The sequence below is a fragment of the Macaca nemestrina genome, chromosome 11, assembly GCF_043159975.1.
Source record: "Macaca nemestrina isolate mMacNem1 chromosome 11, mMacNem.hap1, whole genome shotgun sequence".
Lineage (NCBI taxonomy): Eukaryota > Metazoa > Chordata > Mammalia > Primates > Cercopithecidae > Macaca > Macaca nemestrina.
Window position 1 is genome coordinate 136,666,916 of NC_092135.1, and position 72,089 is coordinate 136,739,004.

Genomic DNA, 72,089 nt, shown 5'->3' on the forward strand with positions numbered 1-72,089 from the left:
CTAACTCTCTCTCCCAATCTCAGCCTGTGCATTTAGGTCCTGCCCTAGAATATGGTAAGATGGAAGACTCACCACTTCCGATGCACCGCACTGAAGCTGGGATTTGTAGTCTATACTAGCATCCTTTCTTTAATTTAAATGATTAGCATTTCAAATGTAACCAGGAACTGGACACTACAAGATAACCCCTGACTATGACTACTCAGCCCCTTGGAGTTTCCCTTAAGGGGGGAATGGGGTGTAGCAGCAGAGCCCTGGGATTGGAGGCCTCTCCTGGTCAAGCGTAGTGAGGGTCAGAGGTCATGTGCCAGGTGTGCATTCTGGAGGGGCAGAGGCATCAAGAGGCACTGACGTCCCCATCCTTTGGTCGGGGCTGGGGGCGGGTGTCCTGCCCCAGGTCCTTTTGTGTAGAGACAAGGCATGTAGCTGTCCCCTAACGGTGACAGAAGAGTGGTTGACTGGCCAGGTTACCCCAAGGCAGCCACTGTCTGAAGTTTTCTATCCCAGAGCTTTGAAAACTCAAATTCCTCATGCCAAGCCCTGCTTCACTGGGCATTTGGGAGGCAGAAGGCAGACTGCACCCCAGTCTGCATATGTGCTATTTAGGGTTCGCTTAGGATACCCAGGAAGTGTTTCTTCAGTGAGAGGATTCCAAATAGCTCCTATGTTGGGAAAACTTTTATAGTAAATTCTGCCGTTAGCATCCTAAGAATAGTCCACTGTCTGGAGTAAAAGTCCCAAAGCAATAGCCCACATGCCAATACTGACTTTTGGTCGGGGGCCATGTGGGTGTTAGGTCTGCAGACCCTTCTCAGGGCTGCCACAGGGAGGGCAGGCTGGCTTCCCACACCTGGCAGCTTTGCCTGGAGGATAGGGTGCCAAGCCTCCACCCGCAGGCGTATGCTGTCCAGCAGGGATGCCTCTTCCTAACCTGTTCACAGGCCGTTTTGCCTAGCAGTGGGCGCTGCCAAGCTCTACCTCTATACTGGAAGCACAGAGCAATCAGGGAAGCCCTCTAAGATCCAGCAGGTGACACTGGGCCCTGCTTTGGGGTCTGGGCTGGGCTGGACCACAGGGTCACCAAGGAGACAAGGAACAGCCCTTACCTCAGCTCAGCTTTGTCCTGAGGAAGGGCCTGCCCTAGCACCTGGGGGAGGTGGGAGCTGCATCATCCCAGAGGGGGAGGTAGGAGTGGGTGACCCTGGGCTCCCTGGGGGGCTGGGAGAGGACTGGAATAAGCAGTTCTGGGTGGAGACCCACCAGGCCCGCTCACTGCGTCTGCCGAATTCGCAGGTAGACGGACGTCTCTGTGTGGCTGGAGCCCCTGACCACTGAGCCTGGCCCAGGTCCTCACAGATGCTCCATTTGAGCACGTGGGCATAGAGTGGGGAGGCTTGTTTTGCAGACTGGACCAGCAAGGAGGCAAAGGTTGGCTTCTAGAGGGCTCAGTGGCTGGCTCAGCCCCCAGGGAATCTGCTGGTTTGTCACTGGGCCCTGCACTACACTACCCAACCCCTGGGGTGTCAGAGGCAGGCTGCGGGCCCTGCTCTTCTTCCTGTGTGCTGATCCCCTTCTAGTGGTCTACATCAGTGTTCCAACTGCTGCTGCTTCTTCCACTTGTGAGATGGACAGGTGATATCATGAAGCCAAGAAGCAGGACCGCTAGCCCCAGCAGCGGCATTGGTGATGGCAGGGGCAGGGATTTTTAACTTCTGTGCACCTGGGTTTTCTCATCTGTAAAAAATAGAGATGACAATTTCTGCTTTACCCACTGTATTTACGTCAAACATGCAATAAAACTGTGTGTTAATGTGTTACAGAAATGAGGAGGCGCTATGAAAGCGTGCTCTAGAGACCAAGCCTGGATGGAACTCAGGCTTTTCAGCGGTGAAATGGGAAAAGTCTTTTTGTTATTTAATTCTTTGATGATGGAATAGGATAATCTGTGTGATGGCAGCTAATATATTGAAGGTGCTTCAGCAATATCAATATAATAATTGAAAAGGAGTATTGCATCTCCAAGGTAATGTTTTGGCTTGTAAAATTTTAACTATTATATATGTATAAGAAAAAAAGCAGCAAATAGAGATTTAAGCAAAAATAAAATATTATCCACAGATAATCTGTAATTAACATTTTGTTGTAGCTCTTTTCAGATTTTTTCATATATATGACTATATATAATTTTTTTTTTACAAAAATTGGATCAACAAATATTTTCATATCATTTTTAATACTTGCCCAGAATTCTCTTTCTTATTGAATATTTAGGTTGCTAAAAAAATTTTTAAATGATAATATGGATAAGAACCTGCTTGTAGCTAGAACTCTGTAATTGAAAATCAACCAGGTGAAATAATAAACTAGAAGTAGAGTAGCCCAGACAAGATGGCGAAACCCCATTTCTCCAAAAAATACGAAAAAATTAGCTGAGCATGGTGGTGCATGCCTGTGGTCTTAGCTGCTTGGGAGGCTGAGGTGGGAGGATTGCTTGAGTCCAGGAGGTTAAGGTTGCAGTGAGCTGAGATCGTGCCACTACACTTCGGCCTGGGTGACAAAGCCAGACCTTGTCTCAAAAAAAAAAAAAAAAAAAGAAGTAGTAGTAGAAATGTTAGGTCAAATGATGTGCATTTTTTCAAGTTGTGATAAAATGCACATAACAAAAAAATTACCATCTTAACCATTTTTAAGTGCACAGGTCAGTGGCATTAACTATGAATACATTCACATTGTTGCACTATCCTTAGTTGCATGTTGCACCACTCCACCATTTCTTCACAGAGGAGAGCTTGCTTGCTTCTAGAATGCGTGTCAAATGCCTGGCACTTTGCCAAGGTTTCACATCTTTTTGCATCTTGGAAAGCGGAGATTCTGTCCCCATTAAACACTAACTTCCCATTCCCTCTCCCCCACAGCCTCTGGCAACCACCATCCTAATTTTTGTCTCTATAAATTTGACTCTTCTAGATACCTCATATAAGTGGAATCATATAGTATTTGTTTTTCTGTGACTTACTTCACTTAGCATAATTTCTTCAAGTTTAATCCATGTTGTAGCATGGGTCAGAATTCTCCTTTTTAAGGCTGCGTACTATTCCATCTACCTTTTGGCTGTTGTGAATAGTGTTACTATGACCATGGATATATAGATATCTCCTTGAGACCCTGCTTTCTATTGTTTTCATACATATCCAGAAGCGAAATTGCTGCATCATCTGGTAATTGTGTGTTTAATTTTTTGAGGGACTGCCATACTGTTTTCCACAGCAGCGGGACCATTTCACATTCCCACCAACAGTGCATGAGGGCTCCAGTTTCTCCCCATCATCGCCAGCACTTGTTACTCTCTCTTTTTTTTTTTTTTTTTTGGATAGCAGCCATCCTAATGACTATGAAGTGTGATGTGCATATTTTTAAGGCTTTGAAATCAATTGCTGAACTGTATAGTAGAAAGGTAATACTTGGCACTTTTACCAACAATGGATAGAGCACTGTTTCCACCATCCTTGTGAATGCAGAGGACCCCTGCCAGTTTTTTGATGAGTATTTGAAAGAGGAAGCATGCACGTGGTGTGGTAAACCCAGAGGACTGTGCCTACCTGCCTAAGAGGAAGACCTGGGCTTTCTCTGGCTGACACCACCAGCTGACTGACCCGCTCAAGTTTAAAAATCCTGAGTTTAGACCAACTCTGAAGCTCAGCTTCACGCATTACCTGATGTCACCGATATAAAAAGAGAAGATATAAAGAAATCGCATGTCTACATACAATTGGAAGCAAATATTTAATGCAACCAAATGTTTTACAAGAGGTGAGAGAAACTCCTGTAAGGACCAGAGAAATAAGCTGAGCACTCCCAGGAAACAAACCTGTGTCTCAAAATTTGGTGTTAGCCTTTGATGGGAAAGAAAAGGAATCAGTTACTGCTTTTCCTTTGTTTCATTTCTGTTTTTTTTGAGATGGCGTCTCACTCTGTCACCCAGGCTGGAGTGCAGTGGTGTGATCTTGGCTCACTGCAATGTCTGCTTCCCAGGTTCAAGTTATTCTCCAACCTCAGCCTCCTGAGTAGCTGGGATTACAGGCACACACCACCATGCCTAGCTAATTTTTGTATTTTTAGTAGAGATGAGGTTTCACCATGTTGGCCAGGCTGGTCTTGAACTCCTGACCTCAGGTGATCCACCCACCTCGACCTCCCAAAGTGCTGGGATTACAGGCATGAGCCACGGTGCCTGGCCCTTTGTTTCATTTTCAAATTCGAGTTGTGATTGTAGGGCTCTGATTCCCCAAACCTCTTAAACCTTCACAACTTAAAACCAAGTGTCCATCTCATGTGCTCCTCCTCCCCCAGCAGCCAGAGCCTCCCTCCCTCCTGGCCACACTCTGTGGTGTAACCCTCTGAGCATGGTTTTCCCTGTCAGTGGGGCAAGCCCTGGAGGCAGGGTCTGTGTCTTGCTCTCCTGGAATGGCCTGAATCTCCTCAAGTCCTAGCCCAAAACGTGATTCGCAATCTTGGCTAATTAGCATTAGGTAATCCTAATGCTTCTAGAATGTTCTTCACATGCCTGGCACTTTGCTAACTCCCACCTAAGTTATCCCATTCCATCCTTTCAGCCAGTTTATCAGGTGAGCACTACTATTCCCCCTATTTTATAGATGAGGACACTGAAGCACAGAGAGGGTAAGAAACCTGCTCGGTGACACACAGTTGGTAAGGGGGAACTGGGTTTGAATTCACACCTTCGGGCCCTAGTGTCAGTGTTCTGAACCTACACCCAGCAGTGCCTCTGACATGATGAACGGATGAGATGTTCAGTGAGGAGGGAGAGCAGGCACCGAAAGGCTATATCGACTATAACCCAGTAATAGCAGCCTTGCTAAGTAGCAGTCGGCCTAGAAATCAGTTGCATTCGAAGACTCCTAATTGTTTGGGCTTTTCTGGGTGATGTTAACCTTCTTGGTAAAACTGAACCCTGAGTTTTTTGGCCTGGTTGCCATTCCCTGGCAGGTGCCATGTGTTTACACCTTTGTGCCTTTTCACATGCCTCGGCTTCTCCTTGGAAATCCTGTTCTTATGACCCTTTCCTTCTGCAACTGAAACTTGCTACTTGTCATTCTAGGCTTAGCTCCAATTTCGCCAATTCTGTGGCTCCATTCTTAGCCTTCGCATCCCTTCTCCTCTCCTTGGTCTCTCAGGCATGTCTCCTACCTCAGTTAAAATTCTTCCCACTAGTCTCAAGTGTAAATTAGTTCGACCATTATGGAAGACAGTGTGGCGATTCCTCAAGGATCTAGAACCAGAAATACCATTTGACCCAGCCATCCCATTACTGGGTATATACCCAAAGGATTATAAATCATGCTGCTATAAAGACACATGCACACGTATGTTTATTGCAGCACTATTCACAATAGCAAAGAGCTGGAACCAACCCAAATGCCCATCCGTGACAGACTGGATAAAGTCTACCCTCTTCCAGAAAGTGTGTGAATAACCCACCCCTTATTTAGCATATAATTAAGAGTGGGTACAAATAGAGCCAGCCAGCAACCCACAAGTGCTACTCTGGGCCCCTCTGCCTGTGGGATAGCCCTGCTCTGCCAGTGAAGCAGCCATCTTGCTGTTCACGATGCTCTATAAACTTGCTTTCTTTCACTGTTGGCTTGCTCCTGAATTCTTTCCTGAATGAAGCCAAGAACCAACCCAGGCTGAGCCCCCGTTTTGGGGTTTGCCTGCATCACCTGCAGTGGAGATGGTTGTTTACCAAAATCATTTCTCCCTTCTCTCTGGACACACAGCTAGACTACATTTCCCATCCAACATGGCAGGTGGGCGTGGCCTGATGACTGGATTGTCCAACAGAACACAGAAAGTGTAGACAAGAGAACAGCAGAAAGTGACGCCTGCAGCCACTGAGCTGTGCTCCCAATCTCCTTCTTTTCTGAGTGCTGGGGGTGCATGTCACAGCGAGGCCCAAGGGCTGTGATGGAGGCATAGGATGGAAGGCGGCTGGTCCCTGAATTACTTCTAGGAAAGGCACCATCGGCTGAGCAGGAACCCCTGCCTGGGATAGTTGCAAGAACAAGAAGTCAGCTCCTTTTGTGCCAGCACCAGTAGGCATGTTGAGGTCCAGCCCTGCAGTTGGTGATGTGGTAACAGAAATGAGCTTTGTGCTTCCATTCCAGGGGCAACTGCAGGCAGTCGAGGCCCCCATCTGCGGGTGGTCTCTGCAGGCAGGAGTTTCTGGTGAGGGCCCCACAGAAACCGGAATCTCTTCCCTGCTGCTTATTCAAATTCTGCTCGGTTGTCCCTTCTTGGCCAGGCAGGTAATCCTGCTTGTGGCCACACTCCTCTTCCTGGGGCCTCAGCTTGACCTTCTGCTCCTGAGTAGTTCATTGTGATGCTCTTTGCTCTGGCTGTGGAGTGCTACGTGCCAGCCAGCCTGAGGGCGACCTGTACCACCTCGGCCAAACCCTTTACCCCACCGAGACATTCCTCCCTCATCTGCAGCAAGAGTCCCTACCTCGTAGGGCAGTGTCGAGGATTTCCCGAGATGGTCAGGACTTAGAACCCTGTAAGCACAAGAGCTGTTCTTGGTGGCATTCTGATCACACCCACAGATAGGGCCTCAGGTAGGCCTCAGTGTCCTCCTGGTTGGCCACGTGTTACAGATGTCCCCATGCACCTGATGTGTCCGCAGCAGAAGGACCTTCAGGAGGAGGTAATGATGGGATGAGACGAGGCTCAAAGGAGGACGTGGCCGCACGGAGATGTTTTGGGAATATGGGGCAGATCACCACCTGTGATTCTTGTGGTAGTGGAGGAATGGTGGCGGCTGTCACTGTGATGCCCACTTTAGAGGCAGGAAACTGAGATTCAGAGAGGGGGAGTCCAGGCCCCACAGCACAGAGCCAGGAAACGGCAGGCAGAAGGGCCTTTGGGTTTTAACCCAGCTCGCCCCGACTGCCTGCTTCTTCACTCAGTCATCACGGAACATCTCTGTGCATCTTCCCTGCTGTTGTGGGGGCCTGTTTCAGGCAGCTGCCCAGAGGCAGGACATGCACTGTGACCCTGGAAGACTGTTCCAGACAGGCCAGCCCAGGCAGAGACAAAACAGGGACCTGCTCCTCATTGGTGTCACGACCAAATGCAGGGGATTTGCTAAGGGAGGAGCAGCCATGAATTTGGAGGCGGCTTCGTGCTCTGCTGCTCCTTCTTGCTAATCCCTTGCAAATCCAATCAGAGTTGTTTCCCTCCATGAAATCAACTGGACACAGCACATCCTGGCCGGGCCTCTGCCAGCGTGAAGTGGATCTTTCTTCTGTTTAAAGAACCGGGTTTCAAAAGTTCTTAATAAAACGTTTATATATATCATGCAGGGTGCAAATAAATATTTTAATATAATTGGAAGAATGCAGAGAATTGTAAAAAGTTATGGAAGTTTTACTTCTGATTGGCCAAGACTCAATAAACTCCGGTTTGACGTACTGTAATTTATAGGCGTGCAAAGCCAACGCTCTGGCATCGGAGAGGCTGTTAACATTGTAATGATGTTTAAACGCTGACAAATGAACTGCTTGGGCGGCACCTTCAGCACTGAGAAAGGAACTGTTGGGGTTGGAGGACTTGCCTGTCCCCAGCTTTCTCCCTTCCCCCCGTGCTGGTGGAGCAGGTTAAAGGGTGGGAAGACCGTGCATCGGGGCGACTGCTCCCCATCGGGTGAGGGGAGGGCACAAAGGGGACCCATGGCTTCTTTTTCACTGTTGTCCCTAATTATGGTCTTTCTCATTAAAATAACAAGGACCATGTCTGCTAGAAACACTGGCACATGTTTTTACTTTTCTGGGCCGATGGAAACCACATGTAGAATCCATTCCTTCCTTTTTTCCCTCCAAAATGCAAATGGAAGAGCTGGTCCAGGGGGTCCCCTGTTGCCCAGCCCTGAACAGAGGCTTGGGGAAGCCCCCTACTCCCACGCCAAGACGTGACTCGCGCTTCTCCAGGCACTTTGCGCCAGCCCTACCAGGGAGCACGGCCCCCGCACACATGGCCCCGCTCCCCACGTCTCCCTCTGCTTGCTGGCACTGTGCACTCCCATGGCGGGCATAACCCAGGCAGAGCTGAGTGGTTATTTATAAACTTTCCTGAATGCCAAAGCGCTAGGAACAATCCATTCCCCCGTTCGCAGGAACATACTTTCAGCATAACTCATCACTTTGAAGATGGGTCCAAACTTTTGTTCACATTTATTGACAGGAAGTTGTTTTTCAAAGCTCAAGTCAGCAGCAGGCCCCGGGCCAAGAGGCTCCGCCACCTTCTCAAGCTGGCGCAGCTCTGAGGGCCCATAAATTGTGTTAGCCTCCCACCCACCTCTCTCTCTCCCTTTTTCCGCTAGAATTTGCCCAGAGGTTGAACATTACTTTTTCCCTTTGTAAAGTTTCTTGCTTCTTAAACTTTTTCTTTCTTTCCTTTTTCTTTTCTTTTTCTTTCTTTCTTTTTTTTTTTTTTATAAGAGAAAATCACCTATTGGAAGTGCTAAGAGGTTCTCTTCCTCTCTGAAATTCTACCCTTTCATGGTGCTCTTGAACTTCCTCTTTCCCGCATAAGCCACTCTGGGCGCTCCTCACTGCATGAACTTTCTCCGCCAAGGGTCCTCCTTCTCATCCCCCTACTTGAGCCTTGAAGCAAGAATGTCCTCCCGGCTCTAAGAGCTCTGCCTCTCCCCGGACCTCTCTCCCCTCAACTGGGAATCAGGAATTCTAGGGCAGGTTGTCCCAAGGCCACCAGGCAGGAGGACTCAGTGACGTGGGGTCTCCTGTGGTTTCTTAGCTCTCTCCTCACCCCACACATTTGCCCTTTGGGACCGACCTGGGTGTCCATGACTTATACATCTAATCTTCCCCCAACATCCCACTAATGTTCCCAAATTGTCCTGCCCCCAGTGGGCCCCCTCCATTCCCCTTTAAATAGACTCTCCTCCCTGCAGCCCTGAGCGCCTCCAGTTACCCCAGCCAGGGACCTGGGGGTCACCCCAGACCTCTCCCAGATTCCTGCTCCTGGTTGGGCACCGAACCCTATGTTTCTGGACCAAATTCCTCTTCCTACCCCCTCACCACGCCTAGTTTCGGGCCCTGCTCTATTTTCGGGGTCACTCCCAGACCTCGGCAGGCCGACTCCTCTGTGTCTCAGATGGCTTTTCTGTAAATCGGGGCAATGTCAGTGCTCACCCCACTGTGTGGTGACAAGCATTTCATGGGCTCATGTTTGCGAAGCAGGCAGGACGGCTCTGGGCATCTTAAGTGCCACAGGTTGTTCTCCTGTTGCCGCTTTTCTTGAGTCTCTGGGTCACCCTCTCACTCTGAGTCTGTCCATTCCTTACACAGCCACTGAGAGGACCTTGAAACAATGCATAGCACATTCTACCATGGCTGTGCTTGAACCCCGTGCCCGCCTCACTTCCCCGTGGGATTCCCCCATCCCTGGCTCTGCCTGTCTGCCTCCTGTGCCCCGCTGTGTCCAGGGGCTCTGCCCTTTGGAGTTGGCCTTGTTCCTTGCCGTTTCTTCCCTGGTCATTCCCGTCATTCCCTCCCTATCGTTCCCTGTGAGCCCCTCTGGAAGGTGTTCCTGACCCTCCACTGTCCCCTCTACCCTGTCCTGGCTCAGAGGCCCCTGCCTACCCCCACACAGGCATGCCATGTCCTCTGCCATGAAAGCTGCAATTCTTTCTCCTGGTCTCTGTGTTTGCCTGTGTTTGGAGACAGGGTCTGTGCCTCAGGTATCTCTGGGCCCATGGTGCCCAACACAGATTATGGCCATAGTAAATAAATGCTCATCTAAAACGTGTGAATGACAAAGACCAGGAGACAGACCATGGCGCATGTGTGAGTTAGGAACTCCCCATGACGTCACCTGTTTGTCTAATTTTATCTAGTGATGGGTCAATCCATTTTTTGGTTTTTAACCTTGATAAGAGCCCAAACACCAAAATGAACTGTCTGTCCTGATAGGATTTGAAACTTTTCAAACCCAGGAAGCATTGGAAGCTCACACTTTTAGTGGAACCAGGGAGGAGAAGGGAGAGAGGGACATGACGGAAAAAGGTGAATGGGTCCACTTTGTCTTGGAGGAAATAGGAAATGCAGCAGCCCGTGGGGGAGCCTCAGGGACCCAGGTGTGGAAGAGAGGGCATGAGGCTTGGATCTGCAGGGGGTGCTGCCCCGTCTGGGTCTGCCCCATGTGGATCTGCCTGGGAGTCCTGAAGTCCTTGCTGCTGGAGAAAAGGGGTTATTCAGGAGCTGGTGGCCTTGGAGAAGTGAGGCCAGATTGCAGGCACTAGGCACGGCCAGAGCTGGGAGGGCTTAGCCCTTCCTGAGGCTTTGTGCCTTTGTTTTCAAATACAAGCAATAAGACTCTGGGCTGTTCAGAGCCCTCACAGGAGCCCCTCAGATTGGGAAAGGAGGAGCTGCCGGAGGCCACGGATACTAACCCAAGCTAGTTGATGCCTAACTGCCCACCTGCATTTCAGTTTGTTTGTGTGGGAAGTGATGGCTGGACCGGATGGTCTCTGGCGCCTTGTGGGGGTGCCTGGCCAGCTGCAAGGCAGGGCTCCAGGCCCGCAGAGCCTGCGGATGTCCCCACCAATGCTGTAGCGATGGGCTGCCATGGATGCTGAGGCAGCACCCGCGATGAGAGCCTGGGGTTCGGCCTTCTTGGGGTAGCCTGGCATCTGCCAGCCCTGAGTGGCGAGAACGTGCAGTGGGCTGGCCCTGTACCCCACTACTCTTCTGTCCCCGCTGTCCCCCACCTGCCTCCTGCTGGGGGTCTTGAGTCTCAGCAGGGGGGCTGACGGCCTCCGCAGGACCCCCTCCTGCGCCCTCACACCGGGGGCTTCTCTGCTCCTCTTTTCCTGGTGCGCAGCGTCCTGCTCTCTGGTCCCTTTCATCGCGTTGGGGGGTGTTCCCTCCACATTCTCAGGTGGAAGTGTTTAAGGCCAGTCCCACAGCCACCCCTCTGGATCTCCCCCACCCCAGTGCGGTGCCCCCTGCAAATGGGGTCCACATGTACAGCAAAGCAGGATGAGACAGGCCCCGCCTGCCAAGAATGTGGCGCAGCCTCCCCGGCGAGGGACGTTGAAGGGAGCAATGCGCGCAGGACAACGTCCTCCTCTGCCTGGAGTCCGTGGAGGAGACCTCCTTGGAGTGGGAGGCTCCGCAGGCCACCAGATGCCGGGGAGGGCGCTGGGAAGCCGGGAGGAGGTGGTAGGATGTGGGTGGGGTGGGGGCTCCCTGCTGGGGCGTCCGGTCCTGTCCCGGGGGCTGCGGGAGTGGTCCCACCATGGCCCAAATAGAGGTGTCACCCAGGCCTTGCTGGGGAACATGGAACTCGGGGTCCCTGGGATACCACAGAAGGTACACGTTTCCCTGGGTCCATCGGCAGGCGTGGGCACCACCTTTTTCTTTTTTTCTTTTTCTTTTTTTTTTAGACTCCAACTGGACTTTATTTGACACAATACAATATGGCTACAGAACAGCAAACTGAAAAAACAAAGCAGAAGAAACATGGATCCATCTAATCTGTCATTAGGTAACAGCAGGGAAAGTCATTAAATGAATAACAAAACAATTAAGCTTGATGGAAGAAGTCTTTTCCTAGTGCCCATACTGTTGGAATTCCCACTCTCTGTTGTCCAATGGACACACCTGTCCTGTTTTGAGCCAGCGAGAGATGCAGTGGAATGAAAAGCTTGATTACAGACTCCCCATGTGACCGTACATTCTTCTGAAGTAGCGGATGCCTGGTTAGCTTGACATTCTATGCAAAGATCCATAATGTGGTTCCTGCAGATGGCACAGTTATCAACCACAATATCCCAGGCCCAGAGGGCTATTGCATTCCACTTTTTCACTTCAAAGCGCTTCTTGTCCGCGCCGCTGTTGGTGCCGCTCGGGGTATCCACATCCCTCGCTGCCGGCACCGCCTTTTTCTTCCTCTCGCCTTCTGCCTGGCTTTCTCTTGAGATGACTTTAGAAATGTACACCCTTGAGAGCGCTGTATGGTCACTTCCCTTTGAGCCTCATGATGACCTCAGAGAATGAACGCTCCCCCCACGCTGGAGGCTCGAGTGGTTAAAGCGGTCCCTGGGTGGCGATGCCAGGTGGGCCTGGCACCTGCCTGGTCCCCTGCGTGGTTCCTCATTTACTTCCCCCTCCTCAGTGCCATGTCCATCTCACAGACCGTTTTCTTTCTTTCTTTTTTTTTTTTTTTTTAATTGGTAGTTCCAGATTTGGGGGCAGGAGGCGGTGATTTGGGTGTGAAAATCCGCTGAGCTGGGATTGAACATGATGGGGCTGGAGACTCTCAAATGGGACAGTGGCTCATCCTAGCTTAGGCCCCAGGACAGAGCCCAGCTCACACCTGCCCCCAGCACCCAGCACCGTGCCCCACTCCGGGTAGCATAGCACCCCCAGCACTTACCCCATGGAGGGTGGGAAGACAGGTGAATTAGTGTACAAAGGAATAAGGAGGAGTCCCGTTCAGTGGAGAGCAGGCTGTGTACTGCCCCGCCCTGGAGAAGGGCTGCACAGGCGTGTTCTGGCCACTCCATGCTACAATCTCGGGGCTGCCTGCCCATTCCTAACGTGTTATACTCAGACTCACTGCTCTTGCATCGTGCCCTAACCTCCAAGGAAAACCAGGCAGCAACCACAGTGCCGGTTCTATGGACCCTCCTGGATCAGGCCCACGCGGTTCCTGCCCCTCAGGCTGCAGATCTGTGGTTCTATCCCCAGCTCACCTGTCCCTGCCCGTCCGTGGTCTGACTTCTGCTTCTGGGCTTCTGCTCCTCCCTCAGGCCTTGCCCTGCGAGCCGCTTTGCTCTGGTTGGTCTCTGAGAGGAACCCCTGCCCCTGGTCCAGTGTGGAACGAGGAGGCTGGCAGCCAGCGCTTTCCTGCGGCTCGCTTCCTGTCTGTGGGCTGACAGGAAGTTCTTCATGGGGAAAGCCAGGAAGCCAAGACTCACATAGCAAAGCCTCCGTTTGCAAGGCGGTGTTAGCCCTTCCTCCTTGAGGGGCAATTTCAGTCAGTGCATCACTCCAAGTGGGTTTGGTAACACTGAGTTTATGGTACAATGAAAATCACTCTTGCCAAGAGAACAAATGCAGATGAAAGGCAGGGTGAGTCACACGGGCTCTCCATGTCCCTGGCAGCAGCAAGACACGTCTTGCTGCACCCCTAGCAGCCTTTGACACAGGAGCCAGCCACAGACAGTGCTGGACTCCAGCACGTTGCTCCAGTTTCTCCAGGCCGCACCTTCTAGGACCCACTTTCCGATGCCTGGACATCTCATTGCTCTTTTCTGGTTTACTTCCAAGCTCTGGGGAATCTACCCTTGGCTAGCATCACTCAGAAATTGCACAACTACCATTTTAAGAGCTGTTTAATTTAACTTTTAATGTTGCTTAAGCTCCTATAGGTAGTGTCTGGGACAGTGTAGCAGCAGGAGAGCAAATTCTGGCACCTACCCTTGTAAGAATTTATGAACAGTGTTTTCTGCTAAAAATAGTAAAGTTCTAGTTCTGCTGACTGCATAACATTGAGCAGGGCAAGCAGCTTGCTTAATCTCCTCAGTCTCATTTTTCTTTTTTTCATTTGTAAGAGTTGGACACTCAGCTTTCATAAGATAAGTGGCATGAAAATGTTCTTTGAGCTGTAAAAATATTGGCTGATTTACAAATGATTGTTTTGACCAAGGTATTGGAAAGAACTTTTGCTAGAAGACAGTGAGTGCTTCCACAGGCACTAACCTCTCTGGTGTTTTGAAAATGCTCCAAAGGGCAAATTCTAGCAGTGTGAAAGATTTGAGAGACTGCTACCTCACTAGTTGTTCTATTTCCTCATTATTATTTTTGGCATCTCAGATGACCGCTGACAGGCATAAAGAGATTATTTCTCCCATATACCCATCCCTTTTTCAGGAATTAAAACTATAGAGAAGCTCAGTGGCAAGACTGGGGCACAGGAGCCAGGGAATGGGATGAGAAATGTTCCTTGCAATACCAGAGGCCCTTTCCCAAAGTCACACATTTTCATGAATAAACTAGGGATGAGTTAAGCTGGATATTAGCGTTGGATTTATAATGTATGAAATAGTTTATTGTAAATGTTTATTTTAAACCTCAGTTTTCAGCAGTCTGATGAACCAGATACCCTGAGAAACATCTTGATATAAAAATGTCTAGGGATGTTGGCTAAAATACAGCAAGTATAATAAACATTGCTCATGAAAAGATAAGGGAAATCCCTTGTAGAGGCCCAAACCAAAGAGGGAACAGAAGCCAGAAATATAAGATAACTGATACTAGGGCTATGCTGGGGGAAGGCATGGGATGGCAAAGGTGGGAGTTGAGGTTACCTTGTATGTCTTTTTAACTAATAAATTTTTGGATTTTAATGGCCATGCAGAAATAGGAAATGAATCTTTGAGCCCATAAGAGGCTGGAAATTAGAACTGAGATTCCTATACAAGAGTTTTCCCCTGCCCATGAAGAATTACACTTCCAGTGAAAAGGTGGACCAGAAGAACAATCCAGCCATTGGCACAGGGAAATAACAGAAAGCCTGTCAACCTTGGCCTGATTCTGAGTAGGAGAAAATGGTTGCCTTTGAGAATTTGTATGTAGTGGCTGTCCTCAGGTGTATTTGGGGTGTGAATTTATACTATCTGAGTGGCATGGAGCCCCCAATCTGAGCAATTTAGATAAAATTAACCCTGGAGCACCTGGCAGGAGAAAGCACAAAATCTCTGTGGATGTACACAAATAATTCCTACAGAAAAACTGCAATGAAGATGAGCTCACAATCCAAAAGTGCCAATCCAAGGGAGAAAAATAAACTCTGAGCAAGTTCAAAGATATAACAAACAGTGGGATTAAATTCCTAAGAGCTTCAGGCAACAATATTATCAAAATAAAGATTGTGAAATAGAATTAAAGACACAATGGAAAATTTAAAAAAAGAGAAAACAGCAAGCTGCCACCAAGGGAAGACAAAAGACAGGGAAGATTTGAAAAGAACAAAAGGAAATGTATAGGAATAAAAAATATAGTGATTGAAATGTAACTAAATCTTTAATGATTAGGTTAAAAAGCAAATTAGACATAACTAAAAGGAGAATTTGTTAAGTGGAAAATCACTGTGAGCACATGGAAATGAAGAGAGAGAAAATTTGGAAGCAAGATTAATAGATATGGAGAATAGGACAAGAAGGTCTAATAGAAGCACAATAGGAGTTAAAGATGGAGAGAAAGGAGAGAATGAGAGTGAGCCAATATTGAAAGAGATGGTGACCGAGAATTTTCAAAATTGAGAACAGTTCTGAGTTCTCAGATTCAAGGAAAGTGTAGTCCTAAATATTAGGATAGATAAAAGGAAATGCATCCCTGGATAGATTAGAGTAGGCTATGTAAGAATGCAAAGTACAAAGATAATACCTTAACAGTAGCCAGAAATATAAGATGACCTATGAAGGAATGACAATTAATTTGGCTGCCACTTGTCAATGATGACCAAAGGACAGTGGAATTATATCTTCAAAGTGTTGAGAGAAAATATAATTTTCTACCTAACTAAACTGTCATACAAGAATTAGGGAGAAAGGACGAAAAACAAAGCACTAAGGAATTTATAACTAACAGAGTCCCACCTAAATAACTTCCAGGAATGCACTTTATCAAGGAGAAAACTGAATCTAGAATGAAGAAATGAACTGAAAGCAGAATGGTGAGCGAATAAATTAGTACACATATGGATAAATCGGAACAGGATTGACAATGGATGACAACAATAATAGTAATGACATTTCACATGTATAAAAACATGTAGGACATGAAATACTGGATTAAGTATCATGTAAGTTGGGAGGAGAATGACCCAAGTCCCCTAATTATATGTAAGGTGGGAGGATAATAATCTAGAATTCCAAAATCATTAAATGATCCCGTGAACAATTGAGTTAACTTGAGATCTTGGAATGCTGAGTACACATGTTGAAATTTTAGTCATGACTGCTGGGAGTTGTGGGGCGTGGTAAAAGTAGAATTTGCAGTTTTCAAAACAGTAAAGGAAAAATGAAAAAAGAAACTCTCTAATCCTATTGAACAAGGCAGCAAATGTTTTCTGTAAATGACCAGATAGTACATATTTTTGACTTTGTGTGCCATATCATCTCTATTGTATCTATTCAACTCTGCTATTGTAGTGCAAAACCAACCATAGAGAAAATTTAAACAAATGAGCATGGTGGTGCACTCCAACTTAATTTATAAAAACAGCAAATGAACTGGATTTGGCCTGAAGGGTATAATTTGCCAATCCCTGCTATAGAAGATAGGAAAAGAAGTAAAAGCTAGAAAGATGGAAAGCACAAATTAATATGGTAGAAACAATTCCAAATGGGTTAGTAACTACAAGAAATGTAAACAAATTGAGTTTGCTGAATAAAACCAGAGACTGATAGATTAAATAAAGAAAAAAATGACTTTATGGTTTTAACAAGACCAATTCTTCAGCAATATGGAAAACAGAAAGGTGTAAAGTAAAAGTGGGGAAATAGATGTGCCAGACAAAGATCGATGAAAAGAAAGGTTATTAACTGCATTAAAACACAAAAAAGGTCTTAAAGTAAAAAAACATTAGTCATGTCTAAAAGGATTATTATAAAATGGCAAAAAAACCGGAATTCACTAGGAGAAATTTATAAACTTATATACCCCTAAAAATATGGCCTCAAAATACATAAAGCAAAATTTGATGGAATTACAAGGAGAGATTTATAAGTCTACCCTTACAGTGTAACAAAGTAAGTGTATGGATTTTTAAAATACAAATTAAGAATTTATATCTAATGACACATAGAATGTTATGCCTAAAAATTAATAATGCATATTATTTTCAAGTACACATGCAACAGTTATAATAATCACATATTAGGTCATAAAATACAATTCAACAAATATTAACAAAATGGGATCATGCAGGCCATGTTCTCTCTCCACTATATATTGTTGAAGTCAAAAAATTGAATGAAGTTACACATTTGGATGTTTTAAAGCATATTTATAAATAAGTCATGATCCAAAGAAGAAATCATAATAAAAATAAGACTATATTATGAGCTGAATGATAATAAAAATGCCATACATCCACACTTGTGGAATGCTGTTACAGTAGTACTTAGAACAAAATTTATAGCCCTAAATGCATTCATTAGAAAAGAAAAAAGACTGGATACTATTAATCTAATAGAAATTAAAAGAACATGGGATAGGAGGTAGAACTAGCTTGCAGTTCCAGCTCAGATGGACAGAGCAGGGTGTGGAGACTCGGATCATCAACTTTTGCTCCAAAACGACTATGGCAGGAATATACCAGGAAAGCCAAGAGAGTCCACATACCCTCTGATGGAATTGGATTGCTCCTGTGGGATCTGGGAGACAGCCCACATACTGTGAGTGTCCAAGCTGTGACAGTGGAAAAGTGGGATTACCTGCCCCTGAACACACACCCTCACTGGGGAACCGAAGGTCTAGATCAGGGGAGAAGGATTTGACCTTACCTGGAGCCGAGTCAACTTGGAGAGCCAAGTGAAATACAGGGGTAGAGGAAGCAGTGGGAAAAGCCCTCTGGGCTCTCTGGGGTCCCCAGGGAAGCCATTTCTTACTTTTCTCACAGGTGTCCTTGGGGAGGCTGCCAGAGGAACTGGGAAAAGACCACAGGGAGAAGGAAACCTCAGGCTGAACTTTGTAACAATTCCAACCAAATGTGAAGTCTCCTGGCCAGAACTCAGGGGAGGGCATGAATCCATGTGCAGATGCGACAGGTGGGGAGGTGTGAAAATCCTACTTGCTTTCTCATCTGGGAAGTTGGTAGCCTGGGGCAATGCAATTTTTCAGCCCTGCTGCTCACTGCCTGGAAACAAACTCAGTGCTGTTGGGAGTGGGGCACGGTGGCAGTGAGATTGGCCTTTTGGGTTGTGTGGGAGCTGGGTGAGGCCTGTAACTGCCAGCTATCCCTCACTTCCCTGCCAACTTTGATGACACAGCAGAGGCAGCCATAATCCTCCTGGGAACATAACTCCATTGACCTGAGAACAACACCCCTAACCCCGCAGCAGCAGCAGCAAGCTCTGCCCAAGGAGAGTCTGAACTTAGACACATCTAACCTTGCCTCAACCCGATGGTCCTTCTCTACCCACCCTGGTAGCTGAAGACAAAGGGCATATTATTCTCTCAGGACTTCTAGGGCCCCACCCACAGCCTAATTCCTCCCTGTACTACCACAGCTGATGCTCTCTTGAAAGTGCTACCTCCTGGCAAGAGGCCAACCAGCACAAAAATAGTGCATTAAATAACTAAAACTAAGGACCCTCAGAGAGTCCATTTCACTCCCCTGCCACCTCCACCAGAGCAGGTGCTGGTATTCATGGTTGAGAGACCTGAAGATGGTTCACACTGTCTGAGCAGACAACCCCCAGTACCAGCCTGGAGCCTGGTAGCCCTGCTGGGTGACTTAGATCCAGAAGAGAAATAGCAATAACTACAGTTTGGCTCTCAGGAAGCCACATCCCTAGGAAAAAGGGGAGAGTATTGCATCATGGGAACACCCCGTGGGACAAAAGAATCTGAACAGCAGCTTTGAGCTCCAGATCTTCTCTGTGACATAGCCTACCCACATGAGAAGGAACCAGAAAAAAACAATTCTGGTAATGTGACAAAACAAGATTCTTTAACACCCCCCAAAAAAATCACACTAGCTCACCAGCAATAGATCCAAACCAAGAAGAAATTCCTGATTTACCTGAAAAAGAATTCTGAAGGTTGATTATTAAGCTAATCAAGGAGGCACCAGAGAAAGGTGAAGTCCAATTTAAGGACTTAAAAAAAAAGAGATACAAGATATGAGGGGAGAAATCTCCAGTGAAATAGATAGCATAAATACAAAAAAAATCACAACTTCAGGAAATAAAGGACACACTTAGAGAAATACAAAATGTACTGAAAAGTCTCATCAGTAGAATCAAAGGAGCAGAAGAAAGAACTTCAGAGCTCAAAGACAAGGTTTTCAAATTAACCCAATCCAACAAAGACAAAGAAAAAAGAATTTAAAAAATGAGCAAAGCCTCCAAGAAGTTTGGGATTATGGTAAACAATAAAACAAGAATAATTGGTGTGTTCCTGAAGAAGAAGTAAATCTAGAAGTCTGGAAAACATATTGGGGGAATAATCGAGAAAAACATCCCTGACCTTGCTAGAGACCTAGACATCCAAACACAAGAAGTTCAAAGAACACCTGGGAAATTTATTGCAAAAAGATCATTGCCCAGGCACATTGCCATTAGGTTATCTAAAATCAAGATGAGGAGAGAATCTTAAGAGCTGTGAGATAACCTATTAAAAAAAAAACTATCAGATGAACAGCAGATTTCTCAGCAGAAACACTACAAGCTAGAAGGGATTGGGGCCCTATTTTCAGCCTCTTTAAACAAAACAATTATCAGCCAAGAATTTTGTATCTGGTGAAATTAAGCTTCATAAATGAAGGAAAGATACAGTCTTTTTCAGACAAACAAATGCTGAGAGAATTTGCCATGACTAAGCCAGCACTACAAGAACTGCTAAAAGAAGCTCTGAATCTTGAAACAAATCCTGGAAACACATCAAAACAGGACCTTTTAAAAGTATAACTTTCACATGACCTATAAAACAGAAGTATAATAAAATAACCCCAAGGTATACAGGCAAGAAATAACACAATGAATGGCATAGTACCTCGCATCTCAGTACTAATATTGAATGTAAATGGCCTAAATGCTCCACTTAAAAGATACAGAATTGCAGAATAAATAAGAATTCACCAAGCAAGTATCTGCTGCCTTCAAGAGACTTACCTAACACATAAGGACTCATATAAACTTAAGGTAAAGGGGTGGAAAAAGACATTCCATGCAAATGCACACCAAAGTGAGCAAGAATAGCTATTCTTGTATTGGCAAAACAAACTTTAAAGGAACAGTAGTTAAAAAAGACAAAAAGGGATATTATATAATGATAAAAGTCCTTGTCCAATAGGAAAATATCACAATCCTAAATATATATGCACCTAACACTGGAGCTCCCAAATTTATAAAACAATTACTACTTGACCCAAAAAATCAGATAGACAGCATCATGATAATAATAGTGGGGGACTTCAATACTCCACTGACAGCACTAGAGAGTTCATCAAGACAGAAAGTCAACAAAGAAACAGTGGATTTAAACTATACCTTGGAACAAATGGACTTAACAGATATTTACAGAACATTCTACTCAACAACTGCAAAATGTACATTCTATTCATCAGCACATGGAACTTTCTCCAAGACAGACCACATAATAGGCCACAAAACAAGTCTTAATATATTTAAGGAAACTGAAATTATATCAAGTACTCTCTCAGACCACAGTGGAATAAAACTGGAAATCTACTCCAAAGGAACCTTCAAAACCATGCAAATACCTGGAAATTAAGTAACCTGCTCCTGAATGATCACTGGGTCAACAATGAAATCAAGATGGAAATTAAAAAATTATTTGAGCTGAATAATAGTGACACAACCTATCAAAACTTCTTGGACACAGCAAAGATGATACTAAGAGGAAAGTTGATAGCCTTAAATGCCTTCATTAAAGAGTCTGAAAGAGCACAAATAAACAATTTAAGGTCACACCTCAAGGAACTAGAGGAACAAGAACAAACCAAACTTAAACTGAGCAGAAGAAAGGAAATAATCAAGATCAGAGCATAACTAAATGAAATTGAAACAAACAGAAAACAATACAAAAGATAAATGAAACAAAAAGCTGGTTCTTTGAAAAGATAAATACAATTGATAGACCATTAGCAAGATTAACTAAGAAAAGAAGAGAGTAGATCCAAATAAGCTCAATTAGAAATGAAATGGTCAAGGCTCCTATGAACACCTTTATACACATAAACTGGAAAGCCTAGAGGAGATGAATAAATTCCTGGAAAGATACAACCCTCCTGGCTTAAATGAGGAAGAATTAGAAACCCTGAACGGACCAATAACAAGCAGTGAGATTGAAATGGTAATAAAAAAATTACCAACCAAAAAAAGTCCAGGACCAGACAGATTCACCCCTGAATTCTACCAGACATGCAAAGAACAATTGGTACCAATCCTATTGACACTATTCCATAAGATAGAGAAAAAGGGAATCCTTCTTAAATCATTCTATGAAGCTAGTATTGCCCTAATACCCAAACCAGGAAAGGACATAATAGAAAAAGAAAATTACAGACCAATATCCCTGATGAACATAGATGCAAAATCCTTAACAAAATACTAGCTAACCAAATTCAACAGCATAACAAAAAGATAATCCACTATGATCAAGTGGATTTCATACCAGGGAGGCAGGGATGGTTTAACATATGCAAGTCAATAAATGTAATACACCACATAAACAAAATTAAAAACAAAAATTACATGATTATCTCAGTAGACGGAGAAAAAGCACTTGACAAAATCCAGCATTTCTTTATGTTTAAAACCCTCAGAAAAATCAGCATACAAGGGACAAACTTCAACGTAATAAGAGGCATCCATGACAAACCCACAGCCAACATAATACTGACTGGGGACAAGTTGAAAGTGTTCCCTCTGAGAACTGGAAAAAGACAAGGATGCCCACACTCACCACTTCTACTCAACATGGTACTGTAAGTCCTAGCCAGAGCAATCAGACAAGAGAAAGAAATAAAGGGCATCCAAATTGGTAAGGAGGAAGTCAAACTGTTGCTGTTTGCTGATGATATGACCATATATCTAGAACACCCTAAAGTCTCCACCACAAAGCTCCTAGAACTGATAAATGAATTCAACAACGTTTCAGGATACAAAATTAATGTATACAAATCAGGAGCTCTGCTATACACCAATAGTGACCAAGCTGAGAATGAAATCAAGAACTCAACCCCTCTTACAATAGCTGTAAAAAAATACTTAGGAATATACCTTACTAAGGAGGTGAAAGACTCCTACAAGGAAAACTACAAAACACTGCTGGAAGAAATCATAGATGACACAAACAAATGGAAACACATCCAATGCTTATGGATGGGTAGAATCAATATTGTGAAAATGACCATACTGCCAAAAGCAATCTATAAATTTAATGCAATTTCCATCAAAATACCACCATCATTCTTCACACAACTAGAAATAAAACAATCCTAAAGTTCATATGGAACCAAAAAAAAAAAAAAAAAAAAAAAAAAAGCCTGCATAACCAAGCAATACTAAGCAAAAAAAAACAAATCTGGAGGCATCACATTACCTGATTTCAAACTATACTATAAGGCTATAGTCACCAAGACAGCATGGTACTAGTATTAAAAATAGACACATAGACCAATGGAACAAAATAGAGAAGCCAGAAATAAACCCAAATACTTATAGCCAACTGATCTTCAAAAAAGCAAACATAAAGTGGGTAAAGGACACTCTTCAACAAATGGTGCTGGGATAATTGGCGAGCCACACGTAGAAGAATGAAACTGGATCCTCATATTTCACTTTATAAAAAAATTAACTCAAAGTGGATTAAGAACTTAAATTTAAGACCTGAAACTATAACAATTCTAGAAGATAACACCAGAAAACCCTTCTAGACATTACCTTAGGCAAAGATTTTATGAGCAAGAACCCAAAAGCAAACACAACAAAAAGATAAATAGGTGGGACTTAATTAAACTAAAAAGCTTTTTCACTGCAAAAGGAACAGTCAGAAGAGTAAACAAACAACCCACAGAGTGGGAGAAAGTCTTTCCAATCTGTACATCCAACAAAGGACTAATATCCAGAATCTACAAGAAATGCAAACAAATTAGCAAGAAAAAAAAACAAACCCATCAAAAATTGGGCTAAGGACATGGACAGACAATTCTCCAAAGAAGATGTACAAATGGCCAACAAACATATGAAAAAATGCTCAACATCACTAATGATCAGGGAAATGCAAATCATAACCACAGTGTGATACCACCTTACTCCCACAAGAATGGTCATAATAAAAAAAAATAGATGTTGATGTGGATGCAGTGAAAAGGAAACACTTCTACACTGCTGGTGGTAATGTAAACTAGTACAACCATTATAGAAAACAGTGTGGAGATTTCTTAAAGTACGAAAAGTAGAACTACCATTTGATCCAGCAACCCTACTACTGGGTATCTACCCAGAGGAAAACAAACCATTATACAAAAAAGATACTTGCACATGCATGTTTATAGCAGCACAATTTGCAATTGTAAAAATATGGAAACAGCCCAAATGCCCCTTAATCAACAGGTGGATAAAGAAACTGTGATATATATATATATGTGTGTGTGTGTGTGTATATATATGTATATATGTGTGTATATATATACACACACACACAATGGAATATTACTCAGCCATAAAAAGGAATGGATTAATGGCATTCATAGCAACCTGGATGGGATTGGGGATGATTATTCTAAGTGAAGTAACTCAGGAATGGAAAACCAAACATTGTATGTTCTCACTCGTCAGTGGGAGCTAAGCTATGGGGTTGCAAAGGCATAAGAATGATACAATGGACTTTGGAGACTTGGGGGGAAAGGGTGGGCAGGGGGTGAGGTATGAAAAGCTACAAATTGGATTCAGTGTACACTGCTTGGGTGATGGGTGCACCAAAATCTCACAAATCACCACTAAAGAACTTATATAACTGAATACCACCTGTTCCCCCAAAACCTATGGAAATAAAAAATAAAAAATAAGAAAGAACAAATTAAAAAGAAAACGTGGTAAACTCTAAAAATGGGAAGGAATGAAATAGGTATGAACAGAAATTAGAGAAATGTAAAACTAAGATACATGGAGAAGACCCATGCAACCAAGAGCTGATTCTGGAAAAGATTAGCAGTACAGACAATTTTCTGGCTACATTTCTCAATGACGAGAGAGGTAGGTAGTGAATAAACAAATACAAAGACAGGAATTATAAACAACTAAGACATAGGCGAGTTTTTAAAAAAGATGCTACTTGTGGATAATCATGAAAATGTATAACAAAATTGCCAATTTCCTAGAAAAATACAAATGACCAAAACTGACTTAAGAGGAAGTAGAAAACCTGCGTACACTCATTAACAAAATTGAATCAAATAGTTAAAAACCTACTGACAAAATTACTTCTGGGCCCAGAGAGCTTAGAGATAGGTTCTATCAAATATTCAAGGAATAGATAATCTCAATTTATATAATCTGTTCCAGAGAATAGGCAAAGAAAATATTTGGTGCTTCAATTGATATGTGTGTATACCTTGATGCCAAAATCAGACCAACCGTAAAATGAGAAGATACAATTACTGGTAAAAGGCACTCAAGAAAGTAAATGCAAAAGACTTAAATTATTAACCAATGGAGTCCAGCAATGTATCTATAGAAAATAAATCATGATAAAGTTATCAGTCACTTATCAAAATCAAATTCTGTAGCCTTTCATAAAAAGCCCAATTTCAGTGGTACAATTCACCACAATGCCGTGCTCATTCACTACCAGAACAATTGTCACTTGGTTCAGTTCAGCCTCACAGCTAGGTGACAAAAGGGAAAAACATCAGCAATTTGCCCTAAGTACACATTCACCAGATTGAACAAGTCAAGGATCCCTTAGGGTCAAGAAGGCAGCGTAAGAGCCTCACAGCCTGTGGTGTTCTTAGGTACACATTCATCCTAGCCTTCTGGTCTGTCCTTGGTCCAGCTCCCGCCTGTGCTCACCTGAACGTGTAAAGATCCCACCTGAACACACCTGAGTTCTTAAACTTCAGCCTTACACAAACTTCAGGTCATGTCAGGCTTCTGCTCTTGGTTTCCTGTTTCTATCTTCATCAAAAAAATTATTATTGTTTTTTTCTGCTACAGAATTAATGTTCATTTTGTTCATTGAAAAAATATTGGAACATAAGGAAAAGAAAACCTCCCCTTGATCTTATCACAGAGAGACAACCACTAGTAACATATACTTACATATACCCATGTGTAACATATAATATTATAAAATATATTCTATGTTTATTCTCCATGTAGTATAATATATAATATCATGTGTTCTGTTTATTTTTTCTGTTAAGGTAGAAAATATTTTTGCAGGCCAGGTGCGGTGGCTCGTGCCTGTAATCCCAGCACTTTGGGAGGCCGAGGTGGGCGGATCACAAGGTCAGGAGATCAAGACCATCCTGGCTAACACAGTGAAACCCTGTCTCTACTAAAAATACAAAAAATTAGCTGGGCATGGTGGCATGTGCCTGTAGTCCCAGCTACTCAGGAGGCTGAGGTAGGAGAATTGCTTGAACCTGGGAGGCGAAGGTTGCGGTGAGCCCAGATTGCACCACTGCACTCCAGCCTGGGTGACAGAGCGAGACTCTGTCTCAAAAAAAAAAAAAAAAAAATCTATCTATCTATCTATCTATCTATCTATCTATCTATCTATCTATCTATATGCATATCTAGAACTGTATATATACTATATGTTTATACAAATTTAGAATTTTGCAACATAGTTTTTCGATATTTTTCTGAGTAAATAATATAATATGAATATTTCTTCAAGAAACCCTGCCCCCGCCAGCTCCAGTGCTGGGCCCAAGATTCCGTTGTATCATATTGTGATTGTATCCTTCACTCATCCCACCAGGCTGGGGCAGGCACTTTGTTATCCTGTAGCTTCAAAGCTTTGTAGCCTAAGACTCAGGATCCCTATTCTTGAGTCTGATGTCTGGCACTTCCAGGTCCCCATCCTGCCAGAATACCAGATTCCTGTGCAGAGACCTACACACCTGCTGCTCACCTAAATCTCTGGAGTTTTCTCCAGTGAATGGTGCTCCTGCAGGATTGGTGTGTGTGCTGTCTGTTCATGCGTCCTGGTTTGCATGACACCAGATGGATCTACCTAGCTTCTGCCCCCACTTCTTCACAATTGCTGCTCAAATGTCCATCTCATCACAGTGGTCCTACCTGACCACCTGATGTGCAATATCTGATGCAAAATGATGAAAAAGTATTTTCCCCAGCCTCTGTACTGGTGATCTCTATCAGCCTTATTCTACTCAAATTTTACACGTACTTATCAAAACCTCTCATGAGCTTTATCTATGTCTCTGTGTTTCTATGTATTCAATTGTATCTCTGAATCTGACAATGTACCTTTTTATCTTGGTGTCTATCCATCTATCTGTGCATCTATCCATATCCATCTGCATCCAGCCCACCTATCCATCCACCCATTCACTCATCTACCCACACATCCATTCACCTACCCATGCCTCTATCCACATCCACCCCACCCATCCATCCACCCATTCATGCATCTACCCACACATCCATTCACCCATTCAGACATCTACTCACACATCCATCCACTTATCCACCCATTCACTCATCTACACACACATCTGTTCACCTATCCATCCATCCATATCCATCTGCCTCTACCTCCACTCATCCATTTACCCATCCACCCAACCACCCACACAGCCATCTACCCATTCACCCATCTACCCACACATCCATCCATGTATTTATCCATCTATACATATCCATCCACCCACCCACCCACCCATCCACCCATTCACTCATCTACCCCCACATCCACTCACCTATCCATCCATCTATCCATATCCATTCACTTCCACCCCGCTCATCTATTCACTCATCCACTCAACCACCCACATGTCCATTTACCCATTCATGCATCTACCCACACCCATCCATGTATTAATCCATCTATCCATATCCATTCACATCCACCCACCCACTCACCCACCCACACATTCACCCATCCACTTATTTACCCACCCTTTATCTACCTATCCATGCATTTGTCCTTATCCATCTACATCCACCCCCACCCATCCACCCATTCACTCATCAACTGACCAGTTCATCCATGTATCTATCCTTATCCATCCACATCTATCCACTCACCCACCCATTCACCCATCCACTTATTTACCCATTCTTCATCTACCTATCCATACATTTGTCCTTATCCATCCACATCCACCCACCCACCCATCTACCCATTCATACATCTACCCACACACCCATCCATGTATTTATCCATCTATACATATTTATCCACATTTACCCACCCACTCACTCAACCATCCATCCAACCACTCATCCATCAATCCACCAACCCACCCATCCACCCACCCACCTCTCCATCACCCATCCTCTCATTCACTCATCTACCCACCCATCCATCTACCCATTCATCAATTCACTCATCTACTCACCTATCCATATCTGTCCATCTAGCCATATCCATCCACATACACCCATCCACCAACTCATCCACCCTTTCACCTATCCATTCATTTACTCACCCATCTATTCACCTATCCATGCATTTATCCATTCACATCTACCCACCCATCCGTCCACCCATCCATCCACTCATTCACTCATCTACTCACCCACCCATCGACCTATCCCTCCATCTATTCATATCCATTCACATCTACCTACCCACCCCCCATCTACCCAGCTACCCATTCATTCATCTACCCCCATCCAGTCACTTATCCATGCATCTGTCTCACTACTGTTGTATTCTAACACTTAGTACAGTGCTTGACATATATTTGGCCAATATTTGTTATAGACAAATAAATACTAAGCTTATCTTTCTTATTTTCTGTTACCTAAAACAAAGTTCTTAGTGTCAATGTGATTTTAACATCCAAACAAATATGGGCACTGAGGTCACATGGTATTACCTGGTCAGAATGTACCTATCCTTGTGGCCTAGGATATGCTTTCACTCTAATATTTATAGCGTATCTTCCAGAGGAACAACACGCAAAACATATTGTGAGTAGGGTTATAAATTTGCTCATATAAGACACTAATGTGCAAACAAAATGTGGTTTATTTGTTCAGTAATGATTCCTTCACCACTACACTTGCTTTTCTTGCAGAGAAAAGCAAGAAAGCATTTTGCAATAATGTCAACGATCTCTCTGGTTCTCAATCTTTAGAATGTCAGAATCTGTGCCCTGCTTCTCTTTGAGTTGGCTTTGGGAGTTGAGGGCGTTGGTGTAGAGGGTCTTTGTGGGTTTCTGGGGACTTGCTGCCCTGGAAGTGTTGCTGAACAGGGTAGCAGGGATCATCCCAGTTCTGCTTCTTGTCCTGGGTCACACTCCTAGTGGTCCTTGTCATCACCCCTGGCTGCCTGGGACCCGTTCTGGCTACTGCACATTGGAGGCGCTCCGCATCTGTCCCTTAAGCTCATCCCATGGCCTTTGCTGCAGGGCCGTGCAGCCCCCAGAGCTCCCCAAAATGGTGGATCACTGGCTTGCAATCGAGTACTCCTCTGTTGGCCTCCACAGGCCTAGGGGACCCTAGTGTCTTTGGGTGGCACAGTCACTCTAAGGAAGGCCTCTGTGCATGGACGCCACTGGACTTACATAGGATGTGGCCACTGGTGCCAGTCAGTATGTGAGGGCACCTTCTTCAGGGGCTTCCAAGCAGGAAGGTAGGCAGAAGCCCCCATCCTTGGTATTCCCCTTGCCAACACAACCCTCTTCATGCCGGAGTTTCAGCCCACCTGATACCCACCCATTTCCTTTACTTTTCTCTTCATTCTCTTACCTGCACTTCTCCTCAGAGGACAGGGTCATTCTCTTGCGTCTCCAGGTGGGATATAGTCTCCCTTAGGCACAGCTGTTTTGAAACTCCATGGACTCACCCCCTGAGTTCTAAAGGAGATCAATTTGGGAAGTTTCTTTTCTGTCTCAACAAAATCTTGCTTTCTTCCTGCAGATACAAAATTCCTGTATTTCAAGTAGGAGATGAATATTCTATCTTTTAAAAATATCACTTGCTATAATAATCCTAATCTCTCTCCCTTCCTCCTCAGGGCAGGAGGAGGTCAGATGTCTGGATAGACAAGAGAGGAAGCATGTGAATGCGTTTCCCCAGATTTCATCCTTGTTACAGCTGTGGATGAATCTTTGACCCTGGGGAATGCATTTGAGTGTCCCGGCAGTCCGTAAGCTGTGGTGTGACAGAAGGAATTTGTTCATATTTTTCATTTCTTCTGGCAGCTTATTGAGCTCTTGTTTTTATAATTTTTCAGTTAGAAAATTATATGATTGTCAAATAAAAATAATTACTCCTTCCTTTCCAATACACTATCTCCTATTTTCTTTTCTTTTCTAATTGCTGTAGCAAGCAAATTCCAGAAGAATATTTAATAACAACAGTGGGGGTAGCTTTGTTTTATTTCTTACTATAATGGGAATAGCTCTAGTGCTTCACCATTAATCAAGACATTGGCTAATATATTAAATAATAAAAAGGTTTTATTTTTCTCCACTCACAAGCTGAATGGTGGCATATATCTTAATAGCATCTTGGGCAGATTCCTCAACTTCCTGGTCAGTTGGTTATTGAAATCTACAGTTTGCATCTCCAGCCTCCTCTTGCCCTATTAAAGTTCCCTGCATCCTCCCCGCCAACCTCCCCTTGCTGTAATCTGAGGGTCTTGAAGTGAGGAGGGGCTTGGTCTGATGTTCTACTCTTCTGCCCCAACTCCTTCTTCCTGGAATGCCCACGGGGCAGCATGTCTGCCTTCTCCTTCCTTGCCAAAGTTTAACCTCTATGCTCTGTGGGGTATGGGGGGAAGGGACAGCAAGGTGCAGATGTTGCTTTTTTAACCGGTCATCCGACTACAATCTATTCTTTTGCTTGGTTGCAGCTCTGATCACATTAGTCACTGATATTCCATGCAGTAGGTGAACAAATGGCTCTTTTTCCTTGCTGGGTATTTGCAAGTTCTTGGGGCCAACCTGCTGTAATGTTCTCTGACATGGGAGCCACATCTCTGGCTTGGTGTTTTCGTAGATTTGCAAGATTTAGTAAATAAAATACAGGATACCTAGTTACATTTCAATTTCAGATAAATGATTAATACTTTTTTTTGAGACAGAGTCTTACTATGTCACCCAGGTTGGAGTGCAGTGGCGCGATCTCAGCTCACTGCAACCTCTGCCGCTCAGGTTCAAGTGATTCTCCTGCCTCAGCCTCCCGAGTAGGTGGGATTATAGGTGCACACCACCGTACCTGGCTAATTTTTGTATTTTTAGTAGAGATGGGGTTTCACCATCTTGGCCAGGCTGGTCTTGAACTTCTGACCTCGTGATCCACCCGCCTCGACCTCCCAAAGTGTTGGGATTACAGGCGTAAGCCACTGTGCCTGGCCAATACTTTTTTTAGTGTATGTCCAATGCAATATTTGGGACATACTTGTAGTCAAAAAAATTATTTGTTATTTACCTGAGATTCAAATCTAACTGGTGTCCTGTATTTAATCTGACAACCCCATCTTTTTTTTCACCAGCTCTTTCTAGCAAGCTTCCCTCTGGGTGAGCTCTGGCAATGTGGTTCTTGACCTAGGAGGTATGTTTTCTTCCTGCATGACCCACCTCACCTCTCTTGCATGGCTCTGTTCTTCTTCTTCTTAGATATGAGCAGACCTGACCATCACATTCCAAGTAGCAGTGGAACCGGGTAATAACATGTGATCTTCCCTGCATATAAGCAACCCCAATCTTGGAGTGTGTGTGTGTGTGTGTGTGTGTGTGTGTGTATGTACACATATACACTGAAGAGTGCATCCTGAATATTATCAAAAGCCTTTTGGCATCTATTGAGATGATCATATGGTTTTAATCCTTTTTCCAATTGACAAGATTTATATTCATAGATGTCTTACATTGCATTCCTGGAATAATCTTTACTTGGCCATGGTGTATTTTTTCCTTTATAGAGCACTGGTCTTCCTTCCCTAGTTTTTCATAGAAGAATTTGCTATATGTATTTATAAAAGAGAACGCTAGAGAAATAATTATGCTTGGTTCTAAAATGAATTGTAAACATTTCCATTTATTTCATTAATTAATTTTTTTTTTTTTTGCTATTCTTCGAAAGATTTCATTTGGTGCACTAGTCCTAGATTTCATTTAGTAGAGACAGGGTTTCACCATGTTGGCCAGGCTGGTCTTGAACTCCTGACCTCGTGATCAACCTGCTTCGGCCACCCAAAGTGCTAGGTTTACAGATGTGAGCCACTGTGCCCAGCCCAAATCATCTCCTTTTAACAACCAATGTTGGTAATTTTTTAAGAGAACCTTCTGCGTTGAGATTCTGTTTTCCAAATATAGTAGTGTGGGGTGACTATAACATTGTTTATATTTTAAGATCTCCTCCATATCATTTATATCTCTTTGATAAATCCCAATGGTGTGTATTTGTTTTTTCTTTATTTTCTACGTAATTAGGCTTCTCAGTGGTTTCCTTAGTGTCTTTTCAGAGAACCAGCTCTTAGAATTATGAATTTTACTTTTTCTCTTCACTCATTCATTGTTTCCTGTTTTCCATCTTTCTTTATTCTTTTTGTATATCTTACATGTTTTCCTTGAAGGCATTTTGATGCCTTTTTTTCTAGCTCTTTGATTTGGAGACTTCTTTCATTCACTTTCATGCTAATTGTTTAACATCTACCTGGTAAGATTTAGGAAATAACTAAATTAGATAATCTGTATATAGTATTTAGCACTGTGCTTGGAACATAGTAAATACTCCATAGATTGTGGCCACTGATAAACATGACAATAAGGACAAACAAAATATTTTAAGACTTTTTTTTTCCTGAGTACAGTTTTGAGCCAATTTCATATACTCTAATGTGTACTATTATAATTATAATCACTTCCTTAATAATTTGCATTTGTGATGGCATTTTTTAATCAAATATTTATTTGTCAACTATTTATGTAGTCATATATATTGTTCTCAAGAGGTTGTATTTTTTGGGTATAACTTTTAAATTGTTCATAATTTTATAAATTAGTATTTGGTAATATACCATTTTCTTTTAAATCTACAGAGGTATAATTCATTGTTTGGTATATGGTATATTTTTGTGACTGTTCCATGAATTTGAAAAAGTAATATGTATTCCATCTTTAGAAGGTGCAAATCGTAATATATCTATTAAAGCAGCCTTCTTAATTCATATTATTTAGATACTCGGTATCCTTATTAAAGATCTGCTTCTTGACTTTAAGATGTGTAATTGTGTCTGCCACTAAAATTATGCTTTTCTTTTCCTTTTTTTATTATTTTGAGACAGAGTCTTGCTCTGTTGCCCAGGCTGGAGTGCAGTCACGGGATCTCTGCTCACTGCAACCTCTGCCTCCCAGGTTCTCATGCCTTAGCCTCCTGAGGAACTGGTATTACAGGCATGCACTACCATGCCCGGCTAATTTTTGTATTTTTAGTAGAGATGGGATTTCACCATGTTGGCCAGGCCGATCTCAAACTCCTGACCCAGGTTCACCTTGGCTTCCCAAAGTGCTGGGACTACAGGTGACTAAAATTATGTTTTTGTCAGTTTTTCCTTATGTTCTGAAGAGTTTGCATTTTAAATATTTTAACATTATGTTATTTGGCACAGAAGTATTTATGGTATCATATTTTGTATTCTAACTTTTATCAATTTTAATCATATATGATATATTTGGTCCTTCCTCTGCCATCTGGTTATATTTTTATGAATGTATTTATAATTTATGTATAGACTTACAAATTACACCACACAAATTATTTTACAATTTTATTTTTAAAATAACTTGTTTCCTTGTGGTAGAATACATATTTATCAGAGACATTATAAAATATAATTAACAAAAAAGAGAAAATATAATTTTCCTATGGTCTCTTAAACCACCACTAACTTTGTTATTTCTTTGTTGAAGTTTTTCATAACTATGTAATGTATAGTTTTATGTATAAGAATGAAATTTCAATGTAATATGGTTTTCTAATCTTTGTTTTTCATTGAATGTGTAAAGACTTACATTCTCCAGCTTGTAAGTTAAACTAATTCCCAGTGAAAACAGCTCCCAATAAACATTAAAATTTTGCATCACTTGACCTACAGGACCGAATATATATCTGCAGAATATTCTAGCCATTAATAACAAAATAGACATTCTTCTCACATGCACATCCAGTACTCTAAGTGCTCGGCCATAAAGCCAGTCTCATTACATTTTTAAAAAATTGAAATCATACCAACCATACTCTTGGACCACAGGGGAGTAGACATAGAAATTAATACGAAGAAGATCTCTCAAAACCTCATAATTACATGGAAATTAAATAACTTACTCCTGAATGACTTTTGGGTAAACAATAAAATTAAGACAAATAAAAATATTCTTTGAAATAAGTGAAAACAGAGACACAATATAACCAACATCTCTGGGATGCAGCAAAATCAGTGTCAAGAGGAAAGTTTATAGTGTTAATCACCTACATCAAAAAGTTAGAAATATCTCAAATTAAGGGTCTAAAGTCACACCTAGAGGAACTAGAAAAGCAAGAATAAACTAATCCCAAAGCTAGCAGAAGAAGAGAAACACTAAAATTAGAGCAGAACTGAAATAAATTGAGACCCAAAAATCCACACAAAGAATCAACAAAACCAAAAGTTGTTTTTTTGAAATGATAAGATTGATAGACTGCTAGCTAGATTAACAAAGAAAAAAAGAGAGAAGCTCCAAATAACCATAGTAAGAAATGACAAAGGTGACATTACAGCTGGACCCACAGAAATAAGAAAGATTCGCAGAGATTATTATGAACACAGCTATGCACACAAACTAGAAAATCTAGAGGAAACGGATAAATTCCTAGAAATACACAACCTCCCAAGATTGAATCAGGAAGAAATCAAAACTCTGAACAGATCAATATCAAGTTTCATACTTGATCAAGATTCAAACTTGAATCAGTAATTTTAAAAACCTACCAAAAACAAACAAACAAAACAAAACAAAACAAAACAAAAAAACAGGGCAGACGGAGCCGTAGCTGAATTCTACCAGACGTACACAAACGGTGGGTACCAATTCTACTGAAACTATTCCAAAAAATTGAAGAGGAGGGACTCCTCCTTAACTGATACTCTGAAGCTAGTATCACTCTGAAACCAAAACCTGGTGAAGACACATTGAAAAAAGAGAACTAAAGGCCAATATCTCTAATAAACATAGATGCAAAAATCTTGAACAAAATACTAGCAAACTGAATCCAACAGCACATGAAAAAGTTAATTCACCGTGATCAAGTAGGCTTCAGTACCAGGATGCAAAGTTGGTTCAACATACACAACTCCATAAACGTGATTTACCACATAAAAGAATGAAAACCAAAAACCATATGATCATCTCAATAGACATGGGAAAAGCTTTCAATAAAATCCAACATCCTTTTATGATAAAAAACCTTCAACAAACTAGGTATCAAAGGAACATACTTCAAAATAATGAGAGCCATCTATGACAAACCCATAGCCAACATAATACTGAATGAGCAAAAGCTGGAAGCATTTCCATTAAGAACTGAAACAAGATAAGGATGCCTACTCTCACCACTCCTATTCAACATAGTTCTGGAAGTCCTAGCCTGAGCAATCAGGCAAGAGAAAGAAATAAAAGGCATCAAATAGGGAAAGAAGCCAAATTATCTCTTTTGGCTGATGATATGATTTTATACCTGGAAAACCCTAAAGATTCCACCAAAGCCTCCTAGAAATGATATGTACTTCAATAAAGTTTCAGCATGCAAAATCAATATACAAAAAATCAGTAGCATTTCTATACACCAGTAATAATCAAGCTGATAGTCAAATCAAAAACATAATCCCATTTATAATAGACACACACACACACACGCACACACCTAGGAATATGTCTTTGCAAGGAGAACTACAAAACACTGCTGAAAGAAATAGTAGATGACAAACAAATGGAAAAATATTCCATGCTCATGGATTGAAAGATTTAATAACATTAAAATGGCCATACTGCCCAAAGCAATCTATAGATTCAATGCTATTCTTATCAAACTACCAACATCGTTTTTCACAGAATTAGAAAAAACAATCCTAAAATGCATATGGGATCAAAAAACAGCCCAAATTGCCAAGACAATTCTAAGCAAAAAGAGCAAAGTTGGAGGCATCAAATTACCCAACTTTAAGCTATAAACCCAAACAACGTGGTGCTGGCACAAAAACAGACACATAGACCAAAGGTACAGAATAGAGAAGCCAGAAATAAAGATGCATACCTATAGCCATCAGATCTTCTACAAAGTTGACGAAAATAAGCAATGGGGAAAGGACTTCCTATTCAATAAACGGTGCTGGGAGAGCCCGCTAGCCATATGCAGATGAGTGAAACTGGACCCCTACCTTTTACTGTATACAAAAAGTAACTCAAGATGGATTATAGATTTAAATGTAAGACTCCAAACTACACAAATCCTAGAAGAAAACCTAGGAAATACCATTCTGGCCTTGGGAAAGAATTTATGACTAGGTACTCAAAAGCAATTGCAACAAAACCAAAAATTGACAAGTGGTACCTGATTAAACTAGAGAGCCTCTGCACAGCACAGCAAAATAAACTATCAACAGAGTAAACAGAAAACCTACAGGATGGGAGAAAATATTCACAAAGTATGCATCTGAAAAATGTCTAGTATCCAGACCTTTTTCTGTAAGTGTATTAGTGTATTCTTGCATTGCTATAAGGAAATACCTAAGTATTACCTGGGTATTTCCTTATAGCAATGCAATAATACACTTGTACAGGAACCATGGCAGCATCTGCTTCTGGGGAGGCCTCAGGAAGCTTATAGTCTGTTACTGTACTCTCTTGTCCCTGTTTTCACCATGGGGTGTGCCTGCTCCCCTTTCTCCTTCTGCCATGACCAGATCTCACAATAACTGACCCACTATCATGAGGACAGTACCAACGGAAATGCTGCTAAAGCTTTCATGAGAAATCTGCCCCCATGATCCAGTCACCTCCCAACAGGTTCCACCTCCAACATTGGGGATTACATTTCTATATGAGATTTGGGCGGAGACAACATCCACACTATGTCGATAAGGAACTTAAATAATTCAACAAGCAATAATGAAGAACATTAAAAAGTGGGCAAAAGACACGAACACACCCTTCTCACACTTGATCTTAGCCAAAAGGCTTAAAAGTGATGAACACACACTTCTCAAGACACAGGTGACCAACGAACATGAAAAAATGCTCGACATCATTAATTTTCATATAAATGTGAATCGAAATGACAATGAGCTACCATCTCACACCAATCAGAATGGCTCTTATAAAAAAGTAAAAAAAAAAAAAAAGTTTGCTGCTGGCGAGCAGCAGAGAAAAGGGAATCCTTATACCTGTTGATGGGAATGTAAATTAGTTCAGCCCCTATGGAAAGCAGTCTGGAGATCTGACCAGCAATCCCATTGCTGGGTATATATCCAAGAAAAAGAAATCATCCTATCAAAAAGACACATGCACTGGTATGTTCATCGCAGCACCAGTCACAATGGCAAAGGCATGGAATCAACCTAGGTGCCCATCAATGGTGGATTGGAATAAGAAAATATGGTACATATATACCATGGAATACTACACGGCCTTAAAAATAATGAAATCATGTCCTGGGCAGCAACATGGGTGCAGCTGGAGTCCACTATCCTAAGTGAATTAACAGAAACAGAAAACCAAACACCACATGTTCTCACTGATAAGTGTGAGCTAGACATTGGGTACACATGGAAATAAAGAGGGAGACTCTAACTAGGGGAGGATGGGAAGGAAGCAAGCGTTGAGAAACTATTGGGTATAGTGTTCACTGCCTGGGTGGGGTGGGATCATTTGTACACCAAACCTCATTGGCACATAATGTATCCATGTAACAAACCTGCACATGTACTCCCGAATCTAAAATAAAAGTTGAAATTATAGAAATAATTTCACGTCATTAGGTTTTCATGTAGAACATGATTTTATTTTATTTTTTTGAGATGGAGTCTTGCTCTGTCACCCAGGCTAGAGTGCAATGGCACGATCTCTGCTTACTGCAACCTCCGCCTCCCAGGTTCAAGTTATTCTCATGTTTCAGCCTCCTGAGTAGCTGGGATTAGAGGCGCCTGCCACCATGCTCGGCTAATTTTGTATTTTTTAGTAGAGATGGGGTTTCGCCATGTTGGTCAGGTTGGTCTCAAACTCCTTACCTCAGGTGACCCACCCACCTCAGCCTCCCAAAGTGCTGAGATTACAGGCATCAGACACCGTGCCTGGCCTAGAACATGATTTTTAATGCAGTGTACTATTCTACCTTATATGCATATTGTCTTTTTTTGCCCCTCTTTATTTTGGTTTTTATGCTTTTTTGTTGTTTGTTTGTTTTAAGCACACACCCCTCACTGCTTGCCAGCACTTGGGAGGTTCTCACTCTCATTTCTTCCTATTGAGAACCCACATGTGATTAAACACTTAGCATGCATTCACTTTTCCCCTTTACCAGTCCTATTTCTGTGACTTTGGGATTCTAGAAACAGACTGTTCTTAAATCACAATTTAGTATATTGAGATTTTTTTGGTACCTTCTAAGAATAATTGCTTTGGCATTTACATTGATTTTATTTTATTTTTCGAGATGGGGTCTTGCTCTGTCACCCAGGCTGGAGTGCAGTGGCATGATCTCAGCTCACTGCAACCTCCACCTCCCTGGCTCAGGTATTCCTCTTGCCTCAGCCTCCCTCGTAGCTGGGAGCACAGGTATGCACCACCACTCCTGGCTAATTTTTGTATATTTTGTAGAGATAGGGTTTCACCATGTTTCCCAGGCTGATCTTGAACTCCTGGGCTCAAGCAATCCACCTATCTTGGCCTCCCAAAGTGCTGGAATTACAGGTGTGAGCCACTGTGCCCAGCCTGCATTGATTGTATTACTCCCATTTACAGTTTCTTGGACCGAATGCCTTTGTTTACAGGGTTTCTTACTTATCACCACCTTTGCTGCCATGTTCGCCCCCTCTTGTGCTGCTTTCTCTAACTTGGCCTCTGCTGGCTGGAGTTTGCAGATGGAATAGCGGTGCGGGGGTGTTGCATCCTCCCGGCCTCTCCATCTGACACTGTCTTTCTACAACCTTTTCTTGTGGCCAACACCTGGGCTGTGTATGGAATTCTTGGGCACAATGTCCCTGAAGAGCTTGTTGGAATGTGCTTCGTGGGCTTCTGGAGTTTTCTCTGGCTTCACCTGAGGCCTATTCATCTTTCTTCCTTCTGTGATCACCTCTGTTACCTCTCTCGTCGCCCCTCCTGGTTCTTCTCTCTGGTCACACCTGTCTTCCTCAGTTCTTCAAGTAGTTCCTTCCTCTCCCCTCCCACACTCTCCCCTCTGCCAGGAACCAGACCCCGTGCATCACCTCAATGTCAGAGCTCACCATAATCTTCGGTCAAGTTGTTCTCAAACTCTCAGCCTCAAGTGATCTGCCCACCTCGACCTCCCAAAGTGCTGGGATTACAGGCATGAGCCACCGCGCCTGGAAAATTCCTTCAGAAAACTTTTGATCAGGTTTTTCCTAACATGTAGTTTGCAGCAGGGGATGGGTATTGTGCTGTGTTTTGTAAGAATGTAACACAATCCATGCCATAGAAATCCAGGGGCAGAGCTTTTCTAGAGACCACTGGAAATATTCCCAATGTGGAAGAAGGGTGTGTAGAATTATTTCACAAAGTGGTAGTGACAGAGAAAAAATTCCTGTACCCAAGACCTTTATTGTTATTGGTGTATTTCTAGGTGCTTCTTAGCTTTGTGGAACGACTGGAATAAATACAGCTCACTCATTCCTGACCCTTCCTCTTGAATGTCCTGAATGTTGGCTTCTCTACAAGTCTTGACAACAGTGTTCTTGAAATGTTTTTTCAAATGACTACACAATGACAGCTTGCCCAGGCAAAACGTTGATAGTCAGTAAAATGTTAAAGTGCTTAATTAATGCTTGTAAAATTCAAAAATACATCCACTGATGCCACAATAATTCACTCAGCGTTCTACACAAAAACATTGTCATTATTTATAACAGGGATTGGCAAACCTGGCCAATGGCCTATTTTTGTAAATAAAGTTTTATTAGTACACAGCTATACCTACCTGTTTATACTTTCTGGCTGCTTTCATGCCACAAGGGTGGAGTTGAGTAGGTGCAGCAGAGACCAGATGTAATGGTTGGTTTTATGCACCAACTTGATTGGGCCAGAGGATGCTCAGATATGTGGTTAAACATTATTTCTGGTGTGTCTGCAAGGGTGTTTCTGGAAGAGTTGAACATTTAAATGGTGGACTAAGTCAGATGGCCCTCCCCAGTGTGGGTGGGTGCCTCCAATCCATTGAAGGCATGAATAGAATAAAATGGTGGAGGAAGGTTGACTTTGCTCTCTGCCTGATCTCTTGAGCTGGAACATGGCTCTTCTCCTGCCCTCACTACTCCTTGTTCTCGGGATCTTAGACCAGGCCTGGAATTGACTCCATCGGTTCTCCCACACTCAGGCCCTTAAACTACATGGGTTTTCCTGGGTCTCCAGCCTGCAGGTGGCAGATCATGGGACGGCTCAGCCTTCAGCCTTCCTAATCACGTGAGTCAATTCCTTAGAATAAATTGTATATGTGTATATATAATATATATGTAGATGTATATATATGTATCTGTGTGTATATATGTGTGTGTATATATATACACAATGTGTGTGTGTGTATATATATACACATATGTGTGTGTGTGTGTATTCAATTGGCCCTATGTCTCTGGAGAACCCTGACTAATACACCATATGACCTGCAAAGCTAGAATATTTACTATCTGGCCCTTTACAGAAAAAGTTTCCACTTCTGCTCTATGTCCAGTATAGGCAGCAGTTGTCTTTAGCTCAGAGACACGCAGCTAGAGACGAAAAGTTTGAACACAGTTTATGAGGGTGGCAAGAATGAAAATCCTCTTTATATAACAAAAGAAAATGAAAACCAAAAACAAAACAAAGAACTCTGGTTTGCTCCCGAGTGTCTATTCTGGTGTTTATTATTGAATGATGTTTTTCCATAAGCACATGATGATGGCTAAAAAAAAAAAAAGTTTCTGAGGAGGTGATTTTCCATAAACAGAGTAGAGTGCCTTCTCCAACTGGAGTCATCCTAAGCAATAGAGGACACATCAGAAATGTTTCTTAACCTGTGTTTTGTGACCTAGTTTTCATGTGGATTGAAGAAAGGGTTCATGTAATCTCCAAAGACGAGACCTGGTCTTGGAGTCTGAAGATCTGGGTTCGTGGCCCAGTAACAGACCACCCCATCACCACAGCTCGGGTGGGTCCCCCACATGATCTTGGCTTCCTCTCTGTACAACGGACCCTCTGAGAAGTAGCCTTCTGACGTCCCTTCCACCTCTGAAAGCCTGACCCTGTGAGTTCCAATCTAATGGAAATGTCGGCCTCCTTCTGACTCTACCCCGATAATGTGATGGTGTGAGGTTAAAATAAGGAAGCTCTACATGTAAAATCCCCTGGTTGTATTGTGTGTTGCACATAACTTCTGAGGAAATGGTTATTCAGTTTCACCAGGTGAGTGAGGAGATGTGGCCAGCATTTGGGCGTAACAGCTAAAGCTTTTGTGGAAACAGGCAGGAGGAGGGGGCGCCGACCTTGGAGAGACCAACTGGAAGGTCGGCTTGGACCAGGAACACACAGTGTGCCTGAATCTGTTTTGTATTTAGAAAAAAATTTACAGTGAATCCATGATTTTATTCATAACACACCCATTGCAGATGATTTTAATTGTTTAGTTTTTAAATGTCTGCAAATCCCAACACTTCTCCAGCCTCCAGCACGGCTCTGCTCTGAGTGGTGTGTCTGTTTTGGTTCCTAATTTCACAGTCCATAGGTCCTGGGTCTCTGGAATATTGGGAGTTCGGGTCGGGGAACAGCAGCGATGAGGCCTCCACACAACAGTGTGATTCTATTCCTTGGAGTAAGCGGATTGCAGTTTGCACAGCACATTGCCAGGGGCACCTCAAATTGAGGCCAAATGGCTCTGAGGTCACATTCACTTCCTGATAGAGCGGCTGAGAGGTTAAATAAGATACATATTTAAAATGTCCACACAACCTGGCTCTCAGTGACAGCTCAGTTAGTGATAGATATCCTTACGGCAGAGGGAAAGCTGTTGGAAAAGAGCGGAGATACATCCCATTGTATCTGGGTGTGTGCGTTTATTTTGATTAAGGGACTGTGAGAATCAATGTTTGGATTAGAATTCTGAGAGCCTGAGGATTTCAGTGGCTCATCCAGTGGCCACGTGGGTAATTAAGGGCAGAATGGTCTTCAATCTTTTCTTCCTTTTAATTGAAAATCTATTGAAAGAGTAGAGTGTCCTAATCAATGTCCCTTAATGGCACCAACACTCATGGACAGCCTAATCGCTTTGGCATTGTAACCACAGCCTGGACTCCATGTCCACCTGGAGGCCTCGTGGCAAGTGCAGGCAGGAGGCTTAGGAGGAGTGGCAGAGCACGGGGGTCTCACATACTCAAACCCTTAAACCTGTGGCAAAAATCATGCAGAACTTGGCCAGGTGCAGTGACTCATGCCTGCAATCCCAGCACTTTGGGAGGCCGAGGTGGGAGGATCACCTGAAGTAAGGCTTTCAAGACCAGCCTTTCCAATGTGGAGAAACCCCATCTCAACTAAAAAGACAAAAATTAGCCGGGTATGGTGGCAGGTGCCTGTAATCCCAGCTACTCAGGAGGCTGAGGCAGGAGAATCGCTTGAACTTGGGAGGCGAAGATTGCAGTCAGCTGAGATCGTGCCATTGCACTCCAGCCTGGGTGACAAGAGGGCAACTCTGTCTCAAAAAAATAAAAAATAAAAAATAAAATAAAAAAATCATGCAGCACTTGGCAACGAGGGTGAATTTGGGAAGCCTGGGCCGTTCACTAAGGCCATGCCAATCACCTTTGTTAGTTGCTGATGACAAGGTAAGGGAATCAGACTTACTAACTCTAAGTAAATGTAAGGCAGAAGCTCACGTGAGAGCAGCAGGAAGTGGGGATGTTCGAGGCTGACTGTGGCTGTTCCCTCCTGGGAAACTGCAGGTCTTGCTTCAGGCCAGATCTTGTTCCAGGTGAGGTCTTGTCATCTTCTAGCAGATCTGGGAAGACCATGCCCAGTGATTCCGAGAGACTGCATCGTCCTGTACCCTCTGGGACTGGCATGAGTCCAATGCAGAATTTCCTAAACTCGGTTCTGTTGAACGGTCTTCTGGGATCCATCAACAGATGGCTTCCCCGCTGTCACTACTACTCACATGCAAAGGATCCTTGCAGTCAAACAAATCTGGAAACGGTATATTCCGTTTACCTCCCTCAGCTTGACTGTGCTCATTAGCACGCTGAAGGCTTACAGCAATCCTGCAGCGAAGTGTTTACCTTTGGGTTACAGGAGCCTTCTCGACCTTTTCAGAGCCAACATACTGTTTTCCATAGCACCACAGCGAGCATCAACTCTTCTGCAGACTCCAGCGTGGAAACACTGTTGGGACGCAATCCATGTTCCACTCCCGTGTCCTAAAAATGTTGTTTCTCCCATGAAATCTAGTCTCTTTTTCTTTTTAGGGTGTATTACTTTCAACTGGGTGAAAGCCTGGAGTTTCTTGGCATTTGATAATTTTTAATTTGTTCAATATTTTACTTTAAACAGCATATTACTTTTTATGCTCCCATTCACTTATTGGGAAAATACAATTGTCCTTGTTATTTCATGGGGAACACACAGTTCATTGCTGAATGAAATAAACTCATCTTTGTTAATCTATCAGACACTACCAGCGCGATGACAATAGTTTTTGTTGTTGTTGTTGTTTTGAGACAGAGTCTCGCTCTGTCACCCAGGCTGGAGTGCAGTGGCCTGATCTAGGCTCACTGCAACCTCCACCTCCCGGGTTCAAACAATCCTTCCGCCTCAGCCTCCCAAGTAGCTGGGACTGCAGGTGTGCACCACCACGGTGGGCTAATTTTTTTATTTTTAGTAGAGATGGGGTTTTGCTATGTTGGCCAGGTTGGTCTTGAACTCCTGGCCTCAAGTGATCCATCCACCCCCTCGGCCTCCCAAAGTGCAGGGATTACAGGTGTGAGTCACTGCACTGGGCCTGATAATAGTTTTCAGTCGGCTGGAAATCTGTGTTTAGGGGCATGCTTGCGAGGGGGCTTGCACCATTGCAGGCACAGGGAGGGAGGGCTGGCTGGGCAGGCATTTGGAGCCCCCTAAGAGTGAACAGCACACACCTGGTGTGGAGCTGACTCCGGTCTGGCCTTCCCTGCTGAGCCCCGAGGCACCTGTCCATGGTGAAGTCTAAGAATGCCTAATAGTGGCAGAAGGGGTGGCTGAGGGTTAATAAAAGAGGCCCAGGACTACACAGTGCAGAGGAAGATGGCGATTTGGGACAGGGGGAGGGGCGCTTGGTCACTGCTTCCTCCCCCCAGGTGCCCACTGCAATCTCTGCTTCCCCAGGCTCTTCGCAGAGCCGGGCATACAATTGATTAAACTAATGTGCGGATCATCAGTGCAGTGCCGTGGGTAGAAATACAACTTTTTAAGCCAGACAGACCTGGGTTCGAACAGACAGTTCCCCACAGTGAGACCCTGGCTGAGGTCACGGGACCATCTGTAGCTCTGTTTGGGCATTTACAGTAAATGGTAACTTCTGCCTTGCAGGTTATTGTGAGGAGGAAATGGATGTTACAAGCCTGGGCATTGTGATGACGGGGCACGCTGCAAGACTGACTATGTGGCATCTCTTCAGGCTGGGGCCTTGGGGAGGATGTTTCCCTAGAACATCCTTGCCTCCTGCCAGGCCTTCTTCTGGGCAGGGACAACAACCAGACTTTGAAATTCCTACCCTTGGTCAGTGTCTCTGGCTGCTCAGTTTATTGATCAAACATGGGATTGTTGGGCCCAGAGGAGACAGTTGTTCAGCCCAGCACGGGCCATTATCTCTTCTTTCAGTTGGAAAAGTGCTCCTGGGTTTAATTAGGGCTGACATTGAATATTACTCAGAGACAGGCATGAGGGAAGTTAAGCACAACTGATGGCACATCAACTACTTCACCAAAGGCAGAAAGGCCTTGGAATCCGGGGACTGGCACCCCTCCCCGGCTCCACTGCTGATGGGCAGGAGACCAGGCTGAGGCCGCCTGTCTCCTTAGGACCATCCAGGACCTAAGCACACGTCACCAACCTTTTGATTTTATTTTTAGCTGATTTCTACTTGCTTTTACGTTGCCCCAGTTCTGTGTGTATTTAGAAGTGTCTGTAGGAATGACATGGTTGCTATTTCCAGAGGGCTGGTTTGGCTTTGGGCGTGATGTTCTTCACCAACACAGTGGCAAGGCACAGTATTGGCTCCCCCATTTGACAGAGAAGACTGTGGCTCAGGTACATGTGCCAGGAAGTGGCAGAACCAGGGCTCGACCCAACTTGGAGATCATTCCATGCCTGGAATATTGACCACTGCCTGCAGCAGAGGTTCTCGGCCTGCACTGCGCAAGAGAGCGGCCTTCCTGGACGCTGCCCACACGGGGAGCTCCATGCTCTTCCAGTGACCAGCGGTGGTGCTGGCAGTGCCGAGGGTGAGGGGGTCCTGAGGGGCCAGGGCCAGGACCTGTCCACCCAGACGCCGGGGAGAAGGCAATGAGGCTGAGCTGGCTCTCAAGGGCGCTGGCCCTGGGGAGGGGAAACCCACGCCAGCCTTGGGGATGACGAGTACCATCAAAATGCCCCATGCACCTGGAGAGCATGTGCAGAGACCTGGCCATGCCCAAAGGGGGTCCCTCTCCGGGACCACTTCATGTGGCCACAGGACACCTTCTTCAGGTGGGATCTCAGGTAGACGTCTCTCCTTTCCCACTTGAAGTACAGAGTGTGGGGCTGGAGCCCCCTCCATTGGCTTAGCCAGATCCCGACACTCTCCCAACCAGGGATGCATGTGCGGTGTATTTGTGATGTGTGTGAGTGTGATGTGTGTGGTATATGTAGTATGTGTGCTATGGGTGTGTGTGTGATGTGTGTGTAGTATGTGATGTGTGTGGTGTATGCAGTATGTGTGCTATGGGTGTGTGTGATGTGTGTGAGTGTGATGTGTGTGGTATATGTAGTATGTGTGCTATGGGTGCGTGTGATGTGTGTGTAGTGTGTGATGTGTGTGGTGTATGCAGTATGTGTGCTATGGGTGTGTGATGTGTGTGTAGTGTGTGATGTGTGTGGTGTATGCAGTGTGTATGGGATGTGTGGTGTGTGTGTGTGATGGGTTGTGTGTTGTGTATGTGTTGTGTGTGTTTTGTGTGTTGTGTATGTGTTGTGTGTGGGGGGTGGGTGTGCATACATGAAGGGGGGGTGTGTGGGGGAATCCTCCAGATACTACACAGAAGCCCTCAGGCCCCAACAAGCAGCCATATTTGCTGTGCTGAGAGGCCATGGAAGCTCGGGATCCAAGGCTGTGAGCGATTATTCTATTCAATATTAACTTTTTTCCTAGAGTTTTCCAAAGTGGAATCTTACTCTTTTATAAACGAAAAGGCCCCTCTGTTACTCATATTCTTTTTTGTTCTTCTCTTGCTCCTACTAGATGAAGCTCAGAGAGTGCTCACCGGGGCAGTGGCCAGATGCCCAGCGCGTCGCCTTCCTTGTCAGTCAGTTCGCCCTTCCTAGACGTTGGTCACGGCAGATCCTTACCGGTCACGGCAGATCCTTACCGGTACGCATTACATTCATTTTTGTATACATTTTACACATACATCACTCAATGTATATTTTAGATATTGGTAAAACTTAATTTCTTGTTTGTAAAAACCTAATATTTTCCCCATACCCTGGAGAGTTACCTTGTGCCCGCAGGGTGTCGCTTCTTATTTGGGGGCCACTGGCTCAGGAACTCAACTTGTCCCGTGTTGTTGCTTCTAATTACATCACCTTAGATTCATGTGCACTGAATTTTCACCTCCTAGCCAGCAGTAAATATAGTTAAGTAAAATGCAAATAACATATCTCAGGCCAGACTACTCATGAAAAAAACCTACAGTAAAAAACACCCTGGCCGAATCCTTTGAGTCTAACGGCTGCAGAATCGAGCTCTCCAGCTCTGGGGAGTTGGCTGTCACAGAGACACCTGCAGCTCCTGGGAAGGTCACATCACCACTTCCTCCTGCCCTCTGTGCACTCTCCTCCTCAGTGGCTGAGACCCTCTGCTAAGAGGGACCCTAAACTCTTTCTCCTTCCTCATTCCCTCTGTCTGGTTAACCACTGAGTCCTGATTAATTTACTGCCTCGATATTCTTCAGGTGACCCCACATTACCTGCATGACGTTAGTTTCAGATGCCAGTGGGTCTAGCCTGGGTGCCCAATGCCCCAGAATCCTCCATTTGTGGACAGAACCGGCTGGTTTGCAGAGTTTTCTCCAAGAGCTGATACGACTTTCCAGCTGTGCTGGGGTCCCCTCTGACAGCGGAGAGTGACTGTGACCATTCACAATGCAGGGAGGCCCCACAAACTCCACTGTTTTGGACAGATGACCCTGCAGCCATCAGATTTGCATCGTAGAGCTCGGTGCCAGGAAGGGACTCTTGGAGACTAGTGGATGTGACCAGAGGGAGGAGGGGCCGAGGGTGCCCCTCCAATGAGAGTGATGTCTCCCAGCTTGTCCCATTCCCCCTCCATCATGGCAGCACTACAAGTGCTGGAAGGACGGCACATAGTGGTTTCATCCCACAGACGTGGATGGGGCATCTTTAACGTCCTTCCCCAGAGTAAAGAGTCAGGTGGTTTTTGTGTTGACTGATCCCGTTTGGAGGGAAGAGCTCCTCTGGGCCTGAGACAGCACACACTGGGAGGCCGGGCGGGCACAGGCGTGGGGGCACCTTGCAGTGAGCAAACAGAGAGGTGAAGCCATTTGTCTGGGCCCACGTGGGATAAAGGCCCTGCCAAGGCTACCATCTTGGGTAACCACGCCAACCCGCCCTCCCTCTTCTGAGGGCAACGCAAAGGCAACCCAGCCTCTTGTGGGCTCCGTTCTCTCTTGGGCCTGCGTTCACGTCCAGCTGTATAGAGGGTCAAATGCAGGCACCTGGCGTTTTGGGGAATCCCCAGTGTTTGGATGCAGCTCAGCACTTTCACATGAGTTTGGAGAACGGGGTCTTTTTGTAAACTTTTACTTTAGGTTCAGGGGTACACGTGAAGGTTTGTTACATAAGTAAGCTTGCGTCATGGGGGTTTGTTGTACAGATGATTTCATCACCCAGGTATGAAGCCCAGTACCCAACAGTTCTCTTTTCTGCTCCTCTCCCTCCTCCCACCCTCCGCTCTCAAGTAGACCCCAGTGCCGGGAGAACGCTGTGTTTACAAACTTGATGTGTGCCTGGCAGACATGAGTGCTTTCTTTCTCTCTCCGCTTTCCCCAGCCGAAATGCTGACCTGGAAAACATCAACCTTGCTCTCACATAAAGCATCTTTTCCAGGACTGACATACAAAGCTCTGATGTAGAAATTGAAATTTCACACTCTGGCGGGCCCAAACGGCTTCAGAGGTCAGTGGGCGGCTGGACCCACTGGTGAGTCATGGGGAGAGATGCCACCCCGAATTAACATCAGCAGACACTTGTGCGTCAGAGGTTCTGTGCACTAAAAACGTTTGGTTGACATCTGTGTCCCCCACAACCACCCACCCCAGCACACACTCAACTCTTGTAGGCCGAGGGGCACGTCCCACTCATCTGGTGAATACATCAGCGGAATGCAATCTGCTCGCACAAACAGATGTCCCAGGAGGGTGGGGGTGGGAGAGCACAGTGAACACTGGTTAGAAGTTGCCGGAAGGCTTTTTATGAGGTTCTTGTTTTGTGGGGTGGGGAGTAGAATGGCCAGAGAATTTACTTTAATCGAAACACACCTAATTTGGGTGCTTGAGCTAGGTATCTAAAAATGTTTTTCAAGTCCTCATCCACAAGGAGGGTTTCTGTTTCCCATCTGCTTATTTTCTCTGTCTTCCTGAAAAGACCAGGAAGAACTGGAGCAGGATCAACATGTGACCCTGGCCAGCCTGACAGGCGAGGCCAGGCCCACGGCTCACGGGACCCTCTGAGGGATCTCAACTCCACGCACGCACATGGAGCTACTGCAGCCACTGTAGACGGAGAACGCTGCCATGCGGCATGGCGGCTGCTTGCTTATTCCTGCCTGTTGGTTCCTGTTTTGTTTCAGGCCTGCAGGTGTAACGGCTACACTGTGTGGGCCATACACACAGCATTGGCATGTGGTGACAGTGGCCAGGCTGCAGCAGGGACATCTGCTCCCCAGTGGAGGCAGCCAGTGCTTTCCCGGACGCTTGCTTTATTGCTCACATTCTTTCTGTGTTAGCAACTTTCCCCTCCTTTCTACGAATCTCAGATGTCTCAGAGGAATGTTTAAATTATTATCAGATCCCAGGAGAGATTGCTATTTCCTATGCAACTTTCCCCTGCCTCGCATGACTCCCATGTAACGCATCTCCCTCCAGGAGCGCCCAGCTGAGCCTCCCGTGACGGTCATTATCCATGCAGATGTGCAGCAGAACAAGTGACACAAATCTTAGCCCTCCATAATAACTCTATCAGTTTAGAGCTTTCAGAAAGCAAAGTATTGGGACCTGGAATGAGCGATGCGCTGTAGCTGAGAAGGGACAAATGGTGCCGGCTTGGAAATGATGGAGAATGCCGACTCGTCTCCTCTGGCAGGAGGCAAAGTGACATTGAATTAGAGATATGGCAGTAGTGCTTCTTTAGAGGGGTGCAGTAGAAGGGGGTGCTTAGATTTCAATCCCAACTTTGACTCCAACAAGATCTATGAGCTGTAACAGGTGCTTTCACTCCCCTTAGCTTCAGTCCTCCTGTCTATATGGAGGGGGCGGACTCCATCACTTCCCAGGCCCCTCCAACTTTCCGGGTATAACTCTGTGGTCTTTGAGAGCTTGCATTCCAGAACACCCTTCAATAAGGAAACACCCAGAAGACCAATGAAACCACCAAGAATACCTCATCCGGGAAGAACGGTGTGGTGGGTGTGCCCTAGGGTGCCCCTGGTCCCTGCCTCCTTGTGTGATCTCCTCCGCTGGGGGTGAGGGTGACCTGCAGCTTGCTTCTGACCCACAGATATGGCACAGGGTTGGCAGGCGCCTTCCTCTTGTTTTATTCGATGAGACTCTGTCATAGCTGACTTGTGGGAGATGTTCACCTGCTGACCTGGAAGAAGGAAGGCACCACATTGTGGGATGTCTATGGAGAGGGCCATGTGGCACGAGCCGTGCCCATCCTCCGGGAGATGTGCCTGCACTCCTAGACCAAAGGAACTGTGAGACAAGTGTGTGTTGTTTAATGCCATTGAGGTTGTGGTGATTTGTTACTCGGCAAAAAATCCCACTGATCCAATGGACACTTGGTCATGCCCACAGTGGCCCTAGTCCAGTGGCAGCCTGGGCAGAGAGCCACTCTCTTGGGTGCACTTCAGGAGGGCTCATGCTGTTCAGATTGAAAAGGACATCACCAGCCAGGCGCAGTGGCTCATGCCTGTAATCCCAGCACTTTGGGAGGCCGAGGTGGGTGGATCACAAGGTCAGGAGATCAAGAGCATCCTGGCTAACACAGTGAAACCCCGTCTTTACTAAAAATACAAAAAATTAGCCAGGTGTGGTGGCAGGTGCCTGTAGTCCCAGCTACTTGGGAAGCTGAGGCAAGAGAATGGCGTGAATCCAGGAGGCGGAGCTTGCAGTGAGCCAAGATAGTGCCACTGCACTCCAGCCTGGGCGACGGAGTGAGACTCTGTCTCAGAAAAAAGAAAGAAAGAAAGAAAGAAAGAAAGAAAGAAAGAAAGAAAGAAAGAAAGAAAGAAAGAAAGAAAGAAAGAAAGAAAGAAAGAAAGGAAGGAAGGAAGGAAGGAAGGAAGGAAGGAAGGAAGGAAGGAAGGAAGGAAGGAAGGAAGGAAGGAAGGAAGGAAGGAAGGAAGGAAGGAAGGAAGGAAGGAAGGAAGGAAATCACCTAAGCTCCTGCCATGTTGAAGGCAAGGTGTGGAGATGGGAGCAAAAGAATGACAGTCCCCACAGGGCACGTAAGCCAGAGGACTGGTTATTGTATTGGCTGGAAGTGGGGACCACGATGGGTTGCTCCTGGGGCAGCGAGGGCAGCCTGCTCCTCGGGCAAACCCTGAAGCAGAGGGGGCGGGGGTGGCTCAGATCATCCACACATTGGCAACAATAGCCCGGGGGTCAGGCAAGGGAACAAGGTTGAAACTGGGAGGAGGGACTGCAGGAGCATTCTGGGACACCAGGAGTAAAGGACTAAGGCAGGAAAATGGAGTTGCCTAGAATTGAGGTGGACATTTGGAGGGCAAGCGCTGAGCCTGGGGCACAGAATGGCCTTTGCATCCAGCTGCCAGACCCAGGGACACCCAGGATCCCACATCAAGAGTGGAAGAGGTGTCTTGAGGTGGGTGACCCAAGTCCCGCCAGCAAGAGTCAAAGTCCAGTGGAGTCCAGTGGGGCAAGAGGAAAATCAAGATGACTGTCAGAGGGTGCCCCACACACTCCGTCAAGTGAGAATGGATTGGAAAGACATTGACCACCTGCCCATGGATCGTTCTGCCTCCGGCCGTGCCCATGTGCACAGGCAGCTGAGAAGCCAGGGCAGCTCCCCTAACAGGTCTACACGGGACAGAGGAGTCTCATGGGGCAGTTTGTTTCCCAGATGAGCTTTGGGTGAGGAGCAGTGGACAAAATGCTGCCTGATGGCCATGGTGCTTTAATTTTTATGTCTAAATTACTCGAATCTGCAGACACATCTGTGTGAGAGGTGTCTTGGCTCTAGAATTCTACCTGCACTTGCAGTGCTTTACTGAGTGTGTCTGTGGTCGTGATTCACAAAATCGCGTTGTCTGTCTGCAGGTTTGTTCCTGGCGTGAGGCGGCATCGCTGCAGGCGGTTAAGCCTGGTCTACCTCTGCTTGACCTGCATTCTAAGAAAAACAGAGCCTGCAAGGCTGGAATTTGCTTTTCTCCAATTAAGCTTCCAAATACATTTAAGTCGTTCAATATAAAAAAAAATGAAAAGAAACCCCAGAAGGTCTTTTTGTGGTCGAAGTCGCAATTCTCCAGGCCTTTCACCTACAGCGCCCTCTGTGAGTCCCTCGCCAGCCTGGTGGGCTGGTCTTCTCCTGGGAGACGAGAGCCCGGGGCTCAGACCGGTAACTTGCCCAGGGTCTCAGAGGCAGGAAGTGGCGCCCCAAGATGGCCTCTGCAGCCCAGTGTGTTTTGGTTCATTTTGGGGCCCACGTACTGCTTTATGGTAAAGCCGTGTGGCATGGATGAAAATACACGTCCCGCTTGGCATTCTGCGTGAGATGGGCGCAGAAGCAGCGCGCTTGACTTTCGAAGACTTTGAGAATCTGTCCCCTGAGCCCTTTCTTTTGTCCTGACAACGGTCGCTTGGACACGTGACAGTCATGTGGATGTGAGTAAATGTGATTTAGGCAGCGCTTGATTGATAGGCTTGATGGTCTGTAGCTGGTGCTGCCTGCCTCGGTGGCCTTTGAACGTCTTCTGTCTTTGGAGAGCTGACGCCCCGCGAAGGAAGGGCGACCGTGAAATATCAGGAGACAGCACTGGGCGCTGTGTGTTGGGGATCCCAAAGACGGTGTGGTATCTCTGGGGAAGCTGCAGGCACCACGATGCAAGGTGTCACAACCTGTGAGCAAAGGAGTTTCCAGCTCAGCCAGGAGACATTTGACACGTGGGATCCAGGACGTGGCCCTCCCCTGGGTGCAGGACTCGCTTCTGCCTGAGGGCAGGGCTGTCTGGCAGGTCCCAGGGAAGGGGTGGGCAGCATCCTCTACGTGCTGCCTTCACTCTGGGTTGGAGCCTACATATCTGAAGGCTGGAAGAATGCCTGTTGTGAGAGACCGTGGCTGCAGATGCCTCACAGCCTGCAGTCAAGTGCTGTCGCTGGGTCCGGGAGCCTTCATCCAGAGCAGCGTGTGCCAAGGGTGGTGGCGGCTGTGTTGCGTGGTGAGTCCATGCGCAGATGCAGCGTCGCTGGTGCCACACAGCGAAGGAAGGTGTTCACCCACTCTGCACCTCAGTCCACGCCTCACCTGAGGGGACTCAGAGGCGCTGGTGGTTCCGGAATGACTATGCCGCGACACTCTGCGGGTGAGGAAGAGGGGCCCAGAGATGAAACGAACTGCATCGCCAGGTGGCTTAAGCAAGAAAAGCAACACTTCCGTCCCCACTGGAAGGACAGCTTTCCCATTCTTTTGAGAAGCTCTGAGCATATTAGAAACAGTTCAGAGCTGCCTTCATATTACCTGCTTTTCCTTGCCTGAGGCCTCTGGCAAATCTTCCCTTTGAGGCTCAAATTTTCTATACTTAATCTCACTCAGAGGTGAATTTTCTTCAATTTTCTGTTTATCTGAATGAGATGTGCTCAGCTTCGAGGTGCAATTGAGAATAAGAACAAAGCATCTCTTTGTCTTCAGAGCACTTTCCCTGGCAGCTCTTGACAGCTTAGGTTCTGAATATTAACTTTTCCCAATGCTTCAGTTGTTATTAAAATAGAATTCTTGGTCCATCTCCACCTTGAATCTAATGTTTGTGGAAAGATTCATGTTAGCCCACATGTACAACTCGATTTATAGGCAAGAGACCTTGAAACTCTTTGAATTCAAATGTTGGAAGCCTTCAATGAAATGGAAGAAAAAAGTGAGGGCATTCTTTTTTTTTTTTTTTTTTTTTTTTTTTTAGACGGAGTTTAGCTCTTGTTGCACAGGCTGCAGTGAAATGGCACGACCTTGGCTCACTGCCACCTCTGTGTCCCAGGTTCAAGTGATTCTCCTGCCTCAGCCTCCTGAGTAGCTGGGATTACAGGCACCCACCACCACACCTGGCTAATTTTTTGTATATTTAGTAGAGATGGGGTTTCACCGTGTTGGCCAGGCTGGTCTCAAACTCCTGACCTCAGGTGATCCACCCGCCTTGGTCTTCCACAGTTTTGGGATTACAGGCGTGAGCCTCCGTGCCAGGCCAAAAGTCAGTACATTCTGTCTTTAGGAGAAAGAAGAAAAGCATGAGGAATCAAATTTATCTTGAGGATTCATTAAAAGAAATAAAACTCTGACACATTTAGTCCAATGTCTACATCTCTATAGCTACCTGTTTGGTGCTGTGGGAATGTTTCTTTCCCTAGTTCTCTGGGACCACTCAAGATATGTGATTATAAAATAAATCCTTTCCTTTACAAATCAAGGCAGAGAAGTGAATTAAAATATTTTAAATGAGAAAGTTGAAAAAAAAAAGTTTTCTGGGTAGCTCCACTTTTCCAGAAAATTCTATCAATCTGCGACCCGCATGTCCCCAGGCACTGTGATTTCTGGCACATTTGTCCATCTGTGGTTGGCTTGCAGTTGTGAGCCTAAAGATGTGGAAGAAGATTTTCATTGTCTTCCTGAGCGTCCGGGGTCTCTCTAGTGATGCATGGGATGCTCTTGGCTTCCTACTGGACTGGTCAGTTTCGGTGCTTAGAACTGGATGGGTCTGTCCTTAGAGCCCTGCCTGGAATGGGGTGCAGGGGAAGGGCACCACTGAATCCCAGGAGCCTGCCCCTCAGATCACCTTCCAGATGCAACATCCCAACAAAACGCCACGAAGGTGGTTGTTTCCTAAAAGCCAGGAAGCATAACTTGCTGTTTGTGGTCATCCTGCTTCTGGTAGGTCACGTCGTGCTAAGTACTGAGTAAAAAAGTAGACAGTTTTTTTTCAACACATATGCCCCTTAAAGAAATTCTCAGCAAACAAGAACACATGGAACATCTTAGAAAATTAATTAATTCACCTCAAATCCTCCTCCTCCGATGCATATGTAACACTGAGCACCAGTTGCTAAAAATCAGACGAATGCACATGTTGAAGATATAAACCAGTAGGAGACAACTTTGGGGAAAAATTTTAAAACAAAACATATTCTGATGTGTTTGAATTATGCATTGTGAAGCTATTCAGACTTTCCATGACTGAGGCAGCCATGATTGCTGTTTGTTTTTAAGGGCAACACACATGTTTCAAAGATTGTGTTTTGTTTTGTTTGTTTTTCCTACAGAGCTAGGATTTGCAAGACAAATATGGCTTATACTTTAGAGGAATGGGATTTGAAGATGAAGAAATAAAATGCCAAAATCACAAACAATTTATGAATGTCATTTCTTTCTGATTTCATGATAATTCTCATTACAATAAAAATAATCCGTGAGATGATTCCATTTCTGGTGAGCGGAAAGTGCCAAGCAACTCTCCCTCTCGAGGAAGGTTGAGGTACAAGGACGAGCTTCTGTACTTGGATTTATAGAGAAGTTCTAGTTTTAAATTCTGGGTCTGCTGTTAACCAACTGTAAATGTTGGGAAGTCATTTTCTTCATCTGTAAAATGCTTAAAAGGAATACTTGTCTTACAGGCTTTTTGCACTTTGAAATCCAACTATGCAACTCATTATTTCTTTCAACTGTGGCCACATTCAGGATCCCACGGTGTACTAAAATCTCTTTGAATCAGAAAGCAAAGAAGAAGGAAGAAACATTGGCGTTTTCCCTGTCCCCAGCATGGCTGCAGGATGCAGAGTGATTGAAAATGGACATTTATTAAGATGATTAATGTGTGCCTTCGGTTCTACCAGATTATCTGTATAAATTGTCTTTCCCTATTCAGTCTTTGTAATTTGTGCCTTCTCTATTTTTCAGTAGGTATTTTTGCATTTGAGGAGGTTTATTTTATTTTTTTATAAAGTTTGCCTTTATACTAAGACATTCATACAATACCATTTATATTAGACGAAGGCCTAGTCATGAGAAAAATCACATCCGTTAACTGACCAGGGAGCATTTACTCTAATTATTAACTCGGAAAAGAGACGAGCTCCTAATGGATAAAAAGTGCACGGAACAGCAGTGCAGGGAGCAAGTACTGCCTCCAGGGCTGAGGCAGGGCCCTGGGGAAGGAACACACTGAGGAAAAGCACCCCACCCCAGGTACCCCGGGAAGGGATGTGGCCCAGGGCCACTGCATATTCTGTTCTTAGAGGCCAAATCAACTTGCATGTAAAAATACATTGGTGGGGCCAGGTGCGGTGGCTCACACCTGTGATCTCAGCAGTTTGGGAGGCCAATGTGGGTGGATCACCTGAGGTCAGGAGTTCGAGACCAGCCTGGCCAACATGGCAAAACCCCATCTCTACTAAAAATACAAAATTAGTCGGGCATGGTGGCAGGCGCCTGTAATTCCAGCTACTCTGGAGTCTCAGGCAGGAGAATCGCCTGAACCTGGGAGGCAGAGGTTGCGGTGAACCGGGATCACACCATAGCACTTTAGTCTGGGTGGCAGACTCAGACACTGTCTCAAAAACAAACAAACAAACAAACAAAAATACAGGTAGGAGAGAAAAAGAAAATGGTTAGGACATCTAAATAAAAACACACAGAGAAGAAAAAATATGCAAAACTACTTGTTTCTGTATTGGTTATGAGGCCATAGTTGGCATATTTGGCTTCCTTTGTCAATGACTTGTTCTGCATTTCCCCAGCTTTAGCTAGAAACTCCACTCGTGCAGTCCTTTGCCTAGTGTAGTGACCCTGACATTCATTCATAAAGTGTCTGGATCTTTGATCCTGCTGCCTCTTCTTTGGTTGCTGTAATTTTATATCACCCTTTGCTGCAGGGCATGGAAGTGCTGAGGCATCCTAGAGAGCATCCTGGGCTCCAGACATGGTCCCTCTACTCGCTGGAGAGAGAGTTTTTCACCAAGGTGTGATGGGGCTGCTGCCCCATGGTGGGCACGCAGATGTCAGTAAGTTAGGATTTTTCTGGTGAGACCATCCTGTGCAGGGAGGACTGGACACCAAGGCCTGGATCTGGGTTTAGGAGGAGAGGCAGCCACTCTGTGAAAGCCCCCAGCAGAGCCGCTTGTTCCAAGGCTGCTTCACCAAAGCCACGCCGCTACTGGGGGGGCCTCATTTCCACTGCTCCTGCTTCCGGGGTCTATCTCCCTGCGAAGCCTCCCAGATGCACAGTGTCTGGCAAGGTGGTGTCGGGGATCCCTGGTTGTGGGGAGCACCACCCCACTGAGGGCCGGAGTCAGGAAGTGCTGATGGCCTGTCTTGTTCCAGGTTGCTCTTCAGAATCGGAACTTTCATTCCATGTACAGTTGTAGATACCTGTGGATGCCCGAAACCTCAGAGAGTACCAAACTACCTGTACTGTGCTTTTTCCTGTATGCCTATATACCTACAATAAGCTTAATTTATCAATTAGGTAAGGTAAGGGATTAACAATAATTAATAATAAAATATAATAATTATAACAATCGCCAGCACCATCACTCTTGTGTTTTAGGGCTATTATTAAGTAAAATAAGGGCCGCTTGACCATCTGATCACTGAGACACCTGCTAAGTGGGATCTAGAGTTGGATGAGCTGGGCGAAGGGACAATTCCTGTCCGGGGGATGGAGTGGGTGGTGTGAGATTTCGTGACACTGCTCAGAATGGAATACCATTGAAAATGCATGAACTGTCCATCTCTGGCATTTTCCATTTACTATTTTCAGGCCTTGGTTTACCATGGGTAACGGAAACCTCAGAAAGTGAAACTGTGGATGAGGCTGCTGCTGTGGAAGGCAAGGTTACACTGGGGTTTGGGGGGACTCTTAGAAGCCAGTGATGATGTGGACTCGCTCATTGATTTTTTTTTCTTTTTTTTTTGTAAACTGAAAGCTACGAAGAGCCACAAATGAAGTCGAGTGAGACAAATACGGGACAGTCCATCTCAGGAAGCTTGGCACGTTGAGCCTCTGAGTGCCCCTGGAGGGAGACTCCCTTCTCTGTGGGGTTTGCTCTGAGTAGTTAATAATCCAGGTAGAAAATCCGCTGGTAGAGGTAGCGCAGGGTGGGAAGAGACCTAGGCAGGAGACTTTGGTCCAGGTCCTAGAGCAGGCTCCAGTGTGACTCCAGGAGACAGATATCCAGGGGCCATCCCAGACTGTGCTTCCTGAAGTCTACTTAGCAGCCTCCTCACTCACTGGATAAGAACAGTGGCTTCCTCCTCACTGAGCTCTCACCGGTGCCTTAGGCTCCACTGTTGGAGATCTAGTTGTTTTAGTCACTCTGTTGTCTCATGCTGGAGAGGAGCGACCCTTCACATGGGGGTTAGTCACTTGTCTATGGTGAGTCGGATGCTATCAGCTGCCCTTGGTGACAGGAGGCTATGGATGGATATTAATGGCTGGGAGAAGGGTCAGGAGGGCGCCAGCAAGCTGAAGAGAGGGGCTTGGAGAGGTGGCAGTAAGTCCTAGAAGGAGAGATGAGCCTGGGAATGTCTGACTCCATCGGCTGACAGGGCTGACCTGCTCCGCACCTGCCGCGTGAAAGGTACCTGGGTCTGTCAGGTCCCGCAGGGCCCAAGCGCACTCACATGGACTTTCTGTTACTAGGGCTGCAAAGAGCTGCTGCTTCTAACTGGAAGGGGCTCTGACCACATTCACAGCCCTGGACCAGTCTTTCTGTTTGGCTTGTAGCAAACTTGCAAATTCCTGTGATGGTAAACAAGATTTATTTCTCATTGAAACATTCACAGAAGAATCAGGTTCAGTAATTATTCCCGACTTCACTTCTCTTTTACTCTGAATTGCTTCACAAAGACGCACACACACGCACACATAAATGAGTCATATGTTAAGCTTTCTGAAAGTCAAAGAGAATAAACAGATGCCGCAGAGGAGATGGAAAACTGGCATTGTTTTAATAAAAACTGTGAAGACAAAGGAAGGAACAGAAACTTAGAGATTTAAAAGAGCAAATCCCAGTGGTGGGCGATTCAAACATCTTTCCAATTCCCACTCCCACCCCAGGAAATGCTCCCTAAGCGTGAAGGAGGGAGGTGTCTGCAAGCTTCTTACTGACATGGCCCAGGACAGGCAGAGTCCAAGAACAAAGGACTGGCTAAGAAAAGCATGCCGATCTAAAATACTTAAAAATATACATGGATATGAAAAGGGTTAGACGGCTAGACAACAAAATGCAAAATGTCACCTCTGAGTAGTGAAGTTCTGGATGATTTTTATTTGCCTTACTTTACATAAAATTTATAACAGGGGTCCCCAACCCCCAGGCCATGGACTGGCACTGGTACCTGTCTGTGGCCTGTTAGGAACCGGGCCTCACCGGGCCTCACGGCAGGAAGTGAGTATTGGGCACGTGAATAAAGTTTCATCTGTATTTACAGCTACTTCCCATCACTCACATTCTCACCTGCGCTCTACCTCCTGTCAGATCAGCCACAGCATTAGATTCTCTTAGGAGCATGAGCCCTACTGTGAACCGTGCATGTGAGGGATCTAGGTTGTGCGCTCCTTATGAGAATCTAATGCCTGATGATCTGTCACTGTCTCCCATCACTCCCAAGTGGGACCGTCTAGTTGAAAAGAAACAAGCTCCCACTGAATCTACATTATGGTGAGTTGTATAATTATTTCAGGATATATTACAATGTAATAATAGTAGAACAAAAGTGCACAATAAATGTAATGTACCCAAATCATCCTGAAACCATCCCCCTTCCCCAGGCCTGTGGAAAAATTGTCTTCCACAAAACCTGTCCCTGCTGCCAAAAAAGGTTGGGGACCGCTGTTTTATAATATACCAGGATTGCTTTGTTCTTCAGAAAAATGTACAGATTATTTAATAAACAGCTAGATCACTGGCCTCATTTGACCACACAGTGTAAGTAAACAACTTGCCCTAGGTCATCCAGTGGGCACACCAGTCAGGCTGGTGCCAATTTTGTGCTTTGTCTGCTGTACCATCCACCATAAGTGCCACCACCCTCACTCAAAGATGATGAGCTTTGCCAGCCAGAGGGGAGAAAAATCACTTGAAATGATTTTTACGATAATTTATTGAGGTGAAATTCACATGAAATAAAACTAACGATTTTTGCAATTCAGTGGCAGGGAGTACAGTCACAATGCTGCACAGCTACCCCCTCTACCTGGTTCTAAAACATTCCCGTCGCTCCACAGCAAAACCTGTTATGCATTAAGCAGTTTCTCCCTATTCCTCAACCCCCACAGACCCTGGCAACCACCAATCTGCATTCTGTTGATAGGATTTTTCTTTTTAAAGGAAACATGTTAACTTTTCTTTTGCAAAATAATTTTGGAAGTGACTCACACTCTGTTTCAACCTCTGTAGAGGGAAATATTCTGCCATGGTCCAAAAGCGATGGGATTTCTGGGCGACCTTTTCTGTGTACAGTCTCTTTGGTGTTGGTGGGATTTCTGGCTGTCGGAGGCTGGAGCCCTGAGTCCAGAGCCCTGCAGAGGCCTGGTCTGCCAAGCCTTGGCATTTGTCACAAACACAGGCTGTAGCTCTCTCTATTGTATTTACTTTTGCAGGAAACCTCTGGATTATTTAGCTCTGAAATGCTCACTGGTGAGTTCAGCACTAACAATCACTCCTAAGACAATATATGCATGTCAGACCACGGTTAAAAATGGACAGTGCTAACCATCTTTAGGGTTCTGTCATATCCCCAAGAGAGGCTTCAGTGTGGACCATGTCACTCCAGACAGGCTCCAAGGGGTTTGGAAACACCATCAAGAGGACATCTCATGTGAGGAATTTTTGAACCAACTGAAGGACTTTGAAAGTGAAATTTCCTGACAGGCTTAAACTTCCACATCAAACATTAGCATCTTCGATAATTTCAAACAATGGGACTATAAAGTTTGCAACTGCCTTTGGAAGGAAGAAAGTGAAACGAGCTCATCTTAGCAATTGGGGGAGAGGGGAGCAGGGAGGCGGGAGTGAAAGTGGTGGGTCCAGGAAAAGACAGGTAGAGGGAGGTGGGGCTGGCAGCCTTCATGCCAGGTAATAAGCCTGAGAGCCTCCAGGTCTGGAAGCCTGAAGTACGCAGAGGGTTCCACTAGATGCCTGCTATATCCTTATGGCCTTACCACATCTCCACCAGTCAGGTGAGAACCATATTATCTCTGCTTTAGGGATAGACACCAAGACTTGGAAGGGTCTACGATGCTCTCATAGTTTAGACAGCGCCCTTGCTTGGATTTCTTGTCCATCAGTCTTTCCACAACATCATGATTGACAATTTCAAAATGCCTTCCAAAGCCCAATTTGAGTGCATCGTCTATTTAGTACCCTTCAGCCCCATTCCCTCGCTCCCCACTTAGGCCATCACAAGACCACCATCTTGGCAAGAGTAGAGTTGCTACTGAGTACAAAGTGTACATGTTGGACTTTTTATTTCAATGTTCTAAAAGAGAAGAAAAGACATACCCAAAAGAGAAGAAAAAGCAGGCTCCAAGCTGCTAAACCTTGTCCTGGGGACTTGTGTGTCTAGTATGATCTGTGGGCATGGCCACAGACTCACGCTTTGTTTGCTAGTTGTCTAATAGAAGTAAAGCAGAATCATTATAGAAGACTTGGAAAATGCAGAAAGATTATAAAGATTTATGAGGGGCCGGGCGTGGTGGCTCAAGCCTGTAATCCCAGCACTTTGGGAGGCCAAGACGGGCAGATCACGAGGTCAGGAGATCAAGACCATCCTGGCTAACACGGTGAAGCCCCGTCTCTACTAAAAAATACAAAGAAAAAACTAGCCGGGCGAGGTGGCAGGCACCTGTAGTCCCAGCTACTCGGGAGGCTGAGGCAGGAGAATGGCGTAAACCCGGGAGATGGAGCTTGCAGTGAGCAGAGATTGCACCACTGAACTCCAGCCTGGGCGACAGAGCAAGACTCCATCTCAAAAAAAAAAAAAAAAAAAAAGATTTATGAGGATAGCTATGAATGCTTTGGGGAATTTCTTCTGGTCTTATTTCTGTGAATATAATAATAATGTATATATTTTTACATTTTCTGAAAATGGGAAGTTATATTTTATGTTATGTTATAGGTTATGTTATGTTTAGATTTACATTATGTTTCTTGGTGACTGCCACTTTTACTAAGAGATCTGTTCTGAGCATTAATGATGATTTGAAATATTCTCCTAAATCAAATTTTAAAAAATGATTCTATACAGTTCTATCACCTGAATTTACCAAAATTAATTATTTAATCCTTTATGTCTAGATATTTTGGTTGGCTTTGTACATGCATCTTTCCTTTCAACCTTTGGTGCTATATCCTGGGATTTTTATATCCAAAAATGTTATTATTGAATTTCATAACATAAGCAACCTATTTTCCAAGAATAATTGTAATATTTTTATTACTTCTAATAAATATTCTAATGGTATTTATTTAAACTCATCCCTTTTTGAAAACTGCTTTTATTGGTCTCCATTTTTTAACTTTTCCATATTTTTGAACTCTCAATATGGAATCTTTTTTATTCAACTATGAAAATGTTTAAGTAATTTTTAGAGTACGTATATATATGTGTGTATAGATAGTTTTTGAGTCTCCATATCCAAAAGTGTCTTCATACTATCCTCATACTTGGTGGAAGGATTCTCTGGTCACAATTTTTTCCCTCAAAAGTTTTTTTTTTTTTTTTTGAGACAGAGTCTCGCTCTGTCACCCAGGCTGGAGTGCAGTGGCTGGATCTCAGCTCACTGCAAGCTCCGCCTCCCGGGTTCACGCCATTCTCCTGCCCTCAAAGGTTTTTAAAAAATCTGAGAGTTTAACAATTTCAGGCACCTAAGTGATATTAATCAGGAAAATCTCAGGTAGCTTGATTTTTTCTTTTCTTTTGAAAAACACTTTCTAGTTAAAATATGCAAATACTTGGTTGAAAAACTCAAACAAGGCCAGGTGTGGTGGCTCACGCCTATAATCTAAGCACTTTGGGAGGCTGAGGCAGGTGGATCACCTGAGGTCAGGAGTTTACGACCAGCCTGGCCAACATGGCAAAACCCTGTCTCTACTAAAAATACAAAAATTAGCCAGGCGTGGTGGTGTGTACCTGTAGTCTCAGCTACTCGGGAGGCTGAGGCAGGAGAATCACTGAAATCTGGGAAACAGAGGTTACAGTGAGCAGAGATCGCGTGACTGCACTCCAGCCTGGGCAACAGAGTGAGACTGTCTCAAAAAAAAAAGTCAAACAAGATTGTTCTACTTTCTCCATCTCTCATTCCTGCACCCAGAGTTTTTGGGTTTTGGGCTGTTTTGAGCTGTTTCCTTTTTGCAGAAAGATTATAAAGATTTACAAGGATAACTGTGAATACTTTGGGGGATCTGTTCTGGTCTTGTTTCTGTGAATATAATAATGTATATATTTTTACATTTTCTGAAAATGGGAAGTTATATTTTATGTTATTTTATAGGTGGAATTAAAATTTCAGGCATTTAAGTGATATTAATTAGGAAAAGTCTCAGGTAGCTTGATTTTTTCTTTTATTTTTAAAAACGCTTTCTAGTTAAAATATGCAAATACTTGGTTTAAAAAGTCAAACAAGGCCTGGCGCAGTGGCTCGTGCCTGGAATACAAGCACTTTGGGAGGCCGAGGCGGGCGGATCTTTTCTGTTTGAAAAGTTTTTGTGCTGTTTTCTTCGGTGCTGACCCCATGTTTCTAAGTGACATGCTCATGGCTTTTCTCTTCTGGCTTCGACTGATTTCCTGTTGTGGAAGAGAATGAGTCTCCTTCTATTACGCCCCATGCCCACCTGCCCACACATCCCTTCACCACTAAGTACTCCCCATTGAGTCATTTCATAATTGTTGGCTAAATCAATATTTGGTGTTTTTTATTACTATCATATAAATATTTTTCACAGTTAAGGCACATATTGTACCAAAAACATGTCATCTTTTTTTGGGAAGTCAACTCTGATTTTCCTGAAACTTTCCTTCCTCTTTTAAAATAAGTTTTTCTATTTACTTATTTTAAATTCCACCTCAAACTTTACAACAAACCTAAACCCCTTTCAATGTCACATTCTGTGACTTTCTGTTTTGGGGTCATCTCTCCTAGTATCCTCCAGCTCCTGCCTCAGGCTGGGCACCCCAGGCCACTGCACAGTGGTGACCCCGGGCTTCTCCTCACCATCATCCTGGGAATTCCTTGTGCTTTTCCACTGGGTGGGATTCTCTGTTATCTGGATTTCCTATCTTCTTTCTTCGAGGCTGAATCCCTTATTTGACCATGGAAGACATCCTTCAATGTTACCTAAGAAAGGGTCCACGTGAAGTGAACTTTCTGATGTCTGAAAGTCTCTTTGCTCTGTTCTCATAAGTGATTAAAACGTGGTTGGGCATAGACTTCTAGGTTGGAAGTCATGCCATCTTGCATCTGGTCTCAGGTCACTCTTAATTCCAATCCGCCCGTGGGCATGGGTGGGCAGTCAGGGAAGGTCTGGAGAGAGGTGGTTCAGTGTGAATGGACGGCAAGAGCGCTTGGTCAGGGCACCAGGGCAGGCCAGCTTCCCTCACGAGGAACAGAGCCAGGCTCCGTGTGCGGCTTCCAGCGTCCTGGTGGAGCGGGCAGCTGGCTGAGGGGCTCCAGGGTCTGATGTTGGGCTGCCACTGGGGCCAGTGTATCCAGGCCTTGTACCCTACAGGATCAGTTAGGGACTGAGTAGGAAACAAGGCTCAACCTGGGGTCCAGCGAGGATTCCTGTGGGAAGGGCAGGGTTAAGGGGGCCCACAGGGAAGTTGAGGCACCCAGGGGCTGGCAACAGTGGGGAGCGGCTGTATCCCCAGGGCTAACTGGGGCCCACAAAGAGAGGCCTCTTGGCAGAAGCTGCAGCTTGGGTGGGGAGGTTGGTGCAGCACCAAAGCAGGAGGGTATGAGAGAAACACCGACCTCTCCGTCCACCCTTCTGCTCCTGCTGTGCCTTCCCCAAGCACAACCCAAGGCGAGCAGCCCCAAGGGAAAGGGGGACAAAGAGGGTGGGGGCATCGGCTGAAGAATGTGCAGTGTCCTCAGGACCCCAGGACCCCAGAATGCATTCCTGTCCTTTGTTCAGATGGAGAAACTTCCAGCCCCCTCCCAGGAGACACCAAGGCTCACTGGCCACCCCATCATTGTGGGATGATGTTAGGCAGTTGTTCCTCTGCCCGAACCTGACATCTGGTTCCACTGGTGCCCATCATGTAGGAAGTAGCAAAGAATAGGATGAAAGAAAAAAAATGCATGCCTGTCTGCTCCAGCCACCCCCATAGCTGGCCATCTTCCTCTGATAGCTGGGGAGCCCCTTATCCCCTGCCATAGCTGGCCTTCTCCTAGCTCCTTCCATAACTGGTCGTCAAGCCAACATATGTCATCATAGCTCCCCCCTTCTATCACTCACTCCTGGAAACCTGTGACTGCCACTCACAGCCCCAGACCCCTCATGAGGTTCAATCTTGGCCTTCTGTCTTTGTGGCCTCTTGTGGTCAATGTGTTGTGCCCTGAGGGTGGGCAGTGCCAGGAGAGGAGTGTGTTATCACTGCTATGTTGTGGATCTGCCATCACATGGCCATAGTACAAAGCAGACTGCATCAGTTTTATCTCATTCTAAATTATCTGCCAAAAAAATCACTCTCTGGTCGTGTGCACCCAGCATGGGAAACTCCCACCGTCCCTGCCCCCGTCCATGCCTGATGATAACTGGACTTGCCTCACCCCTGGGGTGAAGCTCCCATTAGTGAACCCACCATTGTCAGAGGGATCAAGCCTGGCAGCTTCACCCTCTTTGCCCACCACCTGCACGCCATCCCACGCCAACTCGATGACAATTAGGGTGACTGTGACCCCACTGCCTGCCCAGGTTTCCTGGATCCTATTTTCCCCGGTAAAGGGTCATCTATGCCTTCATCAAGGATCTGAGTAGCCTGGCCCCAGAAGCCCATTTTTTGGGTCTGCTTTTGGATGTTTCCAGCTAGTTCCCAGAAGATATCAGAATTCATCTCTGCCGTAGTCTGTTTTGTGTTGCTACAAAGGGACACCTGAGGCTGGACAGCTGATAAAGAAAAGAGGTTTATTTGGCTCACCTTTCTGCAGGCTGTACAAGAAGCATGGCACCAGTATCTGCTCCTGGCGAGCCCTCAGGCTGCCTGTACTCATGGCAGAAAGACCACAGTATAAGCAAGTGCAGAAATCACACCACAAGACGGGACACAAGAGGAGAGGAGGGGCCGGGGTCTTTCTAACAACCAGTTCTCACCAGAACTAAGTGGCAGCTCACTTGTCACTACAAGGAGTGCACTAAGCCACTCATGAGGGCTCCACTTCCATGACCCAGACACCTCCCACCAGGCCTCACCTCCAACACTGGGGATAAATTTCCAGTTGAGACTTGGTGGAGTCAAACAAACCATATCCAAACCATCGCAGGCCCCAGGGGTTCAAACGAGGAGACTCTGACCACACAGTCACTGGAGAGGAGTGGGCAGTGTTACCGGACCACAGGCTGGTGCACACCATTGACTAGCAACAGTGGGGAGCCGTTTCCACCCTGGGGCTACAGCACAGGGCTGGGGAGTAGGGAGAGCACTCTGCCTTGGAGAGCTGCAGCCCTGTGGGAGCCGGGTCCCCTCTGCTTCTCCTCTTGGCTCCCTGTGGTTGAGTCTAACCTGAACAGAGCCTGTAGTGGAGAAGAACCAGCACAGCTGCCATATGAAGGAGTCTCAGCTTTACCTTCTGGGTAGTGGAGAGCCTGGAGAGAGACACAGTCAGCTCAGTCGTGGGAAACCTCTGTGATGGGACTGGGGGTTGACCAGATGCGGGGGAGCAGTCAGGAGACCACCACCAATGTAAACAATGGAATTCACTTCCTGAGCCCTGGTGGATGGCCGTCACCAGCCGCCATTCATGGGCGGGGAAGCTGAGAGGTTAAGGTAGAGTGACCTTCAGTCTGCCTGGCCCAGGGCTGTCCTGGTTTATGCCAATGTCCTGATGTCATTATTGATGGTGCCCTTTTCATTTTCAAAAGTGGCCCAGTTTGGGAGATACATGATGGGGTCTCCTGGGTTACTGAATCAGCAGTAGTGGTGTGGGGATTCTCACCTGGCCAAAGGCTGGGCAGTGGCAACAGCGGGGAGGAGAGAAGTCATCTTTGAGACGTGAATCTTGATAGAAGGGGGAGGTCTTCTATCAAGGGGGAGGGGAAGAGCACAGAAGGAGCAGGCCCTGTGGGGAGAGAACGAGCTGCTTGGGGCATATTCACACATTCATGGTCCTTGCAGGTCCCAGGATGCAGAAGAGCATCCTGCTGGGAATGGGCAGGTTTGTCCTGTGGTCAAACGGGCTGCCTCTGTGGCTGTGGCAAATCATTGGTCCCGGCCCACGCTGCCACGGGCTGCCTCTCTGACCGTGGTGTGTCACTGGTCCTGTGGTCCATTGCAGAACCAGTCACCTGACATGGCAAAGGGAGATTGCAGATGTGATTCACTTAAGGATCTTGAGATGAGAGATTATCCTGGGTTACTCAGGTGACCCAATGTCATCCCAGGGTCCTTGAAAGTGGAGAGAGAGAGCAATGGGAGAAGAGTAGAGAGAAGTGACATGATGTGAAGCCTCAGGGAGGCTTCAACGCCATGCTGCTTGTTCTGAGATCCATGGGGCAGGCGTCTGACAGCCGGCAGGGTGACAGGCCTCAATCCTGACCTGCCTGGAGCTGAGTTCTGTCAACCCCTGAATGAACAGGAAATAGATTTTCCCCTAGGGCCTCCAGAAGGAACACAGCCAGATTTTAGCCCAATGCGAGTGACCCTCTCACTCTTCCGACCTCTGGAACTGTAAGGCAGTTGGTGAGAGAGTAGGAATTTGTCACCGCAGCCTTAAGACACCGATGCACTTGTGCTGTCTAGATTCATCTATGGGCACTGGAGAGGTCACCTGTGTCTGCTCAGATGACACACTGCAGAGGCAAACCTTCAAAGGGCCATCCTGCACCTCCTGAAGCAAGGAGCAAGCCCATCAGGTGACTGTGGGTGGGGGGAGGATGGGAGCCTCTGGTTGTGGCAGTCTCCAAATCTCTCCCTCTACCCATGATGGCACTGGGTGCTCAAGCTCTGCCAGGCAGTGATGGCGATGGCTCTGGCCTGCTCTTCTTCCACGCAGCCTGGGGCTTCTGTGGGTTGCATACAGCTGTGTGGTGGGGGGGCAGCTCCTGTCTGGGGGATGCTGGCTGAATAGCGAATGCCTTCTCCGCACGGTGTTGCCACAAGATTACAATCAAGGACTTTATTTCTCTTCTGATCCGCAGTTGCTTTGTTCTTTTCATTTTCCTTGTGAAATAAGGTCTAAAGTAATCACACTTACTTTACAAAAACCTCTGACAACCAAATGAAAATGCCCAGGCTTGATGCCCTGGCCAATGATTTACATGTAGGGTACAGTTGAGCTTTCCTTTCAGCAGCCCCTTCTTCCACCTCCACCAGCCCCCATTACACTCCCCAAACCCTCACCCTTTGCAGCCAAAGTTGCCTTTCTGTTGGCCACCCTGTGCTGCCTGCAGGGAAGCTGCCCGGCCCTGGGGTTTTGGTTATGGTAAAGGAGTGGATGTATCTAATTAAACTGTGTTCATTTCCTTACCTTTAGAAAAATGAGTAAATGCATGAGAAAGAAAGCTGACTTTCAAGTGGTTTCCCAATTGAATTTCAACATTCACATTTTTTAGTAACAATTTCTTGACCCCAGGAACCATGTGGGGGTTGGGATGTGGCAACGCATTGGAAGCAAAGGCGAGCTGGTGGGGCATCTGTGACATATGAGCCCTCCGCTGGCTCACCTGCTGGGGCCCTGGGCCTGTGCTTCTCCCCTGTTCCCATGCCAGCCCCCAAGTGACTTGGTTCAGACCAGACGGGTTTTCCCCAAAGGAAGACCAAGGGTGAATGAGGGTCCGCCCCTCTACCAGAAACACTAATGTAAACCCAGGACAGCCCACCCTCCTGCCCTCAGCCTAGGGAGTTCCTGATAAAGATTCTGAAGGAAAATCTGGAGGCAATTCAGGATGCTCTGGCATCAAAGAAAGTTCCAACTGGGCTTCTTTTCCATGTTTACGAAGGCTTGGAAAGGAATCAAACAATTTTACAAGATTTCCAATAGCAAAGATCAAGACAAAAGAGGACTGGTTTCACCTTTTTGTCAGAACATTCAGATAATGAGAATGCAGCCTCCCCTGAGGACCAGTTAATTGAGGGTTTGCTCTTCCTCAGGGCCTCTGGACTTCTTGAGAGCAGCCTGCAGGGCCCCGCACTTGGCTGTTCCCACTGCTGTAGGCCATGGCCAGCTAGCGAGTCACCTGTTCTCCACTGTCCCCGTGTGGGGACAGGCGTGCTGGGTCCTGCCCCGGGAAGCAGCCACGGTTTGCATGTTCCCTCTCATCTCATCCTCCAGGGAAGCTGATACTCCCTACTGCCCATCTGGACTTCAGGTTTGAACAGCTTGTTTCTAGCACTGTCCCTCTTCAAGGGGCAGCAGGGGCCTATGGCCATCAGGATTACTTTCCACCCAACACCCACAAGGTGCAAGAAGCCTAGAGCTGGGTTTTGAGGTCTCACCAATCAGCTTCAGCAATGCGTATTTTAGAAATATGTAAGCACTCTATGAGGCACATTGGCTTCTAACTCCTATCAAGAGTCCTAAAAACCAGGCCAAAAGATGACCTCTGAATCCTTAGCCATGCTCATTCGTTGAACAGATGAGACTCTGAGGCACGCAGGGATTAAATCGCTTGGAGAAGGTCACCAGTAGACCAGTTCCTAGTTCTTGTGTGACAACTGTCTACTGCATTATACACCCTGGCACCTCACTCCTGTTCTTTGTCTATTCTGTGAAGTTGGTGTGCTTTAACTGCTTCATTCCCTGTGAGGACCTGGGTTTACAGTTGTGGGGGAAGACCCACAGCCTCACAGAGAATGGCGAGAGGAAACAAGACCTCAGAGGAGGAGTGTAAGGCAGCCACGGGTTGCCTTCTGTAACTCCTCCAGCACCAAAAATAGACAGGAACCCTCAGGCATGCGGGCATGGCAAGTGGTAACAGCATCAGTAGGGTGCCACTGGTTTCTGTCCCCAAAGTCAAATTCAAGAATGGACATTCATTTGCTCATGTAATTCGTCAAACACAAAAGCCAAATGCTTTAGGGGTTCCCCATTGCTAGGGGTGGCTAAGTCAACCAACAGTGATTGTGCAGCGTTCATAAGGGTGTTGGTGGTGGCTGGGGCTTTGAAGGCCGCTGAGACTACTGCCCCAAAGATTTAGAATCATTCTAGAGTGATGATGCAATCACATAGGAAGCTGAAACAAAGAAACTGATAACCCAGTAAAGAACATGGGATGTTTAACAAAGTTAGAACGATTCCTTGATATGCAAATAAAATGTAGTGAAAAGGCTCCATTGAGACCAGCTCCAGTGCTGTGTTCTCTGGGCCTGCCCTGCTCTGGCCCCATCTCCCAGCCTTTGCCTGTAACCTGTCTCTCTGTTCACCTGCCCCACCCCCAACCAGACCAAGAGCTCCTCAAGGGCAGAGACCTCATAGATTATGTACCTGGGGATCCAGCCCTCAGTATGGGCCTGCCCCAGAGCGGGTACACCATGAATGTAATTTGAATGAACTTGAAGGTGTCAGAGACACATAAAAACCAATAAGCACAGACCCAGAGACACCCAAAAGCCAATCAGGACAGACCCAGAGACACGCAAGAGCCAATCAGGACAGATCCAGAAACAGACAAGGGCTAATGAGGACAGACTTTCCACAAAACTCATGGAAAGGAGTTTGAAAGAGAGAAATGTCATGGGTGGGTTGGCAAAAGGTGAGGAGAGGGTCTTAACTTTGCTTCCTTCTTAACTTGACTTCATCATTAGAATGCATTTGGCTGGGTTTTCCATGACAAACCCTCAAAATGAAAATCCATAAAACCTTAAGTCCATTTTCTTCAAAGACGCATACTTTCGCCTGTCATCCCTCTCTACTAGTGTGTGTGGAATATGCATTGTCAGGCCTGTGACTACCCATGCAGCACTGTGGTCTGAGTGGGTCACTGTGGGGAGGGAAACACTGACGTGTCTGCTGCGGGAAGGTCTGCTTCTCTGTTCAGGGTGCAAGAGCTTCACAATTAAAGTCCGTTACGTTTCCCACATTTAAAAAGGTTCTAGAGAAGCACATGTCTCCAAGTGTCATTTGATTTAATAGTTCAGTACAAATGGCCTTGTATTCTACATGGTTATGTAATCTGGTAACCAGCATGCATACAGGCAACGAAGTCAATATTAAAGTATTTGTTGATGAACAGATTTTATTTTTAGCTGAGAAGTTGGCCAAGTGGGAGGCCACATGGAGGAGATTAAGGTTTCACAGGAGCCATCTCATCAGACTGTTGCAAAAAATGATTATGAATGCTAATAGGAATCCCATGCGTGCCTGTGAGATGTGGGGCTTTCCCTGGAAGGATTTTACAGTTTGAGAATAAATCTCTTTGGTCTTAATAATTTGGAACAAACAAATGTGTCTTTCCATCTTCCAGGCTTCAGCCAGCTCAGCTGGAACCTCCTGAGTGTTTGCCAAAATCTCTTCGCCCCGTCTCTGGCCCGGTGACATCCCCGTGTTCGGAATTCCTTGTTGTAGCAGAGCTCTTCCCACTGAGCACAGAGACTCGCACCACATCGGCAGAAGCTCTTCCGGCAGAGGGCCCAGGTGGGAGGCTGTGGGCTGGATGGGATCAGGGTTCTCACTTTGGTGATCTCCTCTCTGCACGACCCCACTGCCTGAACTGTCTCCATTGTTACGCCTTAGAACTTTCAGAGTTTTAGGTCTCTTTCAAGTAGCCTTTGCAGGGAAGACCTTGAGCCTCCATCAGCCCACACAGGCTGGGAGAGGCTCTGTACAGCACCAGGGAGCCCAGTCACTGTGTGTGCCAGGTCACAGGTGCCCCATCCACTTGTGCAATGCAACAGCCCTGCCTGGGGAGGACTCGGAGTAAATGGGACGAGAGTTAAAGGGACACTTTGTGCTTCCGATGATGCGAGGGGGACTGAGAGAGATGATGACAAAACGGCCAGGGCCTTGGAGAGGCAGCTTGTGCCCTTCTCCTTTTGCTGTGTTGTTCTGGGCTTAGTTGCTTCCACATAGGTCGCAGTAGGAGATTCAGATGGTCGGTCACTCTCTTTGCAGGACAGCTGGCACACAGAGAGCTCCGGTGATTTTTTGTGTCCTTGCAAAGGGGACCTGAAACATGTCTCACATCTAAAACAACTTTGGGTGCCGCGGCAGCCCTCTTCTCCCTGGAGACTGTAACATTTGAATGTGCACCCCAGAAGTGCTTGCATCTATCGTAGCGGGCTGGCAGCTTGCTCTGTTTGTCTCCTGCGGGTTGAAGGCAGGGGTTACAAGAAGAGAAAGGTGCTGATTATGCAGGAGGGAAAAGTGCCCAAGACAGTTGGGGCCCAGGAATGAGGAGGGCACCATTTAAGTGGTAGGACCAGATCCAGGGTTCTAATTTATGAGGCCTAGGATTGACCACAGGCAACGGCAGAGCCTGCGCTTCATGCAGTCTCTCCTAGGATGGTTCTCCAGCTAGGCTGGCTGACTCTACCGACAAGTGTCTGTGCTTTCAGAGCTCCACAGAAACTAGCTAGGACAGGGTGAGGAGACTTTCTGAGCTCACCTGTGAAAGGAGGTTGTTCGGGAGCCTGGGTTGGCTGCTTCCGTGTTCCTCCTGCGGCCTCCATAGCATGCTCTCCTGGACACACTGGGCCTCACCACCTACCCCAGCTGCCCCCACCCTGACAGCCCCATCACCTCCAGGTCCCCTCCCCTCCATGCCAGCCTTCAGACCCTTCTTGCCTTCTAGCTTTCTTTCTTTCACACCCAATGCCCAAGTTCAAACTCTCTTACTAGCTCCCTAATTCCAAGGCTTCTCCCAGGCGTGGGTGAGAATCCACACCCAGGTCAATCCTGGCCGTTCTCCTGGTGGATGTGCCTGGAGAACTGAGTTCTGTTGGAGAAA

The 72,089-nt window shown here is 45.5% G+C and overlaps 2 long non-coding RNA genes and 1 pseudogene across 3 annotated transcripts; 1 reads left to right on the plus strand and 2 right to left on the minus strand.

Annotated features, from left to right (window-relative positions):
• Nucleotides 1-11,531: 11,531 nt before the first annotated feature.
• On the minus strand, nucleotides 11,532-27,575 carry LOC112425220 (E3 ubiquitin-protein ligase RBX1 pseudogene; annotated as a pseudogene).
• A 14,954-nt stretch (nucleotides 27,576-42,529) lies between these two features.
• LOC139357270 (uncharacterized) lies at nucleotides 42,530-46,557 on the minus strand. Its single transcript, XR_011610204.1, has 3 exons — nucleotides 46,434-46,557; nucleotides 45,963-46,081; nucleotides 42,530-42,650 (listed from the first exon to the last, which is right to left on the minus strand). It is a non-coding gene; the product is annotated as an uncharacterized lncRNA (long non-coding RNA).
• Nucleotides 43,697-52,874, plus strand: LOC139357269 (uncharacterized). 2 transcript variants are annotated; one of them, XR_011610203.1, is made up of 3 exons: nucleotides 43,697-43,986; nucleotides 45,707-45,835; nucleotides 51,045-52,874. It is a non-coding gene; the product is annotated as an uncharacterized lncRNA (long non-coding RNA). The 2 variants fall into 2 exon arrangements; XR_011610202.1 differs by lacking the exon at nucleotides 43,697-43,986 and adding an exon at nucleotides 43,995-44,967.
• The last annotated feature ends 19,215 nt before the right edge of the window (nucleotides 52,875-72,089 follow it).